Raw genomic sequence first — 70,875 nt, forward strand, 5'->3', positions numbered from 1 at the left:
TCTCCTCCTGTCGCCTCTGTCGTCCTGCTTCTTCAGCTGGGGCTTCCCTGACAACAGCTGTGCCTTTGGAAACTATGCCACAGAGAAGGTATGCACGTGGGGTCACACAGTAAATCACTGTTTACATTCAATCTCACCCCATGCGAAACATAGCAGAACCTACTACCTCAAAGCCTGTTGCACACCTTTTGATTAAACATGTCCTAAACAGTAGCAAAATTGTGCAGTGGTGGAATGAATCAAATTGAACATACATCTACAGCATGTCAGTAAGGTTTGGGGAAATCCACAAACTGCATCAGCAAACTAGAATCACATCCATAAACTCTCTCACTTGTCATCGTGTCTGACGTCCAACACACACAAATTGTGTCATGACGATTTTCTCATGTATGTCCATCTCTAGACCTTTGCAGTGTGTGAGAGTTCATGTGACTGGGGCACGATGCTGTGTGCGGCCTGTCCGAACCCCACCACCGTCATCACTGCAGGAACCAGCACAGTGGTGTGTGTGTGGGATGTAGCAGTCAACAAGGACAAACTCACTCACATGAGACTCAGACAGGTTAGTTTGTCTGTGACGGTAACATCAGAGTGTATTGGAACTCACCTACAGTTTAAACCCACACTGACCCAGTTTCTCTTCATAGCCGTTGTACGGTCACACAGATGCAGTGACATGTCTGGCCGTGTCAGAGGTTCACAGCCTGATGGTCAGTGGCTCCGGCGACCTCACCTGTATCCTGTGGGATATGGAGGAGTTAAGCTACATCACCCAGCTAGCAGGACACACAACCAGCATCTCTGCCCTGGCTATCAATGACCTCACCGTACGTCCATCTTCTTCTTCATCATCTTAGTATTTCTCAACTTACCCTCCTCCTAAAAGCGTTTTTCATTTGTTCTGCCGTTTTTGGCACACTGTTGTTCCCCTAAGTTCAGCTAACGGCATGAGGAAGGGAGGATTCTCATAGTTGACAGCATGCATATCCTCTTATCCTCTTTGTGTGTGTTCAGATTTACTTTGTGTGCACTTGGGTGTCAACACCATGTTTCTCTGTCAAAGGGTGAGATTGCGTCATGTGCAGGACCTCAGCTCTACCTGTGGACCATGAAGGGTCAGCTGCTGACCTGCACTGACACTTCCTGCGGGCCCCAGGCAGACATCCTGTGTGTGAGCTTCACTCAGCGACACGAGTGGGACACCAGGAATGTCATTGTTACTGGCTGTGCAGATGGCATCATACAGGTGAGTGTTTTTCCATCTTGCATCTGTGAGAGAATATTTGTCTGTATAGTCTCTGTCTGGTAGCTCTTTGTATGATTCATACTGTATAATACACAGTATTCAACTGTGGCAGTCACTACTTTGGCATTAGCCTCACTGTCCATCATGGTATTAATAACAGCATATGTGAGACTGTTTTTGCTCAGGATTAATATAAGCTTATGCTGCCTCTATGCAATCAAAGCTGCATACTCTAAATTAGGCTTCACTTGGTGTCCATGCCACATGCACAACACACACACACACACACACACGCTATTATTACTTTATTATTACCTTGAGTTATGGGGTGTGTGCGCGTGCTGCAGCTGTGCATGTGAGTGTGCTTTGTTATTATGTTGAATTATGTCTGATTTTGCTACTCGTTATGTGTCTCTCATACAGATATGGAAGACGGAGTACACCAGAACACAATTACCTGGCCCTCCAGAAGAGCCTGTGTCCCCAGGGCAAGACCAAACCGAGAGAGACGGTAATGTTACTGGCAGCAGGATCGGATGTGCTTCTACATGTTGTATTTGTAACAACACGGCTGATGGGAGTGGCTGGCAGTAGCACAACTGTGACACGGACTGAGATGCACCTGCATGTTTCAAAAAGAACCCCATCATATTTATCTAATTAGATAAATCCTTAAGTGTTAGATCATTTTTAACTGCTCATCTCAGAGCGAGACAGTGTGGTTTCCAGATGAGAGACTGTAATGCTCAGCCCATCCCTCACTAGCGTTAGGGCTAGCTGAAATTATGTTGTTATAAAGTTATTAAACATAGAGGCAGTAAACACTGATGAGTAATTCTGCTGACGTGTGTGCGCGTGTATAATTTAGAAAGCAATAATACCCAGATCCAATTTGGCATACGTTGGCTACAGCCTCGCATCACCTCATAGGAGTATTATGCTTTGCAAATTACATTGAGACAAGTCTACGTACCACTGGAGCGTATATTTTTGAGGGATTTTTCTCCCTTTTTACATCCTACTACAGATAGACACAGCGATAATGCAAAGGTACAGTTTCTGAGGCGACCAGGGTCACAGACAGGATTGAGTAATGGATGGAGGATGATGTTTTCTGTGTCAACAGTGAGTAGCTTGCGCCCGGTGAAAGGCTGGGAGAGACTTCTGGTGCCGTGTCAAGAGCTGAACAGAAGTCAGGCTGGGTCGCAACGCCACTACAAAAAAAGTCCGGCCATCACAGCTCTGGACATGTCCAGGTATAGTAAATATCCTGCATCCACTCACTGCCACAGAGGCAGGAATTAGTCTGTGTCGAATCACTTCAGAGTTCATTCAAATGTGTTTTTAAAGCCAAAAGTATTATATTAATCACCACAGGATTTTACAGAATTCTCACCAATGTATGTATTATTTCATGCTTTACAACAGAACACATTTGCATCACTTTCTCCTATAGGAGCCATGCTACTCTGTTGGCGGGCGATGCCTGGGGCAGAGTTTTCACCTGGACCAGTGAGTGATGGGAACGTTGGAGCACAATCATGAGTCCAGACACCATCTCAGTTCACCTCTTCCTCCTCTGACAGAGACACAGAGTATTCATCAGTGTCTCAGGTCTGACACAAGCTGAGAACAGTGTTACAATTATTCACATGTTCAAGTCTCAGACAGTATAAAATAAGTTCCTGCTACATTTGTATTTAATTCTGTATTTTTCTTTGTAAATAATGAATTTGAGCCTATTTGAATTAAACTGTTGACATTTGTCTAAACCTATCCTGTGAGTTTCAGTGATTTCAATGATAGCCAAGGATTTTTATTTTATTTCATTGTATTTAAATGTATATATATTTCATCTTGGATTTATAAAAGGACCAAATCTCCAGAACAGTTGGGTGGATTTCGATGAGGGAAATAATGAAAAACGCCCGACTATTCCTCAATAAAATTAAATTAACCTTTGCGGCTCCAGCACAGGTAACCAGGGGCCGCAGCAGAAGCCTGTGATTAAACTGGGCAGCTCTCAGGCTCATTGTTCCCTGAGAACATATTTCTAATAGTAGAGCTGTAAATTATTTTTCTCACACATATTACATCAAACCGCAGATTATTATTTTTTTAAACCGTGGCATCCGCACACATGTCAGCGTTTGTTATAAGGTCACTGACAGGCACTGACAGACAGTGAGGCCCTATTGAAATTGTAAGGATGATCATTATTATTTTTTAAGGCAAATGAATTGGCTTTTTTAGGGCTTTAATATGCTCAAATTTTTACCAAAATGTCTGTTAATTATTTAATCTTTTTATTTATAATTTTTTTGTTTTTAATTTAATTTTTTTGTTTTATTTTCCTCCTGTGCAGAAGCTCACCGCGCACTTCCTGCGCAGAAATTATGTGCGAAGGATTCATTTAATTTAATTTAATTCCTTTTTTTTTTTCTACCTTACTACATATATTTTTGACAGCCTTACTTAAAAGTTACTTTTATATTTTTGGATTTAAGATACTGGATGATTTAACATGCTTTAATTTGCTTTGTGTTTTGAAGAAGTCAAGATGTTCGTTGTGAGTAGTTTCTTCCTTTGTAGTTCCTCCACATGTTTATAATTTACTGTGTAATGTGACATTTATGAGTATTTCACTATTTTGTAAACCATCATTATCCTCCACATGTGAACTGTGATCATCTCATGTGTGTGTTGCGGATGATGTAAAATGTTTTTGCGTCTTGTATCATTTTTCTGCTTGTCACAGCTTTTTCATGCGCATGTTTGCAGTTAACTGAGCCAAACAAATATGCCTTTTTCCCCACATCAGACGGTTTAATCTGTGTAATCACTGCAGGGCCGTGACAACACAACTCTTGAATAAGTCTGACTCATCTGAAGAGAGACTGAAACTTTCTAAACATTGATTTAAATCTTCCGGGGGGGAAAAGTCCAACGCTGGCACGCATCATCAGTGCCCTGATGCTCCAATAAATAAGTTACCAGTTTAAATGACGTTAGAATGTGGAGGCTTGCTCTCTTTCTTCGTCTCTCGCTCCCTCGTGCACATGCACCACTGTTCTCTATCATAAAGGAAGAGGTCTCTCTCTTTAACCTTTGTGTGTGCGGCTAATTGTGCTAAGTGGAGTAGCTTAATAGAGTGGAAAATAGTCCTCATAATTTTCCCAGAGAGCGAGCAATGACCTTCTCTAAAGGCAACGGCCATCTCCATTCTCTCTACACCACTGGTTTTATGATATGAAATGTCAAACCATTGGGTTCCTCAGAATAATTAAATCAAATAAATTATTGCACCTAGGCAGAACCATCTTGTAGTCTAACCCAATTATAATGCACTGTAAAGCTAATTATTAACCATGATTACAATTAGTCTAATTTGAATAAATGTAGCCATTAGCGGGTTCATCCTAGTCAGTGAGTCTGAACTATGGGGGATGATGGTCTCTCTCTCCATCTCTCCCACTCACAGAGAGAAGGGTGTGGATGGGCATCATTCTTTCTCTGTGTGCGTCTCGATCTTCATCAATTTCTCTCTTGCACTGACCTTCACAAAATGGCCCACACCCCTCACCTTTCCCGGTACTTGAGCGTAATGCCTGCTGTTCCAGGATTCATGTTGGCTGTTTATGTCTGAACCTCTGAGGCTTTGAAATCCAAAGCAGAAGGCTCACCAAGCCGTTTCTTTGCCTTCTCGTATTTTATTTAGACATTTGTCAACCCCTGAAAAACCACAACTTAAAGTTGTTACTGTATTGTATTGTTTACTAGTGAACATTTTGTTATGTTTGTAGTAAAGCCTGAAAGATTTATCAGTGGGCTGACAAAAATTGGTCGGTATGAGACTTTCACGGACACCAGTATCTGCCTTTATGTTTTCCCAAAATTTAAACTTTTATTTTACAGACTAAACAGTGAAGAGAATATTTCTGTATACATTTTACATTTAAAAAGAATACATTTCTTTTCTTTATATATATATAAGTATATTATGTAATTATATATATTTGTGCATATTTAAGTTCTATACATTTGTGTATTATTTTTCATAAGGGTTTGATATTGACATCTATAGGAATTTATATATATACATACAGACTTTCGGGCCGAGCCAAGCTAAGGGTTTTTCTCTGCTTTCATTCTCAATGCTAAGCTAGGCTAACATCCGCCGGCCTGACAGCCTTCCACTTGTTAGTTAGACATGAGATCTTCTCATCTAACGCTCTGCCAAAGAACAAAAGTGTTTTTCCCAAAATGTTCTCTTCCCTTTAACCAATTACAGAGGTCATTGGTTTCTCATTTCTCAGCCTGTGCTGTTGCGTATCTCAGACGCACAATGAGCTGCAGCTGTTTGTCATATCATGTTGTCGTTTTTTCTCTCGTCATCTAAAACAGATTTGCTTGTGACCCCAGTCACATCATATAAAATCTGACAAAGTGCAATCCAGACCACTTTGAACCGATGATTAAAAACAGTATGAATCACAGGCTGAACTCTTTGAATGTCAGACACAGGCATATGTTTAATCATTTTTGTTCATTAGTGCTATAATGCATTTAAAAAGCTGAGTGTGGCCGTGGCAACATGACGCTGCAGGTGGAGCATGGACACCACACACCTCCACACAGTCTCCTGAGTTTATACAGAATAGTTACCAGTAACAACATTCTTATAAACATCTGGCTCACAGGCCAACGATGCCAACAAACAAAACAACTGAATTATAAAACCCCAAAAAAACTGCTGTGCTGGAAAAAAACTGCCGGGAGGAAACACAAAAGCCTCATTTACCAGCAGCTGTAGCGAACTTGCAGCCAAAAAACAAAAGCTAATTGCCATATTGATAGTTCATAAATAGGCTATAGTCCTTTTTGATGCCACTCGGTCAGAGCTGAATCTCTGCCTTCACCAGAGGAGGTACCGAGCTGCTGTGTTTACAGCTGCTTCTCCTGGAAGAAGATCTGAGCGTACACAGTGTCCGGGCTTGAGGGGTCGGGGTCCGGTGTGGCGGAGGAGGCCTGGGGCTCCGGCCTCGGTCGAACCAGCTCCAGTTCTGCATATGTCAGACTGTCCTCCTGTGATACTCGAGGCTGAAAGAGGGAGGAAAAAGAGAAGAGGAATGAAACTCTCGATAATGTAATAGAGGGGGAAAAAAGCGGTGTCGACTTATGTTACTGCCAGTGGGTGGTCTCAACAGTTGAATGCCCGACCATCAGGGCCCCAACTAAACCTTATGCAAGAACCATAGCCTGCATGAACCCTAACCTAAACCATAGGCTGCAGGAACTACTAAGTACCTCCACCACGGAGGTTATGTTTTTGTTTTGTTTGTCTGTAAATAAGCAGGATTACCATGAAACTTGGAGTCTAGAAAGAACTCGTTTCATTTTGGTGTGCATCCAGAACGGCAGTTTTGCAACATTTTCATTTGATTTTATTTGATTTCACAGGAAATAATTTATAGATCTTGTTTTTAAAAACTGCCAAATAATAATCTCCATCTAGTGAATTAAGGCATGGCGGACTGTTGGGCCTTTGCGGAAGTAGTTACTCCTTGAGGGCCTGTCCAGTTAAATTTAATTTGCTTTCTCTTTACATTGTTTTATTTCTTTATGGTAGTAGATTAGATCATCCGGCGTGACGCTCCACGTGCTGGTTAGGGTTTAGAGCTCAGCTCTAGCACCAACTGTTTATAAAATAAATATATATGTAGTCCCGGACTGTATATGCTGGCACACCTGGGTGCCGGGCATTCTCGTGGGTGCTTAAACCACAGAATCTGAAATGCAGTGGGGTCCAAACATTACCATTAACTTCAATGGTAAAGTGGTCTCAGGCTTGGAAACTGTTATTTTTAAAGTATAAACATTTACCGATTTCCCCTCTATACATCTTCTCTGCATTAAATCTTTCTCATAGAACAGTAAAATCGTTTCACTGTCTGTGTTAAATATCTCCACGGTGCTTCTTAGCTGCAGAAAATATGTGTTTACAGGCTTCACAGGACCTCTTGGAACATTCAGTTTACTCATTTGGTTTGACCGGATTCCTATCCAACATCCCCAGATCCTTCTCGTTGCACTAATTCAATCAGTATGTGCGTGCAGAAGAAATGCTCACATCTCCGTAGCAGGATTTCAATGCAAAATCACAAGAATGGCAACGGTGGAGCTGCTGATGAGCCTTAGTTTGAGCAGTTTTCCTCTGTATATACTTGTTTGACACTTTTATTGTAGATATAAAACCAATGAAGCAATCTAAATAAATAATTGTGTTTGAGAAGCAATAAAGCTAAATAGAATTATCAAGCTCATAACTGAATGAAGCGATGGCAATAAACTCCTGTAGACAATCATGCAGTCTTGAGACAAATTCCCTCTTGTACGAATCTCAATAACAACTCTGTAAATGAGAAAAAAAAATCGTTGAAACGTTAATAAATACATATTAACAAATATAATAATAATAAATAATAGCAAATATTCATAAATAGAGTCATGCCAGAGGTGAACAGAGGAATAAGTGAGCCCCAATGATGGGTGATAATAAAGAGACTTACAGCGGCAGATCTCCTCGGCTGAGTCTTTAACCTTCTGGGCTTTTGAGGTCTCTTTGCAGCAACAGGCACTAAAAAACGGAGACAACCTTAATTGACTCAAAACAACAGCCAGGGGGAATGAGTTCACAAATATGGCTGTGTGATGGAAGTCGAAATCATCCTTCACAGCCGTGTTATACTTCACATAGTCGAGGTGCAGTAGCTTTATTCTGACATTTTCAATGTTTCTGTCCGTGTTGAATTAACCTCAGGCGATACACCCAGTGGGACTTTACCCCAACACAGTATTAAGTTTTATTATCAGTCTGTTGTCTGCCCAAATCTCTGCTGATGTTTTCGTCATGGAAATAGAATTATGCTGAAGATATCCTTTTCTGCTTTTGTATTTGCTGGATACCTTCATTTAATCCATGTTTTCTTTTCTCGCTAATTTCCTTTTTCTTAGGGCCTGGAGCCTGCCTCAGCTCCATGGGACTCTAATTCCTCCAGTGTGTCAGGAACCTGAGATAGAAAGTCAACGCAAAAATATGGAAGCACTGGAAGCTGAACCTGTCTCCTCCTTGCTACGTGGTAACCACCAACTTGGACGTTCATATTAAATTGGGGATTTGTTGATGGGAGGAGGGGAGAAGCCATCGCCTTTAAACCCAAATTACCAAAAATGTATTTCTTGGAAAAACCTTCCAATTCGGCCATCCCATCTCAGCCAGTCCCACATCACATAGTTAGTGCTGGTAACTAAATCGCAGTTTATTTTCATAAAGTGGAAATTGAATGGCATCGAAAAGATCAGGAGGAGAGCTCTCTCTCGTTTTCTTTCAACTGATTGTCTGTCACCGTAAAGTGATCATCAGCAGCACGGGGAAATGTCTCATAACGTATCGGGGGCTATTAAAACATCCATAAAGACTTTACCATCCTCGGCAGGCAGGCAAGACTCAGGTTAAACAAATAAAGTGCCCTCTGTATAGTTTCCCTGTACATATTAAAATTAAATCTGTTTTTGATGCTGCTTAAAATATATTGTCAGCCACAATGGTTCCCAACTTTAGTGTGGTTGGGGCGACTGTGACAACTGGACCTTTTTGCCTCCCCAGCCCTGAGAGCCTTTAAATAAAACAATCTTAGATGAAAAAACCTTCCACACTTCTCCAAACTCACATCCACTCTGAAACTATAGGATTTGAGTCTAAACCTTATCAGGTTGAGAACGATTGACTCAATTGTCCTCTTAGGGAATAAAAGATTCACCTCGTGCCTCCTACTCTCAAAAAGTCATGTTACCTTTGGCTGGTATGTGCGGTGGAGGCTCTACAGGTAGTTTAGGTGGCGTTACTGGGACTCTTCTGTCAGGTTTCCGTCTGGTGTCTTTCCTCTGCGCTCGTGGGGAGTAGCTGGAGGAACTGCTGGAGCTGGTCACAGTCTCTCCTGAGCTGTACGGAGAAGAGGGTTACCACTAAATTCAACTGAAACTCACACTTTCATTAGCAATTTATCAATTAGACAAAGGTAGACTTAAGTAATGCAATATAAACAATCTGAAATTTGCTGTGCCTGACAATGGACTTTTCTTTAAAATTAGTCTTCTGATTATTTTTGTGATCCATCAATTATTAATTTGACCCATTAAAATGTCATCACAAGATGTCAAAGCCCAAGGTGACTTTGTCTAATAATATTGGGTCCAACCAGAAATATGTGATAAAGAGCATAATGTACCTGCTTTCTGGACACTTGACCAGCAGATAACTGGCTACAGAGAAAACAGCAGAAAAAAAATCATGTTTTCATAGTAGCACAATAGACAAAGATAGAGATGCAAAGTTACTTTAATGGAAATTTACCTTTGAGCCTGTGTCGTCTGTGAAAGTACTGGCACGTGAGAACCAGAGTGAACAGGAAGATGGACAACAGGCCCAGTGAGCAGATCAGCACAGCGCACAGATACACATCTTCAAAAGGTGACGAGATCATATGAGAAAAGTATCATCAGCAGCATCTTCAGACTTTTATTTTGTAACGCTAAATATAAGTTAAGCCAGAGACCAAAACTGTACCTGCAAATAAACGCCACAGTCCCTCACTGCTGCCGTCCTCCAGAGTAAAGTGCACTGGGGAAACAATTGTTGAAGACGGAGTCAGCAAACAGGACAAGTCCAGACAAAAAAATCTTTGTAAATTGCTGTTGTCTGAGGGAACTGTCCCAACACAGCAGACGGCCTCAGTGGTTTCCAGAAATATCAAAACCGCTGTCGAGAAGGGAGAGTCTGCTGCAGCATCAGCCAAACCCACCACACACACACAAACACACACACACAATCCCGCTGTTCTTGAATTTTTAGAGATTCCCTGTTGCTTTGAAAACGCACTTCCTTCTGATGGTCACTTCACTATTGTTTAACGTTGCAGTTTTCTGTGTCTGTGTGACACGAGAGTGAATAAGAAGTCATCAGCTTGTGCGGATGAATGATGGGCTGTGTATAGGTCAGGGCTATTTAACAAGGAGAGAAGCTGTGTACATAAATTACTGTGTCTCTCCTCTACCCTTAATGAGATTTTAATACGGCTTTTAAAACACAGGTTGATACACATATTAATAAGAAATGATAAGATATTAACTCTAATTGACTTCTGGCCTGTTCCAGACGGCACATTGTCAGGGAGCAACACAAAGGATTTTTGTATTGTGACCAGACATCAAAAACAGTGACAATAATTGTATAATTCATTATAATCATTTTTTTTATCTAAAATATGTATCTAGCAGCCAGAGATACGAGTTAAAAGACTAGATTGACGAACGTGCAATGCAATATAAGCAATCTAAGCAATTATCAGGCCATCAAATGGGCATTATTAACTCCGATCTGTCCCATACGTACGGGCTGCTGGGGGCCTATTAAACCTCTTCAGGAGGCTGTTGTCACCCATATAGGTCAGTGAGCTAAAATTGATGGAGCCCAGTCTGCTCACGTGACTTCCACTAACCAAATTAAAACCTACAGAAGAAGACAGGGTGTTTACATTTATGACATATGAGAGCCCTGTGATTATGTGCTTTTTGAGGGGCAACATGTTAAATATATGTAAGTATAATTATCTCTTCCAAGAGGTGATGTTTTTGTCTGCATTTATATTATTAAGTAAAACCAATCCAGAGTATTTATTTTAATTTCTTTAACATCTACAGATAGAGTGCTTTCAACGTTTTCATTTTCGTGCAGATCCAAGCAAAATTTTATTTTAAGGAGACTGTTGGACCTTGGCGTAGGAATGCTCTCTACTGATTCTATTTTTACTGAGTTTTGACCATCCACTGTTTAAAGAGAAATAATAGTAGCCTTAAAAAAAAGAATTGTTAATTAGACAAATTGTAGCTGAGTCTAATTTGATGACTAAGAGTCCCTAAGTAACAGACATTTGAGCTGTTAACAGTTACTGTGAGTAAACCACGTATCTGCCCAGTGTGGGTAACCACAAAGTAAATCTGCATCTGATCTGCGCGTGCAGCCTGAGGTGAACAGGTTGGCTGTCGGTATCAAAATAGCATCCAGATTATACAGATGTCTGCACAGGCGGTTGCACAAAGAGAGGTACAGGTTTTCATAAAGAGCCATGAACCATCATATGTTCCATCATTAGGTCTGAAGTTGGGATTTGAAGATGTGGGAGAGGACAAGCCATCTTCCCGCTGTGAAACACATTTGTAGTGAGAGTGGTCCAGAGATCTCAGTGGTGTGTAACTTCTGCTCTGAGCTCTGCAGACCGAGGGCTTCCCTGGATCTCACTGACAGTTCAACTTAGTTTTCTGTTTGTTTACCCTCATAATGTCAGCTCTTGTGTTTTCTGGTTCTGTGGTGGATGCATGTCGGAGATGCCTGAGGTCGTGTGGCTTCCTTAGAGGGACGTTGCCCTGAATGTAGGGCAGGGCGTTGCCAGATGGGTCCGTCTCACTTAAAGTGCCAGGCATAGAACTAGTGAAAGGTTAAGTGGGCAAATGATTGTAACGTAGCTCCACCTAGCAGCATCCTTAATCTGACAGATGTGTCCTCTGCATTGAATCCAGTCAAATCTCAAAAGATTTTTCTGCATCTGATTAAAGTTAGTTCCTTTCCAAATTTGATGCAGACTTAAATAAGTTCCAGTGCAACTGAATCCTCAAGTCAATGTTCTCCTGAGGTTTGCATAAAAGTGAACCCAGAGTGCTGACGTCATGTTTTTCTGAGTCTTTGGACTTTCTGAGAGAAAGCAGGTTATTGCGTCTCAGAGCTTTTTCTTTTTAGCCAGCTCAGCAACACTCTACCTTTTTACTCCTCAGGCTCACTCAAACACACAGAGAGATATTGTTGAGTGTGGTTTGGATGTGTGAGCTCATTGTTTTGAGATGGAAATGCCAGAGGATTGGGGTCACGCTGAAACATATATAGGCTGTACTTACAGCAAATAACAGCACTATAGAGTCGAAGAATACACGCTAGACACTTCTTCTTGCCCCTTATCCTTTAACAAAAACTTTTGCTTTTCCTTTATTCAGGCATTTCTGTTGCCAGACGACATGGAGACACCAGCCTCCACACTGTATGTGTGTGGCTGTGAGGGAATTCCTTGGACAGCTAGGAGTATTCCATGGAAAACATTTCAAAGTAATAACAACAGAAATCCCCTTTGCCGATGATTCTCTCTTGTCAGTGCTAAGCGTTGCACAAAATCATAAGTGTAGTGGGTGATACAATGCAGCCTCTTATGCGTTTTTTCTTTTCTCGCCTGCTTGAATCAAGTGAGTTAATACATTGTCTTGGATTTGATCAAACAAAAGGCTAAAAGGTTATAACAATCTGACCCCTAATTCTGCTGGAAATGGTGAAATACTAACATTATTTGTGTTGTTGTTTTCAACTTGTCCTCCACAAGGAGACAGTCAGATTCCGACGTCTTGATCAAGGACACGTAGAATACTTGCTGAGAAAGGGGCTCAGACTTCCAACCACTTGGCTTGATTTAAAGAGCAGGAAAATAGAAAAGCAGCAGCTGATCTCAACTCTCCACCCCTCCATCTCTCAATTTCCACCCCAACATCTGCCAAAAATGTGGCCTTGCAGCTTTCCACTGGCAACGTGAAGAGCACAATGTGTAACAGCACACCTGCAGTTACCTGTGAGCTGTGTGGTGCTGGTACCATTGGACGATGATCTCCACGTGTTTCTGAATTTGCGGATCTCCTGAACCTTGCAGGTGTAGAACCCCTGATCCGCCCCTGCCACGCTGAAGATCCGCAACCGATACAGCTCCCCCTCCGCCTCCTCGTACAGGCGGAACTTTGGCTGGGGGAAATGACGGGTGTAGTTACCGTACAGCTTCATTTTCTTTATGCCCATCTTCACGATCAGAAATTGAGTGGGGTCCAGGGCTGGGGGGGAGGAGGAGGATGGAGAGGATGGAGGAGGTAGGAGAGTCGGAGCAGCAAGAGGTGAGAAGAACCAGCGAAGGATGAGAACACTGCTGCTCCTCTTCCTGTGAGATACCAGGCAGGACAGGGTCACGTTGTCTTTCTCTGTTACCATGACAACAGGTCCTGGGGTCAGTGTCACATTGAGAGCGTGACATACATCTGTGGACAAAAGACACAAAGAATATAACTGAGGAAAACCCACAGGGGCAAACTCCAAACAGAAAGGCCCCGGCCAGGCAGCAGGGATTCGAACTGGGAACCTTCCGGCTGTTAGCAAACCGTGCTATCCACGTTATCACCATTATATTTTGAGTTTTTAAGTTGCATGTTGTTTTATGGCTAAATACAATCAAATCAAACTATAAAGTACTATTTTACGAAACAATAGGGACTCCTCCTTGCTTTTTAAGTTGGTTGCGTGCCACACACGGAAAAAGTCATGAGTTCATTTTTTGCAACATGTTTAATTTCCTCTCAATTGCACATAATTGCGGCAAGTAAGTTTATATGCAAACCCACAATGGCCACTTGGATTTATACAGCTCACATTATCACAAGTTTGCCTTTTATACAGTTAATGTCATTCTGTCACTGGGGGGGAATTTGGTTGGTAATAGCAAAGAGAAACGATGAGGACTGAGAGCGAGAAAGCACAAACCCTGGAGGAGGTAGTTGTGTTTGATTCTGCTGCCAGCTAGGTCAGGTCTGTCTCTAGCAGAGACACTGGGTCTGGACACAATATGTGTGATCAGACGGGCAGAGAAAATCTACAGGTGGGAAACATTCATCTCCAGCGCTTTACTCTACGAATGAGAGCAAAGAGAAAAGCGACAAGATAACAGGGACCATCTGGGATTCTGGCTGTTTTTTTCCTGCAGGGTGAGGTGGGGAATCTCCCTCAGGCTCCGCCGCTGCTTGATGTGACAACATAAAGGGATTCAAACTAACATGACATACACAGAACTGAAAATAAGCAAAAGATTACAGGGCACATGAGTTGTGAGTCCACTTTATGGCAGTGTACGGAATGCTTATTATTATACTGAGGTTTTCTCACAGAGAACAAACTGCTCAACTCCACAACTCCTTTCCTTTTAATCAAAGCCACATTTGCTGTGATTGCTACGTCAATATTGCCCATAATGAAAGAATGGCTTACAACTTTTGTATAGAACCGCTGACTATCAGGTGATGTTTTTGACATTATTTTCATACCAAAGTTTCATAATAAACGCAACATTTATGGCTCCACTGTGGTTTATGTTAGATCACCGGGTTAGAACATCAGACACACTCTCTTACTTGCATGCTCGCTCGCTTTCTCTTACATTGTTGTTGACAAGGTAAACTTACCTGTGACCAGCGCCTTAGTCAGGACAAGGACCACTATAGAGAAGTACATTTTCCACAGTCAGCGAATCCATAAACCCAGAGAACTGCACAGCACCTCAACCAGCAGCTACATTCAAAACAGAGCCGGACCGCACGACCCACCACTACCCCTTACCCACCATTAACTCTTCTCCTCTTTCTCTGCTTTTTGTGTAATATGAAACAGTAAATGTTCTGTTCCCACTTAGAAACTCCCACTCACTCTCCCAGTGCTCTCTCTCTCTCCCTCCCTCTCTCTCTCTCTGTCCGTCTCTCCCTTTCTCTCCCTCTTTCTGTGTGTCCTGCAGAATGTAGGAAATGTAATTTCCTGTGTTTCTGTGAGGAGTCTTGGACCCCGGCCCAAAACCCCAGTGCTCCTAAAGCGACGGTCAAGTCTTGTGGCTTGTGTGTGTGTATGTATGTTTGTGTGTGTGTGCAAAGCCCTTGTCATTATGTGTCATTTTGAGGGGCATACACAACAAAGTGCTGAAAATGCATTTCCATTACCCAAGTTACTCTCACAATCAACTGGTACTCCTCTTGGATTTCCCAATAATGTTTACAATGAGGAAATGTTGGTTTTCATATATGTAAGCTGTTTTTCTGCTTGCATACATGTGTTCATGCACTTATGTGGATGTGTGTGTGTGTGTGTGTGTGTGTGTGAGTGTGTGCTGGGACCTCTCCCTGTCTGGTTGCTGGACAGAGTGGCATGGCCCTGTCTCTAGCTGTGGTTGTCAGACTGTCCCAGTGGTATGAAGCCTGCTGCTTTATTGGGCAGCCCAAACTGCTGAGGCAGGGCTTCTGCTGGCGCTTTGGGCTCTGCCAAAGCCAAATGGAATTACACAACAGATTTAACCCTTCCTACATATGACCTCTGTAGGATGGATAGATTCAGTGGAAAATGTGCGGCTTCTTTGATAAGGTGGTTCGGTCGTTTTGAAACCTTGACTAAATCCTTTGTTTTTGAAAAGAGAGTATTTGTACTGTACATTCAAATTAAATTCAGGCCGCAGTACATGTTTTATCAATTGTGGGTGATGTGTAAAAATGCCAAAATAATAATTCTCGTGTCATCGGAGAAGTAATATATCATCTTAAGTGTGTATTTCACTTGGGGTTTCCCTCAAGTTTTCCTTTGCATGAGTCTGAAGTTCAAGTCTTCAGAGGAGAGATTACTCTTCTCTGCCCTGCAGTGGTCAAAGCAAGTTACTGCTTCTCAGGGGGACAACAATACCACAGGAGTGTGTGCAGGCATTTCTCACCACTGTCAGGAACATTTAATCTGCGCTTGTGAATCAAGGGAAATAAAAGACAAGGCATCACCAAAATGTTATTTTCTCCTTTTACGTTCCTGGAATCTCTCATGACATATTATTGTGCTCTCTGAACAACACTTCGTAATTGTGTTATGCTCTCAGTAAAACAACTCTTTATTTTGAGTCATTCAGACCCAAGGTACATTTCATGAGCAGGATGCCAGTGGCAGTTAGTGTTGTTACCGACTTTAAGTTGTAAAATAAAATCATCCTTCCGCAATTATCTTTTATTTTACCTTCTTGTTTATTTGTAACTTTTACATGGCAGATTCTGTTAGACAGTCATTGTGATGACCAATTGTTTGATTGAATTAAGATTGTTTTTATTGGCTGAACAAGTCTATTACACACTACTCTGTTTCACAGCAACACAGTAACATTCTTACAAACTTCCAATTTTCCAAAATGGACTACTGTATGAAACAAAACCTTAATAACAGGGTTCAATATACAAATGATGCTTTACACCATCTGCAGATCTTTATATCTCATGCATCAAAAATTCCAAAAGAAGAATTTCTTCAACAAAAAAAAAGGAAAAATTAAATAGGTCACTGTTAATAGCAGAGACCTACATTTCTCCAACCTACTAAACACTGTTGACATTCTTCTGCTGTTTAATGTACGGGAACCTCCTTCTAGGTTTACGAGGCTCCGTGATACTGATCACACTGTATACACATAGCTCAGCTTCTCACGTTCATGTTAATGGAATGGTGAACTTCTCTGTAACACAATAAATAGCTTTACAATGAATCTCTACAATCAGCAGCAGAAATTTAACAGCATCTCAAAAAAGCTATTACTTCATTCATTTGAAAAAAGTCACTTCAAATACTGCATGTAACAATCCTTTTACTCGTTTCTTTTGCATATCTTTATATGATCAAATACTTTATTTGGCTTCTTGTTTGCTTTACATTATTTATACATAATTAATCAGTCTGTGTTCTCACCAGTCAGACACTTCCATAAAGTCTTCCAGTTCAGTGATAGGTATAATATCTCTGGGTTGATATCGTGAGTGGGCTGAGTTTTCATTTTCACACACAGAGCTTCCTGCAAGCTGGCTGTTTGTGTCACACTCTGGGAACGCCTCATATGAGCCATGTGTGTTGTAAACTGTGTTATATGCTTTCTCTGTATCATTAACTGTGTCCATGTAAGGTGTCTTCTCCGGGCTGTAGCGATGCCCTTCAGAGTACTGTCTCATTTCAGGGGCTGGATATCCGTAGCTGTGGTTCTCCCTGACAGACTGTTGGTTCTGTTGGTGGGTCATGGGGGCTGATGAGCTGTGGGGGGGCATGGAGTTGACCGCTGCTGGTTGGTAACCTTGGGAATACCCATGGTAGCCTTGATAAAGCATAAGGGGCTTGCCAGTGGGAGAGGCCTGGGAGATGGGCTGTTGTTGCAACTTCGACTGGGTCTGCAGCTGGGGCTGAGAGTAGTTTGGCTGGGACTGGGGTTGGGAGGTGCTCTTGCCCGATTCACGCACATTCAGCTGAACATACTTTCCCGTCTGTGGGTCAAAGAAAGTCTTTGTTTTCACTTGAACAGGTATGTCAACTACGAAATACTGACCAGAGTCGAGGTCTTGCAGCACCTTGCGCTGGGTCAGTGGGTAGGACTGGGGATAGCTTGACTCAACATGGTACTGTGTCACTGGAGCTGGATGGTTGGCATGATGGAGAGTGGGAGAAGAGGAAACATGAGAAACTGTTTTAGGAGCAGCAGTGTGGGACACAGGGCCAGTAGCATGAGGTGAGGCAACGGGGAGGATAACAGAGGCAGTAGCAAAAGGCGAGGCAACTGGGAGGTAGCTGGGACCAGAGGCATTAGGGGAAGTGTGGACAGCGTTGTGAGATGATGTGCGCTCTGTGCGGGAAGAAGGCAAGCCAGACTCCATTGCTGGAGCATGAGCAAGGGACACGGGAGAGGAAAAATGAGGGGAAGCCACAGCATGTCTGTTGGAGGAGTGTACCTCAGTGGAGGAGGAAGGACGAGGGACTTCTTGAAGAGGCTTTTCAACTCCAGCAGGGCCGTCTTCTACTGCTTTGCACGTCTCCTTCTTTATCCTCCGGGTAGTTAACCTTTTTGCCCTGCGCAAGGCTTTGTCGCTCTTTGGGGGAACCACTGGAGGCCTGCCCATTGAACGAGACACATCACTGCTGAAACTACAGGCTGATTCCGGCCTATCCAAGTCATACAAGCCTCGTATATCTGCAAGGTCAGCAGCACTAGTAGCAAAACTCTCCACATCCTCTGACATGTAACTCATGACCGAGCGGGAGTCATCTTCATCCAGAACAATGCTCCTCCTGGAGTATGGCCTATGATGTGGGAGATGGGCAGAGTAATCCTGTGATGAAGATTCTTTGATACCAGCATGTCTGTTTGACCCTGTGTCAGGACGGACGTGAACTCCAACACTATGTCTCAGTATCCCCTGCTCCTCTTCTCTCTCTGACACCCTTTCCATGGGGGAACCCACACGGAGGTCCTCTCCAAAGTTCTTATGGAAGCGTGGTTTGACCGACTTGGTGAAAGGAGAACTTCTGAATGTGTTATCCTTCACTCTGAACATCGAGAGCTTGCCTCCCAGAGCAGGAGAGGAGGTGTTGGAGCGGGGCAGAGAAGGAGCTGGAGATGCAGAGCTATGTGGCCTGTAAGACCGACTGGGGAATCCTGAGTCCTCAGTTGACTCAGGTACTGATGGATGGTGTTTTTGTTGGGAAGGTAAAGGGGATTGTACTTGTCTTTCTTTGGATTTCCGCTCTGGTTCTGTTGAGGATATGGCGTAGTACTGGAGAGCATCCATCATTTGTGCTGCTCTTTTGTGCTCCTCAGCTCTCTCTTTTTCTCTCTGAGACACAAACATTTCTTCTTCTTCTTCTCTCCGTTTAGCCATGATCTCATCCTCTCTTTGAGCTATCTGTTCTTGTGCTTCCCCCCTCCCCTCCTCTGCTTGGCTCTCCTCAAGTGATCTAGTCCTCTCTTCTTTGGCTTGTTTTTCTTCTCTAAGTTTCATAATTGTTTTCTCTTTTTCAGCAGCTTTCCTGTCCTCCTCCTCCTCCTCCTGTGCTCTTCTCTTTTCCTGCTCAATTTCAGCGAGTCTCTTCTCCTCTCTCTGTTTTGCTATCCTTTGCTGCTCCTCTTGTGCAGCTTTTCTTTGCTTCTCCTCAATCAGAGCAGCAGTTATTTGCTGCTCCTCTTGTGCAGCTCTCTTCTGCTGCTCCTGTTGTGCAGCTCTCTTCTGCTGCTCCTGTTGTGCAGCTCTCCTCTGCTGCTCCTCTTGTGCAGCTTTCCTCTGCTTCTCCTCTTGTGCAGCTTTCCTCTGCTGCTCCTCTTGTGCAGCTTTCCTTTGCTGCTCCTCAATCAGACCCACTCTCCTCTGCTGCTCCTCTTTTGCAGCTTTCCACTGTTGTTCCTCTTGTGCAGCTTTCATCTCCTTCTCCTCTTGTGCAGCTTTCCTCTGCTGCTCCTCTTGTGCAGCCTTCCTTTGCTGCTCCTCAATAAGAGCTGCTCTCCTCTGCTGCTCTTCCTTTGCAGCTTTCCACTGTTGTTCCTCTTGTGCAGCTCTCCTCTGCTGCTCCTCTAGTGCAGCTTTCCTCTGCTGCTCCTCTTTTGCAGCTTTCATCTGCTGCTCCTCTTGTGCAGCTTTCCTCTGCTTCTCTTCTTGTGCAGATTTTCTCTGCTGTTCCTCTTGTGCAGCTCTCCTCTGCTGCTCATCTTGTGCAGCCCTCATTTGCTGCTCCTCAATAAGAGCTGCTCTCCTCTGCTGCTCTTCCTTTGCAGCTTTCCTCTGCTGTTCCTCTTGTGCAGCTTTCCTTTGCTGCTTGTCAATTAGAGCCGCTCTGCTCTGCTGCTCCTCTTTTGCAGCTTTCCACTGCTGTTCCTCTTGTGCAGCTCTTCTCTGCTGCTCCTCTTTTGCAGCCTGCATCCGCTGCTCTTCTTGTGCAGATTTTCTCTGCTGTTCCTCTTGTGCAGCTTTCCTCTGCTGCTCATCTTGTGCAGCCCTCATTTGCTGCTCCTCAATAAGAGCTGCTCTCCTCTGCTGCTCTTCCTTTGCAGCTTTCCTCTGCTGTTCCTCTTGTGCAGCTTTCCTTTGCTGCTTGTCAATTAGAGCCGCTCTGCTCTGCTGCTCCTCAATCAGAGCCGCTCTTCTCTGCTGCTCCTCTGGTGCAGCTTTTCGTTGTTGCTCCTCTACTGAAGCTCTCCTCTGTGGATCCTCTCGAGAAGCTCTTTCCTCCTCTTGCTGTTTCAGCATCCTCCCCTCCTCATTGTCTTTTAGCAAACCTGCCTCCCCTCTCAATTTGGCTCTCCTCCTGTCTTCACTCTTTGACCCCTCGATTTCTTCCTCTGTCCTGCCTCCCCCTCTTGGCTTGGCTCTTTTCTCTTCTTCTGTTCGAGCTGCTCTGTCATCTTTAGCCTGTTTTGCTTTTCTTTCTTTCTCTTCTTTTTTATCTGCTTCTCTCTGTTTTTCCCGCCGCTCCTTGATCCTACTAGCTATGGCCTCCCTCTCCTTTGCTCTCCTCTCCTCTTCCCTCTGAGTGGCTCTCCTCTCTTCTTCAGCCAGAGAAGCTCTACTCTCCTCCATGATGTGTTTTATTCTCATATCTTCTGTTCTTTTCTCTTCTTCTATTTTAGGCACTAGTACTTCCTGTGATGGTTTTGGTGTGGTTTCTTCATGCTGAGTTGCAATCCCTCCTTGACTCGTTCTTTCTTGTTTTTCTTCCCCAGACTTAGCCACTTTATTTTCTAACTTCTCCTCTTTTCTTGGAGTTGGGATTTCTTCATGATTTTCGTTTGGATAAGAGCTCACAAGGGACTTCAGGTGCTGGGATGCAGACGGTTTTCTTGGCCTGTTGACTGCAGAAGATGAGGTTGTTGTTTGCAATGGAGGATTGACTGCCTGAGGAACCCTTTGATCTATTTGTCTTTGAGTATCACTTCCAGCAACTTGCTCTTCTCCTGCCTGGTTCTTGAGATGAGTTGTTGTCGACTTTTTTTCATGTTTGACGCATTGTGTATTCTTTGCCCCAGCATCTGATGCACCTGGGGCATCTAAGACCATTTTCTCTTGTTTGTCTTTATCTCCTAGTTTGAACATCCCTGTCCTTAGGTGTTCTTTCTCTGTAATGGGAAATACGAATGCTTTGGGTTCTCTGTTCACTTTGGCAATCATCTCTGTCTTATTTGGCAAATTTTTCTCTTTGACAGTGATATCTTTTGGGTCATCAGTGAACACTGGACGTCTGCTATGACGAGACTGTATTAGTGGGAAGAATCCTTCCTTTTTGTTGGGTGGGAATTCCTGAATTGTGTCTTCCTCCTCCTCTGGAACAATTACTTTTAGTCTGGCATAGTCTGCAAGTGCAGATATTTCAGGTATTGTGGATACTTTTTCCTTTGGTTTTGGTTTAACTTCGGGTTTTTCCTTGACAGCATTGTCCCTTGCTAGGTATGCATTTCTTGAGCTCTGTCTCTCCCTTGCTGATAACCTGGATTTTCTCAAATGATTAGCTTGACCTACTTCTTGTCTCTCTGTAGGACCATTGCTCTGTTTTGAAGTCTCCGTTTCTCGGTTTTTCTTTTCCACAATCGCATTTCGGATGCCTACTGTGCTCAATTCCATTGTTTCCCTCTTACTTTGATTCAAAGAAAAAGCCTCATTTTTTACTTCCTCATTGACAGAAGTCCTGTTCAGTGACGCTGGAGGTATCATTTCGTTTGAAACACCACCTAACGTCTCTCCATCATTGGCACTATTGTGTAGGGCAATATTTGTGTCTACTACGCCTTGCAATTGAAAGTAGTCTCCCTCTATGGCTTGTTCCCTTGATTTATCCACTGAATTCCTACTAGTCTTGACTTCATCAAACCTTTGACTTTCAGCTTGAGTGTTTTCAGTGGTAAGCTTGATGCTGTCCTGTTGTTTGCTGATTTTCAATGAATCAGACAGTTTTTTCACACTGGACAACACGTTTTGTACTCCAAATTTGTCTTCAGGAGTGAGGTCTTTGATTCTCTCTTTGTTGGTTGAAGAGTTCACCTTTTCTTCGGAACTTGAAGATGCAACTTCTTTATGTTCAGTAGCTGCAACCACATCAGCTGGGACAACTGTGGCAGCATTCTTTCCTGCTGTATTCAGGTTGTCATTCTTAGTTACTGCACACGTTGGAACAACTCTGATGGCAATGCTGTCTATATGCACAACATCCTCCACTTGAGTGTGTGTCTCGAATCTTGGGGATACCGGTTTGTTTTGGTTTTCAGGTAAATGCTGAGATGGAGTGGTGTTGTTGAATGGCTTGAGTGGAGTTGGGTCATTTCTCTTTTCTTCCATTAGGGGTGCACTCTCGCCATCTATGCAGCTGCTTTTGTATGGATTTATAACAGTTGTCACATCTGCTGTCGATATCTGCTGGACATCAGGTTTTACCAGAGCTTCTGCATCAGCTTTGTTGGGATCATTCTTGATTCCTGTGTTTTCCACGTTACCCTTGAAGTTGTCATCGGTATGTGCTGTTGGTGTTTTTTGATCATTTGTTTCTTCTATAATATTCTTTACTTCATCTTTTCTCGTGTCCTTTGCCAGGTTCTGTTTGGGCATTTTGTTTGAGTAGTCATTCTGTCCCTTGTCTTTCATGTCTTGCTTGTTGGAAGGGTGTTGAGTGTCAGCCAATACTTTATTTTTAGCAGGTGCAGTGACTGTGGATGGAAAGCCTTTTTCAGCCAGTGGTTCTTGAAGTCGCATTTCCCTTTGAGGTTTTGCATCTATAGAAGTACTCTTCTGAAGATAAGTCATTTTTACAGGGACATTCTCAGAAACATTTTCAGAATGATTAATCACACCAACTGTGGGAAGAAGTTCCTGCGCAACTCTCTCTTTTTCCTTTGCTATGCTATTTTCCTTGGGAGAATCTTTTCCTGTACGTACTTCTAAACTTGAGCTGGGATGGCATTTATCGAGCTCTGAATTACTGTGTTCTTGGTATTTTGTATTTATTCGTTCCTGGTTGGTGTTATCACTCTCGGATGGCTTTCTGTCTCGTACAATTACCATGATTCCCATGATCTGCAAGCTGTCATCAGCCACAGGGGTCTTGTTCTGATCTTGATCGAAAAGATTTATTGAAGGTGCTGAGTCCTCGTGAAGTTCTTCATGTTTACCCTCAGGTTTTTCTGATGTCATCGGTTTTGAGCTTTCAGCTTTGACCAGAGATGTAGCTTTCGAGAGATCCTCTTTCTCCTTGTTCTGTTGGTCGGTGGTTATGGCTAGATTGTCTTTAACCCCATCTTTCTGTTTTCCGGGGTTGGTTCCATGATTGGACTTCTGCTTTCCACGGTTGTCCAGAGGTACCTGCTCTTCACTTTGCACAAGTGATCTAACTCCAGATTGACTTTCTTCCTTCTGTTTTTCTATCAAGCCGCTGTTTGTGATTTTAGGATCACATCCTGTCGGTTCTGCATCTTTGGTAGGTTCTTGCACATTGTCATTGCTTTTCACTGGTTCTTTGGGAACCTGCTTCTGTAAATGGTCTACTGACTGACCAGTGGTTACTGCAGACTTCACTGGTATTGTAGCAGAACTGGGTGTTGGCACAGACTTGACTGTCTCCGTCTGTACTCCTGATTGCTCCATCTGGTGCTTTGGTGTAATGTTACCGGACATAGTGCTTTCATGCTTTTTAGACACTTCCTCTGATGGCGGCCTTTGTCGTATGTTAAGACTCTGACTACCCGCTAATAGCCTGGTAGGGTTTTTCGATATGAACCCATCTCTTATTGCTGAAATCTCTTTTTCAGCGTGAGCTTTTATCCTGGAAGTCAGGATCTCCTGCTTGGTCTGTGCTCTCTCTTTATGTGTCGATGCTCTGGGAGGGGTGAAATGCAGATCTCTACCTGGACCTACACTGTGCTCAACTGACTTAGGTTTTCGTTCATGAGGCAGGAGTTTCGTCAAATCAGAATCTCTTTGATGTGATACATCAGTGAGTTTCGCAGCTTCACATTTTTCTGACTTTTCAACACTTTCATCCTTTACTTTATCAGTAACAGTGTCACAATTTGCTCCGTTATCTACATGGGTGGGTAGGTTATCAGAACTGGATAATTTGAATTCTTTGGATGACTCACTGTAAACATAGTTACCCTCTGTCTCCTCATTTGATTTAAAGCTTTCGCTCTCCTCCTTATTTTCTGTGTTAGCTTTTGCATCTACACTTGCAGGACTCTGTTTGTCATTTGTCTCAGCTTTGGCAGGAGATATAGTTGGTGTTTCTTTGTCATCATTCGAAGAATCATTTTTTGCAGTTAACTCCTCTTTTCTGTTTGTTGAAAGTGCATTCGTGAAACCATATTTTCCTCTCAAACTGTTGAAATCATCAGCCCCTCTGTCAAGTGAGTGTTCATTCAGTTGATGCATTTGTGTTGCTCCATCCTGGTTTTTATAATCCTCATTTTTATTCATATTAATGTTTAAATCAACATCTTTTTTTGCAAGGTCCTTTTCCATTACGATGTTGGTTTTTCTGACTTTCTCTTTTTGTTCTCCTTTCATTTTCTCTGTTATTTTGGCAAGTTCTGCTTTGGCTTTAGCTAACTCTGTCTTAACTTTTTCAACTTTATCCGGCTCATTTTTGACTGTTTGTATCGCTGCTAGTTTTGATCCAGGTTTAACTAGCCTTTCCTGCAGATCCTCTGTTTTTGTTAGCTCTGCTTTAGCTAGCTTTACTTTTGTCTGCTCTTTGGCCTTATTTAACTCTGGGATCGTTTGTTCTGAATTTACACGAGCTTTAATCAAATCTTTCTTCAATTGCTCTTGTTTGACATCCTTAACTTTAATGTGGTCTGCTTTGAACTTTTGCATCTCAACTACCTTAATTTTCTCCTGTTTGGTTTTAGCTTGTTCTGCTTTGATCTTTTCTGTTCTGGTTCGTTCAGTTTCTATCCGCTCTCTTTCAATTTGTTCTGCTTTTACCTGTTCTTCCTCTTCTCTTCTGACCTGTGTAGTTTTTTGTATTCTTAATTGCTCTGTCGGTGCCAGTTCAGTTTTCATGTGTTCTTCTTTTAGCCTTTCTGCTCGGGCTCGATCAGCTTTGACCTGCTCCTCTTTCCTTTGCATGGCCGCTGCTTCCTCTTTTTTATTTCTTGTCTCTTCTGTTATCTTTTGTTCTGTGGCCTTCGTCTGCTCCTCCCTTGCATGCTCTGGATGTTTTTCTCTTGGTTTTTCTCTCTGTTCTCCTTTTTTCTTCTCATCTGTTTTAGCCGGAGAGTCTCTCTCGCGCTCTGTCAGTTCTGCTTTGGCCTGTTGTGCTTTGACTTTCTCTGAACCAGTCTGCCCTGCTAAATTTAACCTGGCCGACTCTGCTTTGTTTGGCTCCACTTGAGCTTGGTGCTGAACCTTTGCCAGCTCCTCTTTGGAGATTTCTGCTGTGGCCTGTCCAGCACTGACCTCAGCCAACTGTCTATCCTTCACTTGGTTTAGTGCGATGGTGGATTCAGCTGCATTGTCAGGATTAGATAATGCATTTTTGTGCACATTATCTCCAACCGTCGTTGTGACTTGTAGTGGCTGGAGACTTTGCATTGCGTGTCCTTTTGGAGCCGGCATATATTGTTTTCTCTGACTTGTTTCCTGCGTGCACACAGTTTTGTCTTTACTTATATTAAAGATGTGTGGATTTTGGTTTTCTGGAACAGTATACCTATCATAATTCTGTGTCAAATAATTTTGCATTTCACTGTGTCCATGATGCTTTTGAAGTGCATATTTGTCTTTAATTGTTCCAGCTTGTTGTTGTCCATAATATTCTTGATTTTCTACATTAGCATTACTGATCTCTGGAGCATATTTGGATAGTTGGCTTGAAATGTTAGGATTGACCAATCCTGCACCATAAATATGCCTCAACTCTCTTGTTTCAAGTTCTGCATTTACACTTTGCTGATGTCCGCCTCTGTATTTGTCTCTGGGTAAATGTAGTTCCTCCTTTATTGGGGCTGCTCTTTGGTAAGCCTGCGCATGTTTCTCTTTTTCTGTTAAAGCAGTTATCTCTTGTTTCCATGGAGAGACAGTTGCTCTCAGACCGAGCCTTTCTGTGTCTTGGCTGTTTGTCTGTCTCCACCTATCCTGTGTGGACACATTACTGTAATCATGTTTGTTGTCTTTCGGCTGCTGATATCTATCCACCTTTGTGGATTCCCAGCCCACTGTTTCATTAAAATGTTGCTCAGCATTTGCCCTACTTATGAAATATTCTCTGGTCGGATTGTTGACAGTCTTTCTTGGTGCCTCTGTAGCTGTATAAGATGGTTGAAGCCTGTATTCATTCCCTACCAGACTTTCTGCATTATCTCTCACGCTTTGTTTATAGGAAGTATTTGACATTAAGTCTTCATGGCGATACTGTCCATTAGCCAGCTGATTGGTTGTGTAGTTTTCAGGTGTAAAGCCAGTGGTCGTGGAGTGATGATGAACCATCTCACTTTGACTCTGAGCTGTCTGGTAATCACCTAAAGTGTATTCTGAATGTTGGCCTGCAGGTGCTGTTTTAGGACGAGGGTTTCGTGCTTCAAGCGACAATCCAGGGTTTTGATACTGGTTTGCATACTGATGTGAGGCAGCACTTGTCCTGCTGAATTCTTCTACCTGTGTAAACTGAATGTCTGGATCTGGATAATCTGGGATATCTATCACAGTGTCTCTCGGCTCCGGCGCAGAAGGCTGTTTGAATTTGGTTGGGCTGTAAGTGTTTTTGACTCGTTTCCTGTTGTCTTTGAGATTGAAGAGGAGGCTTGGGGCTCTAGATTTGTAGCTGGACATCCTAATGTCAGGAGTCGCTCCCCTGCTCTCAGCTCGCACCGGAGCATGTTCCACAAGCTGAGGTGAAACCTCACCTTCTCGGACCACTGACGTCCCTGCTTCTTGATTTGTGTAGACTGCGGGTGTGAGAAGCTGACTGATGTTGAGTGGGCTTGTGTTACCTCTGACAACATTTGCTGCCGCTGTTACTGCACTTTTGCCAAAAGGAATTAAATTATCGTTGATACAAAGTGCTGCTTGTTGATTTGCTTTCATCTCCATATCCATGTTTTGCTCGGCCATCATTTTGATTTTTTGCTGAAGGGCTTTCACGGAGCTGATGGTGTCCCGCACACGTCGAGACATCTCCAGAGTAGGTGATGCAGTTGATGGGCGTGGGGGCGGGAGCTTGTTAGTTCCCAGACCCTGCATCCGCTTCCTGTGGGGATAACGACCTGCCAACTCGGACTCGCTGCGTTTCTCCACAGCCGAAGCTTTCTGCAGAATTGTAGATGTTGATGTGGAGCGTTGAGGAGTGGGAGGAACCATTGGCACCATGTTTTTCCTCAGGTTTCCAATACCCCTCTCCTCAAACCTGTAAGGCCCCTGTGGCCGGGCCTCCTGCGAAAGCTCCCTGTACATGGGTGTCTCATACCATTTAGGAAACTCAGAGCAGTGCATAAACCCTGAGACGTCCCGTTGTTGAAACGGAAACCTGTTGTGATCCCTCCATACCTTGAAGGGACTGAACTCACTGTGTATAAAGAAATTAGAGTTGCAGTTGACCTGCGTGGACATGCTGTGTTTACTGTGGGAAGAGCTCATGAAAGTGGATGCAGAATTTGTGTGAGCCACTGCTGCTACTTCAGAGGAGTAGAATCCGGAGTTTTGAGACGTGAACTGACCACCTGTCAGGAAATGATCACTGTTAAAGTTTTGCTGGTATGATGAAGAGAATTCGGAAAGTTCTCTTTGGATATTCATCAGGGCTGAGTTGTCCAAGCTTGTCTCATTATTCCACTCTCTGAGTTTACCGTCCATCCCTGCTCCATCCCTTTGTCCGTCAGAGTTAAAAGCTTTGATGAGGGAGGACACTCTGGAGCGGCTCCTGCGTTGCTGCGAACCTAAATCTGTAGCTCCATTGCTGCCGAATGACAACTGATCTTCCCTCAGAGATCTTTCCTGTTGGGAGGTTTCCACAAAGGATTGCTGGAATGTGGCAGAAAGCCTCCCCCGTGTCCTTTCGCCGTAAGCCTCCCACTGCGGATCTCTTTGGATCTCAGCCCTACACATTCCTCCATGCATCCGCTCCTGTCCATACTGCTGCACCCTGACGCTGAAGCTCTCATGGGCGGCTCTCTTAAGTTCCTCTCTCTCTCTGTCCTCTCTGTCCCTGTCTTGGCCGCCCTGACTAAAGGCCAGCTGTCTGTCTCTCTGGCCGCAGGGTGAAGAGGAACAGAGGTCCGAGTCGTTATAAACAGCCTCATCCCCAATGCAGAGGCTCCTGAATGCTCGATCTGTCAGAGTGCTGACCTCGCGGTCGGTCTCATCCAGGAACGACCCACCGCTCGAAGTATCGCTGTTCTTTCGATGCCGGCCGCTCTTTCGGCCTGAGCGGCGCTTCTCAACTGAGGTCATGATGCCGGCTCGGAAACAAAGAGCTCTGTCCTCAATTGCTCAGTCATTCATGCAAACACAGACCTCAGAATGCAACGCTATGTCTGCCAGCGGAGCTGCAGGACCTAGAGTTCAGGGCCCCTGGATTTTCTTCAGCCGGTCGGGCCTAAGTCATCGAGCCTTTTAGTTGGCATCTGTACAAAAGATCCTAGAATCTGTTGTTCTTCTGCAGGACAAAAGAAAAGTGTGTTAGCCCAGATCCAGCCAATGCACACTTATAAGCGTATCATCCTACAGGAAAAATGTTGATAATCCAAGATAAACATGTTTTCTCTAATTTAAAAACAAACTCTTTGGCTGTTGTTCCCAATTAAAGATAGCTGGCCTTATTGAGGAGGGTCTTTTGACCCCCCCTCGGATTAAACAACGATGTACTGTATGTGCTTCTGAAAACAGCTCTGTAAAGCCTCCTGCTCAATCACTGTGACCTTCAGGGACATGTTGTAAATAAAACTACACTGTTGCTATAGGCACAGGAAAGACAGCCTCACGTGAGTTATTTTGGGTAAGCAGAATGCACAGTATCAATCTAGACAAACACACACAAACTCAAAATGTCACATCAATAAGGGGTTTGAGAAATGTTAAACTTTTAAATCAGCCTCCCAGCAAGTTGTTTGACTTTGTTAGAAACAGTCCACTGTTATATTGATAATAAGTCTTGATTTGGTGTTATGGAGAGAGCAGATGGAGAGTACTACTACATTGAGATTTCAGAGGTAAAATCGGAGTTTGAAATTGAAAAGTAACAACAAAACCCGGAATGTTGGAATGAGATAAGTCATTTTAGCTAATGTATTTAAATTGACTTAAGAAAACTAATATTGCAAACATTTACAAATTAAATGTATAGAGCACCAAATACGATTGTTAATTAGGAAGTTTGTGTTTTTTTTTTCAACAAATCAATAAAGTAAACATTTAAAATCAATGTTTTCTAATCTGTAAATCTGAAGCAGGCAAGGCCATGGCCGAGCGCTGTGACGTATTTCAGTCTGTTGACTTATTCCTTGTCGCTCTCTGTCCCCTCACTCTCCATTGTATATGGGGGGTGTCTTCAAAACTGCAGTGTTATATATTTGAAAACCATATAATGCAAACCACTCTTTTCTGCAACTTGTTATAACCTTTCTAGCTCATACTCCATCTCTTGTACTGGGCTTTCAATACAAATTATATTTAGAGGCATCAAGGCGACGTCATGGGTAAATTAACTGCAGCTGCCCGGCAGCACCACCTTAAATACCCAGTAGTTCATTAATATCATCTCACACACGTCTATAGAACAGCTTCACACCACACTGCCTGGTTAAGTCAGCAGCACAGAAAACTGGTGCAGAAATGAAAAGAGGTTTGTGCAACAACTTTCTACTGTGGCTGCTAACTTAGTTGAAATAGCAATTTACACAAGAAAACACAAAACCTGTGCAAAACACAAAATTGCACAACAATTACATACATCAGTGACTTGCAATGAAATTCTGGTGTCACAGGCTCCCTTCTCGCCATGCTCAAAAATATTTAAAAAAACACACAAGCAAACAATTAAGAATATAAAATAAAGTATAAAAATGAAATATAATGAAACATACACCTAAAATATAATTTATAAACTAAAATCAAAAAATTTAAAGGACTAACATTTTTTAAAATAATAATAATGTATCTTAACACATTTGTGTTCAGTTTATGGACATTTTTGTAAGGACAGTGAAGTAGCTGGGACTAAATAAATACCTTTTCGTCACAATCACCTCCCGCCAAGCTGTCAGGGAGGTTTCTGTTTATTCTTGCATCTGACAGGTTTATTTTTGTCCTGTGACGGGGCCTCTGACTCAAATATCTGACACCGAACAAGCCGTGCTTTTCAGGTGGTCTGAGACTGGACAGTAACAGATCTGTCACCTCGGAGAACAGGAAGAACTCGACCAGGATTTATATTTATACATAAAGAGAATAAAATAAAATTCTGAGAATGGAGTTAACCGCTTAAGAGAATCTTTAGAAAGCAAATGTATTTTGGTACGGTGATTAAAGCAGGGAATGTCAAATGTTTTTATTTATTTTTTTTTAATTTAAACTTTTAAGATTTAATTTAAATGCATGCAAGGTCGAGGATATTAACTTTTGTCTTAGGTCTTCCTCATATGTGTGTCATCAAAACATTAAAAATGGTGTAGATTGGGTTCTTATTTTACCTTTCAGCTCTATAATCCATAATCTGAGATCTACTCCAGGTTAAACTCCTCAAAAGATTCCGTCTCCACAGGCCTTGCAGATCTGATCCTCCCCTGTCACCTCATACGAGCCCTCACTGGCAGCTCTGCCTCTTTCTACGGAAAAATAAATCCAAAGAAAAAAACTCTTGATAGTCCACTGTCAGGATTTGGAGCGTCTGACCAGAGGTAGGCAGCAGAACTCAGATCCGGACCCCAGACAGAAATAGAGGACTTTTCCCACAGTGTCCACCATGGAGGGACGGAAAGAGGGCTTGGGCTGCAGCATGTGGGTCTGCGAGATCCTCTGGTGTCAAGTGTCCGACGGATGAAACAAACAGCCTTTCAACTATTTATAAATATGGACAGCAAGCTGTCGGCCATTAGCAGCTACACAGCTAACTGTCAGCAAGCTGAAGGGAAATGTTCCCAACAGCAGAGGAGGCGGGTTGTGGGGTCGAAACCAGGAGAAAAAAAGCCCAATTCCCAAAGGTGTGTTATTACTGTGTGGGGGGGTGGGGTGCTGGGAATGCAGTTCAGGAGCCCCCACTGGGAGACGTAAATAACCCAATTGCCTCACACTGGTGTGCCTCCATCTTTGTTGAACAGCACCGACAAGAACCATATGAAGTGTCAACAAGTGTCCCCACCGACTTGAACGAAGCTTCGTCTCGACTATACAATCATGTGACGGCAAATTTGTCACATTTTATCTTTTTGTTATTAAACGATGGAAATCTTACCCACCCACCCCTTGCCCCCAGCTGAAAAGTAACCCCACCTCCCCTCTGCTCCATCCCCCCTTACAGCCCCTGCTGCTATAATAGGAGATTGCTGTAGCAGATAGTTTCCTGGGTTTCTTGGCGGGTGCAGGGCCGCGGCCTGGCAGGATGATGGACACACACACATGTCCTTAATGGTGACGCACTCCTTTGCAAACTCCCACACAGACACACGCGCACACAGACACACACACACACACACACACACACACACAGATGGTTTTGCATACAGCTCACCAAACTTTGGGGAAAGGCTGAGGTAATCCCTTTTTAACTAATCTCCTTCCTCCCTTCTAAACCTCCATCTCTCCACCCACGCAACCTTCTAAATTTTAATCCATCTTTTTCCCCCTTTTTTTTCTTCCTGGACTCTGAATGTCAATAACATCCATTTCTACATAAACTCTATGAAATAAGCTCCACAGATCTCAAACATCATCATCCGCAATTTGCAAATTGCTGATATATCATCTTATTTTTCACTTGTCGGGCCCTTGATACTCAGCACTTGTTGAAAATTTGTTTTGATGAATGATTAATAAAAATGTACAAAGTCTTCCCTCAGCCAAAATAACACAGTGTGTGTTGATCCGATGTGCTCAATTTCCCCATTGAGGTTTGAGATGAAGCTTGTTGTGGGGCAAGTTTCCTGCTCACCAAGTCCCTCTAGTGGACAAACTAAGAACCCACCTTCACTTCCATGTGGCCTGGACAGAAATTTTGATTTTATACATATCTTGAGTTTTTTTTTTTGCAAAGTGAACATTCGTCAACTTTGCTTTAGCCCGGTTGCAAAGTGAAGTGACTGAGGGCTGCCGTGAGCACTGATCACAAACGCTGAGGATGCTCTTCGCTGTGCTGAGTAAGGAGCCGGGCTGCGGTTCTGTGGCAGACAGCAGACAGGCACATTACACACTGCATTAAGATATGCTTTGTTTGTATTATCTCCATTCAGAGATGAGCTTAATTGATTCTAATTGATTGAGTTATTGATCAGGTTTGCTGCAGGAATTAAAAGCACAGATACTGTAGTGTGAGTGTGTGTGTGTGTGTGTGTGTGGGTGGGGGGGGTGTTGAGGCCTGAATGCACTGAATGTCTGACTTTGGGAGCTGGGACCTTGAATACTCAAAAATGTAGGTGATGCACCCGATGTCGAGCAAAACAATTCTACATATGTGCCAGTCTTTCTTTAGCATATACTGTGTTTCTCTGTGTGCCTTACATTGTCTGCAGATGAGTGCCTGTGCAGCACGTCTCCCTGTTTCAGGACACGTTGCCCCACATCCCCTGCAAATATTTCATTACTGCAACAAAAGAAGCCCATTAACTGCACTGTAAGAACAGAGTTCAACTGCTGTTGCCCATATTCACCATGTTTGTCTGCTTTTCTGGCCGCTCTCCAGCTAATTTGATATAACAATGCTCCGCGAGACCGCCTCAGGACTTTTTTTAGGTGACAGAAAATTATCAATGATGCCACATGCACAGCTGAATGTCAACACCAACTTGACTTGTTTATGAAATATTAAAGCAGTGAATTATGGGCGCCGTGTCGAACTTAATGATGATCGGAGTCATTACAACTTCAGCATCCTTTGTTTTGGCTAATGATTAAATTCCACAACTGCTGTATTCAATTGTGTCGAGATTGAATGTGTTTCTCTCATCTTTTGTGTGAGTTGGCTGGAATCCGTCGTCCATATTGGTGCAGTTTTAGAAAAAGGAGCTGATTTGTATTGTGTTATCATTAGATGCCATGTCACGGGGCTTAACATGTTCTCTTAACAGAAGCAAAATCATTATATTAGGACATGGTGGTTTTGGTAATACTATTTGAGGCATGAATAGATGGAGTATCTGCTATATAACAGGCCTAGAATATTATGATACCAAATATATAAAAATAGGCCTTAATAGGTTTGGATTTAAAAAGTCTATTTTGGCTAAATTTTTATCTTTGAACCTAAAAAGTGCCAATAAATGTGCCACTTTTATTATGATGTGTATGTGTGTGTGTGTGTGTGTGTGTGTGTGTGTGTGTGTGTGTGTGTGTGTGTGTGTGTGTGTGTGTGTGTGTGTGTGTGTGTGTGTGTGTGTGTGTGTGTGTGTGTGTGTGTGTGTGTGTGTGTGTGTGTGTGTGTGTGTGTGTGTGTGTGTGTGTGTGTGTGTGTGTGTGTGTGTGTGTGTGTGTGTGTGTGTGTTGGGAAATGTCGTGTTCTCATGCAATAAAAATCACGTAAAATTTTGAAAAGTGCTCATGTTACAAGCGGGCCACTCAGAGTCATTGAAAGCGTCACTTTATTGGAGTATTTGCAGGATATTTACAACATGCACACATGATGGTGTGAAAAGGAGGATGGGCGCTCGGCCCTCTGTGAACAACCTGGCACGACGTCTGACATTATCTCTCTCTTCTGTGTCACCGGGGTGTCGCCTCATCAATTATTGAACCAGTACTTCATGGTAATACATAATTTCTTATCAATTATTCATGGTAATGTTTGTGTAGTTTACTTAATTGTGTTATTGACTATCAAAAGTAATTTCCCGAAGATCCTCAAGGACACAAATTGAATCAGCCCAACTACTGGTTGTGTGCTCTGCGGTTAAGTATTCTCTGTGTGATCAGCTGAGCCTTTATTCAGGAGTCATTGTGGCGAGAGGAGATATTTAGGAATAATGAATCAAGAAATGTATTGCCTGTGATGAACTGCCGTGTGAGGAACCCTGAGGTGATGATAGATTATATTTTTTTTAATGTAAATTCAATATTAATAAATAGCATATATCATTGTTAATGGGGTTTATTAAAAACCGCTCAGAGAGGGAGAGAAGGTAGAGAGGGGGGGCCGGCGTTCCTAAAAGTAAATAAATAATAAGAGTCAGGATTGCTCTCCCCTCCCAGCTTTAAGAGAGGCTGATAAATAATGTATAAGAACAGATGGCTGGAGCGAGAGGCAACAGGAGAGGAACATGAGCGACTACATCTTTAATTGTTTTAAAGAACATGTCACAACAGGAGTGGTGTGTTCCCTGTCTGCCGGCGCTACAGATGTGCTAACAGAGCCGCTCTGTCGCTGAGTCGGCTTCAGCCTGCCTGCGCTTCCCACGTGGACATACTGTATTCTGGCACATGTACACATTTACACTGGAAATGGCTGATTAATATTAAAGTGCACTTTCACTTTAAAAAAGAAAAAAGAAACCAGAGACGATTGTTTGAGCCCGTTACCGACCTGATGCAATAAACATCATATTGCCTGCAAAAATCCTCACTGTCCTGCCGTCAGCTCTACACTCACAGTTCACATGCATTAACATTCACATTGTAAGCATCTGTCCTCTTTAAGAAAACAAGAGGAGCCGTATCAGGGTTACTTAAATTCACATTATCAAACAGGCCTTTTTTGCACACACGTTGCATCTATGTTATGTCCATCAAATAGAGTCCAAGAGTGCATGAAGACAAATATAGATCCAAAACTACACTTGTGCTTTAATGGGGATAACAAGGCCCCAAGTATTCAGCATCTCACAAACAATAATAATTTACTGTCAAATAAATATTCATTGTTTGCATCCATACACTGTTTCAGCAGAGTCTCTCCTCGCATGTTTCTGGAGTCAGTCAGTAGTTGTGCTTAGTTGCTCATACGACCAGAGTAGAGTCGAGTAAAGAAGAAATAACAGGCACGATCACAGAGATTCAGAGTATCCATTTTTACGTCCAGCACCTCACTTCTTCTCCAGTGGATCCTTGGAGCATTGAGGGTGTTTGTCGGGACTACCGCCCAGGACCTGGACCTTGGAGGCCGAGCTGGGACTTGCGCTGTCTCCTCCTCTTCCAATGGAGCCAGGCCCCTCAATGGCTGGTCCCACCGAGGGCCTTGCCACCCCGACCGAGCTGACGCCGACCCCTGAGAGGACTCCCACGCCGGCACTGGGCCCGGTTGCCGCACTGAGCAGGTTGGCGGACTGCAGCACGGCCTCCGAGTGCTCCCGAGCCTTCATGCGCAGGGCGGCCACGCTGGCTGTGCGGTTGCCCTGACAACCGTAGGGCGGCAGGAAGGACAGACCCATGGGGTCAGACACACAGCAGGAGCACAGGCCGTTACCTGGAAAACAGCAGAAGAGGGAGTTGTGACGGAGTTACTAACAAATCTGATTTTTATACATCATCGTGATTTCATCTCTTTATTGTGGATCATATTTACCTTTGAGGGTGGCGACCTGAGAGAGCGCCTGGGCGTAGGTGGCCGAATTGAGCAGCGAGCCTGGTATACAAGACGGAAAGAAGGGACCACCAGGACCCACAGTCCTGTTCATGCTGGAGAGAACCGACATACTGTTTCCAATTAGCTATTTAATTAAAAACTGACAAATTACACATTTATAGAAATATCGACTACATTTTTATTTGTCAAACTACACTCTGCACTTAAGAGCTGAAAAACTAAAACAGTGAATATCCTGTAAACTTCCGAAAGACACTTAATGCTTTCAGATATTTGTTTTAGCCGTTATGGATAAAAGGGACCTCTTTTTTATTTCTATCAATCAATCTGGAATTCTGGAACAGCAACGTGTCCGTCTCCCACAAATGGAAATGATGTTTCATGACAATTACAGCAAAAAAAGCAAAGTCTTCAATCTGTTTTATCTTAAATTTTTTCTCACCTCTGCTGCATCTCCAGAGGATCCTTCTGTTTTCTGCTCTGGTCCACCGGGGACTGAGAGTTGAGGCTGCGAGACGGAGGAGTGCCCTCACTCATCTGCTCCTTCCCTCCTTCGGGGTCAGAGCTCCCTCGCTCCGTCTTCCTCCACTTTGCTCTGCGATTCTGAAACCAAACCTGTATTAATAAAAAAAAAAAAGGAAGAGAAATGGGGGGGAAAAAGCAAAAACAATTAATTAGAATTACAAATTAAATCTGGAATCCTGCTGCATTTTATGACACATTTTAATTTCATTCATTGAATGTAATTTTCCATCCATGTCAAAGTTATTTTTCACTTTCCTCGTTCTTAATTTCTCTTGCTTTTTTTTTTTTTTTGCACATCACAGACAAAGAAATACAAACTTAAAGGACACCTAATCATATATATATATGCCTTTTATCTATCTTTTAAACAGATACATGTATTAAACAAATGCTCTATTTGCTTTTTTTCTCTTTGTATGTCTCAGCCGGTGTTTGAATGCCCCACACCAGGCACTGTCATTTTCCCACAGTCCCTGACTTATCTCCAAAACTTCACCATCCACACAGCCGAGGAGACATGGCCCAAGTTCTGGTGTCTTAATCGAATGAAGGTCACCGTCTATAACAACATTTAATTGAGCAATTTTTCATTATCATATTTTAATGACTTCCCACTGACAGTTGTACTGCCCGAGAGAGAGGCGGCCGTGATGAAGTCGTTTATTTCCCTATTTAGTGATTGTTTGACAACATCAGATTCGATTAGGACTTGGTTCTAGCAGGCATTAATCACGATGTGTGAATGGGAGGTTGGTGTGCATGTGCTCTGCAGCCCTGCCATTGTATGGGGAGGTACAAATGATGTCAACAGCCAAACAAAACGCGTGCATTCATCGGGCATAAAGAAAGGACAACATTTTTGGTGGCAGGACAACAATGCAACCAATGGACTTATCTCACCCCTGCACCTTCCAGCTAGAAGTCGCACCCCCCCACACGCACACACCCGCCTCTGAATGGGCTATAATTGCTCCATTAATCTCAATTTGCGGTGTGCTCTTAATGCGGGGGAGGCCCATTGACACTTTACAAAAAAAAAAAGGGTGGGGGGCAGCAACACTACAACAGAAAGGAAATTTATTTTCTAATAATAATGTAAGTTTAATATCCCTGCATACTGCCGTGGATTCATGTTCAGATTTAATAATAGGAATGCGGTAATCGGATTAGGAGGGGGGAATAATTTGTTTACAATCCCTAATTTACAGCGCCGGATTCCATTATCAACCCTGCCATTGGGTTTAAGCGATAGTAAGATGACCCTGGGGAACAAAAGGCAAACTATTATATTTCCCACAATTAGATCTGCGCGCACAACAAAAACCCAAAAGCAAATCTGGAATGCAGGAAATTACATACAGGACACTTAACTGAATTACAGCGTGGCCAAGTTTACAAGAGCGCATGTGCAGGGGGCACAGGCGGAAAATAAATTGCCAAATTTGAGGTTTTTATTTTTTATTATTACTTTTTTTGTTGTTGAGGGTGCATGTGTTTTGAAGTGCGTGTGTGAGGTGCGTGTGTGTGTGTGTGTGTGTGTGTGTGTGTGTGTGTGTGTGTGTGTGTGTGTGTGTGTGTCAGAGTCAGGCAGGTGGAGAAAAGGGACTTTCTGCAGGTTTCTCCCTCTTTCTGTGGAGAGGACGCGTGATGTATCCCCACCTTTGAGACGCGCGGACAAATTAGCGAGGACCATTATCGCTGGTTAATTATGAATGACCGATTAATCAAGCTAATCTAATATTCACCATTATGTTGATGTTATTAAAGTGCATCGGCGGGATGACAGAGTGGCTTCATTTAGCCTCTCGCTCCCTCTCTCTCTCCCTCTCTCTCTCTCTCTCTTTCTCGCACTGGTCAGACGTGCCCAGCACTTACCTGCACTCGGGCCTCGGTCAGGTTGATCTTCATCGCCAGCTCCTCCCGGGTGAACACGTCCGGGTAGTGGGTCTGAGCGAAGACAGCCTCCAGAGCTTCCAGCTGCGAAACACAACAAGTTCACTGTCGATTGATTGTTGACCGGTTAGTTGATTCCTTTTAAAGTATCATCCTTCTTCCCTTCTTTCTTTTTCCTCAACCTATTGTACAAATCGTTCAGCCCTATATGGCAAATTGTGACTTTTTCTGACTGAAATTTCCTTTCTTTCTTTCATTCCTTCCTTCTTTCTTTCTTTCATTCTTTCTTTCTTTCTTTCTTCTGTCTTTTTTATCCTGGTTAGGTGCATGCTGTTAAATGTTAGAATATGGGCTATATGAAAATAAAATTTGATCTTCTCCTTTCTTTCTTTCTGTCTTTCTTTCTTTTTTATCCTCACCAGGTCCATGTTTTTAGAAAAATAAAGCTTCACCTTTTGTAGGGATACCAGACTATTAGAAAATAATAGTGATAATAATGATACTGCAGGTGTATAGACTATGACCTACATACACACACTCAGGTCACTTCGCAGTCATGCCCACGCATGATCTTCCAAAGTGTTCAGTTCTTATGGTTTTCTCACCTTATATATTTAAGAAATACGTGTGAAGCAATTATGTGATTTACTTTATTTCTCTAGTATTTTCTAAAAGTTTCCAAAGGTCATATTTAACTAGAAGTCCCTGCTTTATTTTGAAAACTTTGCCACTTGTTTTACTTCCAGTCCCCAGCAGCTGTGCGTCGTGCGTATTTGACTGTGAGTGAAGTGTCAGGTGTTTCTTGTTCTCTGTATTTTTTTGGTGAATATTTACCTGTTGCAAAGTGAACGTTGTTCGGTTTCTGCGCTGTTTTCTACGGAGAAATCCATCGTCAAAATCAGCCGGGGCGTGGTTCCCAAAGCCGCTGGAATTCACTGTTAAAAAAGAAAAGAAAAGAAAAAGTTAATGAGGGAGAATTTGCTCATTTCATTAAATAAGTTTGATGATTCAATGTTTTTTTTTTAAATGAGGAAATCCAGATAATGTCTTATAGATAAAAACAAACAACAACCTTGGATTCATGCCTTTAATAAAATAGAAATGCCGGAAAACAATGTTGGCTGAATGATGGGGAATTTATTCCCTGGCACATTTTCTATTTCCATTAAACGAAACTGTGATGTTGGGGGTCTGAGGGGAACCATGACGGACTAAGAGCCATGACACCCAACATCTGTGCCCGGGACAGAACGCCCCCTCTGCCCTAGGGCCAAAGCACCAGCGCTTCAGCCAAACAGGCAGCAGATTGACAGCAGAGGGGAAAACACACTTAACCCTTTATTCCCACAGTTTGTGGGAAAGAAAAAAATGACACAGATGTTTACAAAAGATAAATGAAAGATCCAACCATTCCGTTTGAATTCTTAATTTAATGATGGGAAACGTTTTAATTTGTCTTTGCATAAAATCGCCAAAGTTGTGCGTTTAACGGTCTGTGTTATTCTCATTATTCATTCGAGATGATCACATGTAATTAAAGAAGAAAAGAAGACGCGCTCGGGCCTGTAGTCGGATCTCCACCGACACCACACACACTCCGTGCGCGCAATTACGCAAACCTTAACATCGCACAAGTTCACAGAGCCCGGGCTTTAAGAGCGATCTGAGGGAGAGACTGGATAAAAACGAGGTTGTGAAAACGCAAAAGAGTCACAAAAAAGAAAAACTTACGTGTGTTGGAGCGACAGCACTCCCCGTCTAGCTGGGGCGGGCAGTGGAAGTAGAACATCCTGGCGCGTCTCCGAGCTGCGAAACCAAACCTGGAACACACACAAAAGTTTCAGCGCAAAAAAAGCCTCGGGTCTGATGTCACACACTCGCGTCTGAGGCGGAACATGTTTTAAGAACCGTCCCGCGGAGGAGGAGGCGCCACCGTGCGGGACTGTGAGAGATGCGGTGCTGAGGCTGAGGAGGAGGGACGAGCATCCTACCTGCACGGAGGAAACTGATGTGAGCCAGTCTGCGCTCTGGAGAGAAGTGGCGAGTGCACTTCCTCTGACTCTCTGACTCCGTGTCTGGGAGTGTCCACATCTCCCTCCCTCTCTCTCTCTCTCTCTCTCTCTCTGTCTCTCTCTATCTCTCTGTAACCACACACACACAGAGACACAAACAGACAGACACACAAACACACACACATACACACACAAATACACATGCAGACACACTCCTCTCTCTCTGGGAGTGTCCAGATGTCTCTATAACTGTATAACTGTCTGCAGAGTGTTAAGGCTTTCAGCTAGTGTCGCAGAATCTCACGCCTAATTGGTCCTAATCGGATTATCAGGGCTTTGTCTCTGTCACCCCAACTCCTGGTGTGTGTGCGTGCGTGTGTGCGTGTTTGCGTGCGTGTGTGTACGCGTGTGTGTGTGTGTGTGTCAGAGGAAGACGGAGAGGAAGAGGGGAGATGGGGAGTTATACCCAGGGTGGCAAACGGCAGCTCTGCTCATGGTGCCAAAAAAATTCATCACCAGTGATTGTTATTCCAGAGTCAGGACTATTCCCTAACCATAAACATGCGCACATACCCGCTGCACTTTTTATTTGGTTCTTTCATATATTAAAAAAAGGAGGATGACTGCTTTTGGGTTTTAGATTGACTGTCGGGCGGGTTAATTGCTCGTCAGGGTGTGTTAGGGGGTCCACTTTACAAGGGGCTGCGCATGTTGAACACTCACAAGGCCAAATTTTTGATTTTGTTCACAGCAAGGGGTCCTGCGATTTATTACGCTTCCTCAGATAAATGATCTGCTGCGGGACCCTTTCAATTAGTTTTAAAGCGCATCTGGGACGAGAGAGCGCAGACGCCATGCGTCTCTGAGGTGGAGGCAAAATGAGGCTTCGAGAAGCAGCTGAAATTTAGAAGAGGAGTGCGGGATTGGACTAAACCACATAAAGTGCAGAAAATCCCTTCTAATGGCGCGTAATTGGTTCTGTAATATCATTACAGGCGGATAATGGCCAGTTACAGGGCCCCGCGCTATTAAGGCTTTCCCTGGCGTGCAGCGTTTATGTTATTAAAGGGGGAATATAATGATATTTTAGTTATTAAATGCGCGTAATTAATTTATGCACCACTGAAAATAAAGTTGTTATTATGACCTCGGTGAGGTGCGTGGAGAAAATTGAAATCAAATAACGGTTGATAACTTTATCCCAATATTTGGTCTAGACAACTCTGAAAAGAGAGCAGGGCTGAAGTGTGTGTGTGTGTGTGTGTCTGTGTGTGTGCCTCTTGTCAGCGCCTTTTCCTCTCCAGCCTCTGATGACTACCACTAAATGAAGTAACACTCATCTCCACCGGTTACAGACTGTTAACAACTTTTTCTTTTCCAGATTCCTGTCCTATTTCCAGATGACAGTTAGGCTATTTGTCCACGCTTCAGTTAAACTGAAATGTTATCTCTAGAAAAATTAGCAACAAATTTATCCAAATAAATGTACTCATATCTCTTATGGTAAATATATAAATTTAACACAAACTGGGAATATAGGTCCAAAACTCTCCATGTTCTGGAAACCTCTATTTAAAGGCATAGCATATATTTTGTAATGAATGTTTCTGACTATTCCAGTATGTCTTTCTTTATTTGAATCCATGTTTACAATCCAAATAACTTAACAGGAACATGTCAGCAGCTACATAGCTGTATTCCATACAACATATCCAGGACAGCATTGTTTTAATTTTATGTTTTATAAATATAAAACATAGCTCAATAACAGGGAATAATGTGTTATAGAATTCAAAGCTCTCATCCCGTAAATGGTTTATGAAAAGTCAGTCATAAAAAACCCACCAGAACCTGTGGTGATTTGGTCGTATTTACAGGGCACACTACACTGTCACATTTTACAGTGGCACATTAGAAAATTGGAAATATGAGGCAGTTGAGGAGGTACATAATTTTTAAAAGTTGAAACAGATTTAAATACAAAACAAGAGAATTCAAGTATAAGCAGGAACAAGCAACAATGAACGGAAACAAAAGTTTAACAACAAAACTCAAACTGCAGCAGAAATAAATTAAACATTCAAACGGACTTCTCCCTTCAGTTCTCAGCTCACAGGTAATTCACTAACTTCAGTTTATCATTGTAGTGTAAAATGGCTTTTCACACAATATTGTTCAACCTCTCATATGATATTATTCTCAATTTAGATTTTTTGCATTTTTAAAGACATTTTCATTTGACACAAGTTAATAAAAAATATATTGTAGGCTTGAACTCTACAGGCTTGTATTGGTTATCAACCACAGTTTAGTCTTTCTTCATTGGAAGTGCTGATTCAGTCTCCAGATGCCTCCCTGACCCGACGTCCTGGTGAAGTCGCATATGCTCCTCAGCAGCTCTCTGAAGACGGGCGCCTGCTCCTTCGTCAGCCTTGGTTTGAAATACTCCAGCACCTCCTGGGTGGTGGCCTGGCCGTCCACGTTCGCCTGGAAGGCCACGAAGTTCCGCACATCCACCAGCAGCTCGTCGTGCTCGGTGGGCGGAGGTGGGGGTGAGCTCGTCGCGGGAGCTCCGGAGCCTTCCTCGTCTTCCTCCGCCTCGTCTCTTTGGCTGGAGGGCACGCTGAGGTGATTACGGACTCTCATGTTGGCCAGCAGGGAGGAGGAGGAGAGGGGGGCGGAGTTTGGATCACTCTCTGCCCCCTCCCCGCTGAAATGAGCCCCCGAACCAGGCTTCTTTGACACGGACTTCTTTACAATAGCAGCATCCTAAAAAGAGAAAGCAGATAAATTTACACCACATAGAATCACCAATGCAAAATAACTGACAGAACAATACTGTGCATATTTAACACTAACGCTGCTCTTACCTTGCATTTGCTTGGAGCACCGACGGACTGAACTGGAGGCTCAACCAGGAGAGAATTCTTCTTTTGCCCAAACCGTTTCCTGAGGAAACACACAAGAGAAAAACTGAGACGTGTTTCATGTGAGATAAGTGAAGCTCTAAACAGGCCCAGTGTGTGAGTGGCTGCGTACTTCGCAGGGGGAGGGGGGGGTCTGTTATAGGGCAGCCGGCACTTCTGGCGAGAAACCTTCAGGGCTTTCAGGGCGTCTCTGGCCACCCTGTTGGCTTCTGCCTCCACGAGAACATAGTCAGGGTTGGACGCCTCCATGATGGTGTCGTGCTGCATCACACTGTGGATACCTGAAGCAGACCAAAGCAGATGGAAAATAAATTAAAAAAAAAGACCCTTAATGGTTAGTGAGACTTATTAACAAACTATGGGAGCAATGGCAGAATGGTTGGTGCACAAAAACACCCACCGGACTTCCTGAAGAGCTTTGCCAAGACATAATCGTCTGATTTCTTCTGGTCCCCAGGCTCGTTGTCTCCATTCTCCTCTGTGTTAAAAGTCCTTTTCTTCACCAAGTGCGAGATGCGCCGGCCTTCGAACCGAGCGTCTGTGGAGTGTTTGCGTTTCTTGTGTTTGTGCTTGGGTTTGCCTGAGTCAGCGGCGTCACAGTGCTTTGTCTTTTCCCTGTGTTTCTGTGGGCTCGTCAGGGAAGAGGCTCTGTGCTGGTGAGAGCTGGTTGGGTTTTTGCTGGTTGGGTTTTTGCTGGCTGGTTGGGCTGCTTCACAGTCTCTGCCATTTTGTTCTCCATGCTGCATGTCAGTTGAAAGACTTGGCTTTACATCCACGGCATATTGGCTGGTGTCCGTCGTGACATTTATTTTACCCTGAGAGTTTTGTCTGCATAGAGCGGTACTTCCGTCCCTTAATGCAGGAATGTTTGATGAGGAGTGTCTGCTGTCTGCACCAGTTTCCTTCTGGTTTGCTGAGGAGTGTTTGCGAGTACGGCTGGAGTGGTTTAATGCGTGCAATGGTCTCTGCCTCTCGGGTTTCTTAGGTGCCTTGACGTCAGAGCCGGTACCTGGTTGAGGGTCAAAACAAAACCAGGTCAGTTGAATCCATGAAGCTTTAGAAAATTATCATAACTAGAAAATGAGCTTTAAATCACGTTAATGATTGTTTGGAATGAAAGGACAATAAAATGTCTAAACACCCAAACATTTTAACCCACATACCTGCAAATAGGGCACTGGTCTCTGTTCCCTGACCTCCATCTGGGTCAGTGAGAGTGAAGAGCTCGTAGATGTCATTCGACTTAAAGAACCGTCTCTGTTTGGGGTCCTTCAGAACACGATTGGTCAGAAACTGTTTGAAGATTTGCCTGAATCAAAACAGATAAAACACAGAATTAGATACTTGTGTATAATTTGCCATTTTACCTCAGCAGGCAAACCCCGATCTGCCACCACAGAGTAGTTTGTCTGATGGATGAGAAAATTAGTTAACCGCACAATTGTAGGCATCAAAATAGAATCCCTGCAGTTCTTCCTACTCGCTCTTTGAAAGCACTTTACAGACACAGACCAAACAGAGCGATGCTTTAGAAGTCCTGGATTGGCCATTTAATGATGCTGGAAAGCTTTTCAATTACTGAGAACTGGGATATAGTGCAAGTAGTAATACGGCAGTGATGCGAGCAATTAGTCAAGTCAATGAATATTGTTACCAATACTCGTGAACGTGTGAAGTCAATAGAAAGACAACTAAGATGCAAGACTGGATAAAAAGAAAAAAGAAAAAGAGAAGGCTGGATTAAAAGAAACCTTTTCATTCATACCCACACTGAAGAGGTTATGTTTTTGTCTGCATCTGCTTGTCTGTTGGTACGTTTTTCTCTCTGTCAGTTAGTTTGTTGGCAGCATTACACAACAACGCCTGGAAAACAACGAAACTTGGTGGAAGGATGCAGTATGTGTTGGGAAAGAACTCATTAAATTTTAGTGCCAATTGCGGATCAGGGGGAGGATCCAGGATTTTTTTTTCACTCACTTTTTAAATGTCTTATTAGAAAATTATTTGGGAAATAGTTGATGGATATAGATGAAAAAAACAACATGTTCAGGAGACTTATATTAATGAGCGCGTGCAATTCCAAGATCCAAATAAAAATCCAGATGTCACCTAATTTAAATATTGGTCCTCAGCGAATGTATGAACTCCACTGACAGCCATTCTAATTAAGCTCTAAGATTTAATAACACGTGTACAGCAGTGCCTAAATCCAAACATGAAAACACTGGTGTCTGACCTGTGGTAGATTTTTTCCTCGATGGTCCCGGCAGTCAGCAGTCTGTAGATCGTCACTTGCTGCGTCTGGCCTATCCTCCAGGCTCTTTCCCGGGCCTACAAACACAATACGATCAAATAAAAGATTCTGGGTTAGGGTTAGGGTTATATAGCATAGTGAGAAGGGAAAAACTATAATGAGAAAATTTGGTTCCCTAATGAAAAAACAAAAAATACCTTTAAGAACACAAAAAAAATCAAGAGAAATAATGGAGATTTATGTTTGATTTGAATTATTGTAAGAGTCGGTTTGAGTGTGTGTGTGTGTGTGTGTGCGTGTGTGTGTGTGTGCTTCTCTTCACCTGTGTGTCAGTACTGGGGTTCCAGTCTGGGTCATAGATGATGACTCTGTTGGCTCCAGTCAGATTGACTCCCAGACCTCCGACTCTGGTCGTCAACAAGAAGATAAAAATGGATTTGTCCTGTAAGAAATAAAGGCAAAGGGGACAAAAATGTCAGTGATTAAAGGACATTAAATCAAGAATAATAGTCACTCTTATATTTACTTTCAAATTTTAAAAATACATTTCATTAGTAAATTATGAACTAAAAAATGTATATGATGTCAAAGAACGAGGACTGTATTGTTTTCTCTCAAATAAAAGCCTATTTGAAAATAATCTAACATCTTAATTTAATCTTGGGGTTTGCTTACTTTATTCTCTCTGCAGAAAAGAAAAATGTATGCCTTTAAATGTATTAAATAGTAACACATTTAATTCTATAACACTGTAGGTACGTTTGATCTGTTTATTAGTTTAGTAATATTACAATCTTTCATTTAAAGATTTAAATGAACTATTAGAACGAATTTTAATATTTCCCCATATCTGTATTACAATACTGAGACAGGATGGTTCATTTTGAGCAACAGATTGTCATCAATTAGTGTTTCCACCTCAGGGTGAGGAGGGTTCCATGGAGCCTTTTTCTCCCTCAGGATGGGATTTTCATGGGAAACACTCAGAGCCATTAGGGATGACTAATCCTTACCTCGTTGTAGCGAGCGATGAGCGGCTGACGGGAAGCTATTGGGGTAGTGCCGTCCATTTTCAGGTACGTGTATTTATTCTCCCTCACAAACATCTCAAAGATGGCCAACATCTGGGGAAGAAGGAGACAAATACAGGACAGAAGAGACTGCGTGAGCGAAGGAGAGGAACAGAGAGAGGGGAAGAGGGGCTGAGGTTTGGATTATCTCTAAAAGGATTAGAGCAGATTAATATTACATGGACAGAGATACCGACAGGGAGGGTGTCAGGTTCCCTCAGAGGTATAATCTCATTGGTATTGACTGCAACAGCTGGGGCCTCTCTCACTCCCTCACTCACACGCGCAGAAACACGTAGACCAACACACACACATAATCATTTTATGTTTAACAATAATTCGAAATGAACTGGAAGTAGAGAAGGAATGACATGTCGTGATGTGATTATTACAAGCAGATCTAAATATAGATGTGTATGTTGTGAAGTGATCGACAGGTGAATCGGAGGAGTGTTCCTGACCTGTCTAGACTGAGTGAAGAGCAGGACTCTGTGGTTCTGTTTGAACCAGAGACGCAGCAGTGACTCCACCACGATCAGCTTGCCTGAGCGTTTCCAAAAGCCAAAGTGTTCCTCCTCAGTGAGCTGATCCTCAGGGATTCCCCTCAGCATCCGGGGGCCGCCAGAGAAAAGGTCAGGGTGGTTACAGATCTTTCGTAGTGCTATCAAACCTGAGAATACCTAAAGAGCACAAAAACAAGAAAAGGAACAAAGCCTCTTAATTACACCTTTTCTTCCACCCACACAAAACTGGTGGCAGGTGACAAACCAGAAAAAAAAAAAAGAATTACGTAAATTTGACCTCATTTAACAGCGTTGGACCTTTAAACAAATAAACTAATTTACTTTAGTGTACAGGAAGAAGTTACATAATTTATTTACTGACAATAAAGGCTGAGTTCCTTGATGAAGGCCCAACGGTCACTGCATTAGTAATGGTGGTTAATGGACTGAGAGTGACCACCGAAATATGACTGTAAGAGTGTGTGTGTGTCAGCGTGTGTGTGTGTGTGCGTGTGTGTGTGTGTGTGCGTGTGCGTGTGTGTGTGCGTGTGTGCACAATCTGCTGTGGTGACTCCTGGCTCTCCAACCGCATTCATTTGGTCAGTGGTGATAAATGGTCAAGCCTCTCTCTCCAGGGTCTGGCTAATGTGAGAAGACAAACTGCACAACCTCCTTAAAGAGAGCATCTTAAAGAATACTAAAGTCAGGCTATTAGTAGCTAAACAAAATTTACATGGCGAAAAAGATTTTAAGCCACTGAGCTTTTTGAAGTGTAAAAGTGAGAGTAAAAATACTAACAAATTACTTTCAATCAAAGGAGTGAACTGTAAATAATCAGTTAGTGGGATAGAAAAGTAAAAGTCTTTTGCTTTGTCTTCGTAATAAAGTTTTGGCTGAACACAGTGAATCTGTTTGTCTCAAAGTAGCTTACCTGCATGTCCCCGCTAAGTATCTGGTAGACCTCTTTGGAATCCAAGAAGCCCTGATACACCTCCCGCTGATCCTCTGTTAATCTGCAAAACAGAACCTAAACACACGCACACACACACAAACATACACACACACACACACACACGGAAGTGTAAGAGTGTGTAATGAGAGGTGAGCATCCGTTTTAAAGCCCCTTGATGAAGTGCAGCGTGCGAGAAGAGAAATTAGAGGGAAGCAATGTGTTTTTTGGAGCCACTGCTCTCCTCTGGGACCGACTTAATGAGCTGAAGTGGACTGAGGAGTCAACCAGCGTCAGCCACGAGGACAGACCAGAGACCAGCCACCTTAATGAATACCTGCGCCTTTTACTTTGCTGGGACTTTATTAGCTGGCTTCACCTGACAAGGGCCATGAACATTCATCAAATACTCCTTAGACATGGCACATAAAGTCACATCCAATCAGATAAACACCTCCCCAGCTAAAAGATCCAGGCATGAGAGGCTGTTCAATAAAGGGTCAAATGCCTTTAAGCGTGTGATGAATACCTGTTCATTTTTGTCAGGTAAAGAGAGGTTGTCCTTGACGTCCGCCTTCATCCTCCTGAGCAGGTAAGGATTGATGGTGTCCCTCAGCACACATGCACACTTGAACGCCGTCTGGACCTGAAAACCAGCGACAGATTTAGCACAGACAAACAAAAGAAGCATTCAGCTCAGCGTGTCAAACAATCGAGCACTCACACCTGTCAGCGTGCATGTTTCTTGAGGCATGATTGTCGTTTAGCCCCTCTTCCGCCCTCTATCATCACCTCCCTTCAGGCTGTCCCTCTCAGCAGTTCGAGCCATTAAACATTGATCAGAGTGCTGCTGGCCTCCAGGGACAGAGCCCTCCTCTTTCATCAGTGCTACAGGCCAGCTCCATTGCAAACAGAAGGGGAGCTTTAGAAACACCCGGCCCCACCCCACACTTGGACTCCGCTGCAAATGGCCTGCTACACCTCACCCAGAGTCAGTGGTAAAGTCCAGTTAGGATTTGAAACATTAACTCACTAGGGGTCTACAGAGAGGATCAAAGAGGCTCAATAATGCTGCAGGGGACAATAAGGTGGTGGGGTTTAGGGCTCGGTGGAGGTTAGAGTGGAAGGGAAGAAGAGGAGGGCAGCAGATGATCCAGGTATCCCCGCACAAGCTGCTGAGTGGATTCACATGGGAGCGCAAATGTAGGCTTCAGTAATTGATCCCACATTCACATGCTAACGTAGCCCCACCCGAAACACGCGCATGTTTACAAACATCTCCTCGCTCATACATCGAGCAGAACATCTGCGCAGAGCCAGTCTTTCTGCTCAGAGAAATTCGAGGGGAGGATAAGGCAGCAGGGCTTAGCCCTCTCTGACCATTTAATAACATTAATAATTAGTAAAGGTTTTTATTATCGACAGCGGAAGAAGCATCAATAGCCGGCTTAAATAATTAAATCCATACAGTCAGTGGGTTATTAACGATTGAACACTAATGACAAAGGGCTACAATTTAGCTCACTGGCTCTCCACTTTAGCCTCTCCCTCCCTCACACACACTGGGGATGTACTGAAGTTCCTTTGCATGGACCTACATTACCCTGCCCTGCACTTAATGGCTGTCTTGTTCCTCCATCACTCCTTCTGACCTGCTTCCATCCAGCTCTCCCAAAACTGTGTATGTGAATGTGCATGAATACTGTTATCAAGTGACACTTTACCCCTTCATTACTCCCTCCCTATGCTACAATTAGTTTTTATAGGGTTTCTGGATTAATTGATTACGTCTTGTATGTATGCTATCCCTGTTCTCAACTTTCTATTCACGTTGGACCACAGCAGAAATAAACCATGCAGTTTTTTGTTTTATTTATGCAGCGACTGTTACTTTAAAAACTTTCCTCTAACTTTTAATGAAAATTGTCATATTAAATTAACTTGCACACTCCTAAAAACAAGATAAATCCCAACAACACTCTAATGGATGGTCTTAAGTTACTCCTTAACTTTTATAGTCTTCCTCATTTTACCTCTATCCTTCATTGTTAAAAAAACACAATGACAGGTAGTTAAGGGGTACATCCTAATTGTGCATTCGTGTGTGAGGGTGTGTTCCGGTACCTGTACAGGTGAGGCGTTGCTGTATCCACCCATGGTGATTGGCACAGAGAACTGCTCCATGAACACAGGTAATGTCCCCAGTTTACCGGGAAAGACAAAGTCAAACAGAGACCACAGCTCCTTCAAGTTGTTCTGCATGGGGGAGCCTGACAAGATGAACCTGTGGGGAGTACGGAACTAGACAGAGAATAGAACATGTTTATTATATATTCCCAAAATATAATGCGATGATCTAGCACATTTATGTTTCTCATTTGCCTATATAACATTTATTAGTAAGCAAAAGTCACTACTACGTCTTCTCTAGGCCCTTGAGGTTCAGCTGTCGAACTGTGTGTGTGTCAATGAAAGGAGTGAACGATACCTGTTTGCAGGCTGTGGTACAACCAGCATTTGGATTTCTGATCTTGTGACCCTCGTCCAGTATAATGTAGTGCCAATCGTATCGCTGCAGGACGTCTTGCAAATTCCTCACAGCTGAATATGAGGTTATCAAGATACCGTGACAGGATGCGATCTCTGGAATGAGTTTTGACTGCAACAGAAAAAAACCCTCATCAGCAAAGGTTTTCATCAATGCAATTCATAACCATCTCTAGTATCCTGCAATGTTCAGGCAGAGCATCTCTGTTATTGTTTTTTTTAGCAGAGAGGGGAAGAGGGGAATAGGTTAGGAGGTAATATTGCATGAACAGACCTCTAGTGCCCCCCAGAGGAAAAAAATTATGAATTATAAATATGAAAACCCAACATGCACAAACACTCATCTACCTTGTTGCTGGTGAAAGAGCCCGTCTCGTGTAGAACGGCCACTCGGAAAGCAGGCCACCAGGTGTGAAACTCCTTCACCCACTGGTGCATGACTGTAGCTGGGCACACGATGACGGTGGGACCCAGACCAACATACCTGAATCCAAACACACGGCAGAGACATGCTTAATTCCAAACCTGTGATTAAGATGCGTAACAAGACAATGCAGGATTTATTTAACTTTCAATAACTTCAGCATATGACAGTTATCATTTCTATACAAAAATCAAAAAAAAAGAAGGCTTTTCCCTTGTATGTAAAGGTGCTTGATGTGTATTTACAATATTTGATGCGTTCTGACAAATAAAAATAGAGGAAACTGACTGTCCTACTACAGACTTCACCTCCAGTGCTCCCCTCATTCACTGTGCCTTACAAATGAATCAAAGAAGGTGCGCGACCACACGCTCAACTCCTCGGTGAAGATTTACAAGAGCTTTGTCAAACAAACACAAACATGTGCACACGCAAAGAGACACTAATGGGCTTGTATGAACCTCTGCCTGGTGGAAGCTATTGATACTGGGCCATAATTGAGTTTGCAAGCAATCAATTTGTGGGCGTCTATAGTAGACAGAGTATTGACCATCACTGAAGCTCCACCTCCTTAAGTGCATGAGTGTCGTTTGTGCAGTAAAAACCAAATCACTGCATCATGGTTTTCCACGGTTGATTTGTTGTCCCACACCTGCTTCACTCCCACTTTATGAGTCCAAAAATTCACTTTAAGTGTTCACATGGCCTTGGACTCTGCCCTAACACATACACACCTACAGAGTGTCCGTGTTTTCTCTGGTGCCTGCAGTAAGAAAGTGAAGAGTCTGATAATTGAAACATGTTTAATAATTCAGATGAACACTCTCAAGCAGATATCCCCCCCTAATCAAATATTCATATCATACAGACACACAGTCTCTGGCCACAGTTTGTTTTGCGTGTGTGCACCTGTAGTTGGATCCTCTGGTCCTCAGTTTACTGTAGCTCAGTCCAGCCAGAAAGCAGATGACCTGGATGGTTTTGCCCAATCCCATCTCGTCTCCTAGGATGCCACCTGCCTGCTGACAGTGGAGTTCCCACAGCCACCGCACACCTGTCTGCTGGTACCTTAAAATGCGATATACACATATGGACATGTTTATAGTTTTGGCTTTTACACCAAAATAAAATGACATACAACTAATACTCTTAATTCAAACTTACTTGTAAAGTTTTTTCCAGAGGAAACCAGGAACTTTAAAGCCTTCATCAAACTCTGCATCGCTGTCATCTGTGAGCTCCTCACCTCTTTCCCTCTTCTCCTCCCTTTCTCGAAGACGTTGTCTCCTCCACCTCCTGTTGGCACAAGGATTAAAGATTATTTAATTAGTAAAAAAATTACTCTATGTTCCAGTGAAGATGTTGGGGTTTAACATGAATTAGAAAACACAGGTAAATTTCTGCGATAGAAGATCAAGAACTTAGGTTTTGGTTCTTGATCATCTAAGCTCAAAGTGAGATTTTTTCAAGTGATGTTTCATGTTAGATTTCTTTCTGTGTAGATAGAAGACATGTGACACACGAGTGATATATCAAAGTTATAAAGTACCCTGATGCCCTAAGCACACTGGGATGGATCCAGCTAGATGCAACCCTCAACATGGTGAGCAAGTACAGGGAGTGGATGGATGTTCCATTTGCACCAACTGCACTCACTGATTTATTTTAAGAGTTACATACACAGGTGTATGGACAGCAAGTGTTTTGAGATGTGGGTTCTGTTTTTCCCTTGAGCAGTGGAACATCTACAGCTAAAAGGGAAATGTAAAGGAGAACAGTTTTAATAGTGCAGGAGAGAGGGCAGTTAGAGGCACAGTCGTCGCGCAGCAAATGAAGATTGATACAGACAATTAGTAGTGCGAGTTCCCCAGAAAGGTGTGAGGTGCAGAGGATAAGAATCCATCTTCATTTGGGCCTGGTCCTGTCACCCTGCCACGAATCTGGTCCTTTAGCTGGGCCTGGGAGACCACACTCTCTAATTAAGTCAAGACTAAGCATTGGTTCAGTTAATTACACTTTTCTGCCCCCGCTCCGCCCCCCCACCCAACTACAAATACCACCCGCTCTAATAATATCATTCCTCATATAAGCTCGCCACACCATCCATGCCGTGCCTATGCAGTTGAATTGACATTCAATCACTGCAGTGTAGAAAAAGGACACATGCCAACACAATTTATTTGGCAGCTATAAATATGAAATCTCATTAGGGCTGCTCTTCCATTAATTTGAGCAATAGAGTGAGTGCGTGTATAAAACCATGTGCAGGAGGATAATTAGGCCAGTGTGCGAGCAGAGAGAGAAGAAGAGCAGGGAGTGAATTTGCTTAGTCAAGAAACAGCTGCCAATCTCATCTGGGATTAACTCTCCTTCTGCACTACGGAGCCAGCAGAAAACAACTGCTCGTCTCCCCAACCAAAGGGAATAACAATAGCACATTTGCACCACTGCCATTACATATGTGACAAAGTTAGAGGCTCAATCTGGTTGGTCGAGCATGTCATATACAGGGATTCTCTTTAGAAGACTCACAGATGAAAACTTTTTGCATCTTTGCTGCCAAACGTAACTCCAAGTAGAAATCTGCTGTTTACAAACTGTAAATGAATGTAAAAAATATATAAAGTTGCTTAATTTATGTAAAAGTGAATGCTAAAAGTAACTCAATGTTCAAAGCAGCAAGAGGAAGATCATACCTTATTCGCTGTCTGTAGTACTCCACATCTCCATCGTCTTTACATTTGTTCTGTTTACCCTTCCCCTCCTTCTCTTCATCGGAACTCTCAGGACAGTATTCCTCCTCACTATCTTCTTTTTTCTTTGCTTTCTTCCCCCCTCTCCCTTCAGTTTTTCTCTTGTATGGTTTCAACTGATAGTCATCCTCATCATCATCTTCCCCAAAGCCCTCCTCCATGGCTTCTCTTTCCTCTTGGTCAGGATCCATGACTTCATCGGAGGGCAGGTACTCGGAAGCATCACTTTCGCTCTCCTCTCCCTCTGTGCGAGGCTTCCTCTTTGGTTTGGGCAGTTGAAGCTCAGGCTTTGAACGAGCTTTGGGATGGACCTTCAGAGCAGTGATCTGCAGCTTTTGCATGCGCTTCTTTAGTTTTTTATCCTTAAGGGTAACAGTTCTCTTGGTTTTCACTGTGGCTGCCTTGTCAGGGGTAAGTCCTGACTTCCTCTTCTTCTTCAAAAGAGGAACTCTCTTCCTGTCAGTGGCTAACTGGGCCTGGTCTGTCAAGTACTGGTCAAAGGCAGAGTTCTCAGCAAGCATCACTTTCCGGGGCTCCTTCTTTTCCTCTTTCTGGGGAATTCTGGTTCCAAAAGGAGTCATGTGACCCGTCCGGATAAGCTCTTCCCATTCGGTCTCCTGAGCGGGCATTAGCATGCTGCCCAGTGTAGACGGCCCCGCTTCTGGTACAACACACACACAAATGCAGGTTTATGTATTGCACTTTCTTAGAAACTTAAATGTCTATTGATGGCCGCTCAGAATGTTTTGCTTTTTGACATCACAGATCAGTTGAATTCTAACGAAAGACTTACTTGTTTTATAAGGCAACACAAGCATCACAGAGAAACCAACAGGTCTCAAAGGTAAACCGTGCTGAATGGAAGCACAACAGTAAAGAGAAAAAAAAACAACATTTTAACAGTAAATGTAAAACTAACCTTCTTCTTCATCAACCTCTGCAAAAAGCTCAGCTTCAACCCTCAGGGTGTCCTCTCCTCCCAGAATGGCCTGAAGTCGCCTCTGTTTGGCTCTGACTTTCTTCAGCTGTTTCTCCTGAATTAGGTTTTCATCATCATTATAGTTACTATCAATATCATGTTTATATAACATTATAACGTATAACTGTATACTGTTATTTGAGCTGTTTGTCATACTTAGTATTTTACCTTATTTTCCTTCTGTCGTTTGACAGACTCAATCTTGCGACTGATATCTTTGCTGGAAGCAGCATAGGGAGACAGCTGCTCAATAATCTTGTTGACTTGTTTGAGAGATGTTGTAACGGACCTGAAACACACACCATAAATAGACAGAGTTAGATTTATCATGTATTTGCATATTTTGTGAGACAACGCTGGCAAATGTTTATATATTATAAATTATGATGTGAGGTGATTATGCTTCTGTCATTCCAAGAGAAACTGACTAATTGTTATTCATTTACCACTGCTCCAATCAGTATGATCGATCATCTACAGGCCACATTATTGCATTTATTTTCCTTTACCTGACATCGTCGAGCACAGACTGGTATTCCTTCTCAGCCTCCACTTTGGCCGCAGCCTGACTGGCCTCTTGTATCGCCTCATCCACTTGCTGCAGGACACCTTGCTCCAGGACATCCTGATCATACACAGCCACACCGAGGCCCTGGAGCTCATCTGCTCCAGAGCTGGCACACGCTGCTTGGATACGCTGTCGGTCGATCTGCAACAAGGCCCCTGACTTCTTGCCGGCTACAAACAGGTAACAATACATTACGATTAGTCCTTAAACCTGTTACTTTTCTCTATTTGGCTCCACAGTCCTGCATGGCTCACCACTGCTCTCTCCAGGTCCAGTGTTGGCAGGATAGGCTGCAGCAGCCTCGGAGCCCTGGCCGTTCTCAGGGAGAGAGCATACGGCCGAGGCTCCTCCTGAAGCCCCATCCTCCTCGGCTGCTCCCGGGGTGAGAGCAGCACTGGCCGGGCTGGAGAGACCGGAGGGCACCTGGTCCTCTGAACCGTTCACAGGCATGTTGATGCGGCTGGAGGCAGAGTCAGTCAGTGGGTCAAACTCCTGTCAACAAACGCTGTGAGTCTTCTCTGCGCTCCGACTGAGTGCAAATACAATATATCGTGATTACTGGACCTAGTTAATGTGTGTTGCACCTGAAGACTTCACGTAAACTGCATTGGAATAAGATATTTAACGTTATGGTCTGGAATACCTGTTCTCACTGTTTTATCACCAGTTTAAGCTAATACGTGAATGAGTGAGTGTAGAAATCACATGTATAATGATAAGTTTCACCTATAAATACCCATCAAGAAGCGGGTAGACATACATCTATAACGTCAACATTAAGTTCTTAGAAGAAGAATAATTTCCCTCAAAGGGGTCCATTGTTTATGTGGCTATGCTAGCATGCTAAGCTAACCGGGAGAGTAGCATCATCGGCTGCTCATCTGTGGCGAGCAGCCGCGTCGCCTCCACCAAACCCGGGTGGACATTAACACGGCAGCCGGGGACGTGTGGGGGACGGTGGGGACATTTAACCGAGTGACAACGAGACAATGAGAGAATTTACTCACAGTACGATTAGTTACAAAACATCACCGACTCCGTTTATGTCACATTCCTCTGCCACGGTTCCTGGCTTCCGGTGCTCGAGCTCAACATCCACTGATTGTTGTACAGCGCCCTCTGCTGGTTCACAGCCGCAGGAGCCCGCGGTCTCTAGGTGGCGCCACGGAACCAGTTATTTCAGCAGAGGCAGGGCAGTTCAGGACATAAATGAACAATGTGCATTGGAAATGTGCTGCACCAGATTTGGACATGTAATCTATTTGTCTTTGTGTTTTGCGTAATCAGCTTTGTGAACCAGGCAGATGTAGGTGTCAGAGACGGAGCTAGGAATTTTGGGAGGGTTTTTGTTCTGTTGCAGTCAGGGTGCACTTCAGCCAGACCTTACATAAACAGTTTTATCCATCAAGATGATCCAAATGTCAGCAGTGCTACTCCTCTGCAAATTAAGATGATAAATGTGTGTTAATACAGAGTCTTGATGTCCACTCCAAGCTCTTTACTGTTCAGTTTTACCATTCACCCAATCACACACACTTTCATACACTGCATCTATGTGCATCACTCACACACTGTCAGCACAGCCGTCAGGAGCAACACAGGGTTCAGCATCTTGCCCAAGGGCACTTCGTCATTCAGAGACTGGGATCAAACCACCAACCTGGTTAGAGGACTACCCGCTCAAATTAAATTTTGCTTTATTTTTGCTTAATCTTTATTCGATCAGCCAGTCTCATTGAGCTTTTCCTTTTTTCTCAAGATAGACACGAGAAAATGAGACGTTCACATCTGCAAATAAATAAAAGCCACACAACAAAGACTTAACAAAAACAATTTCAAGAATCATGAAAAACATTAGATAACAAATATTTTAAATAAAGAATGTGAAGTTGTTTGCAATAGCTGCATAACTCCTGAACCCAGTTCTGCCAACGTTATTGCGAGTGTATCTAAGGTGATGTAGTTACAGGATTGTGTTATGTAGTAACTCGTTGTAATTGAGACACGAGACACAAGGTCGTCTTGAAGCCTCAACATTAGCCCTTTATAATGATAGACATAATGTGACTGTTTCTTCTTGACTTTAATGATGTCCATCAAACTGTTAGATTTAGGGTTTGGAGAGCCGGCGCCTCTCGGATGTCTCAAATACGAGCCGTGCCGAATTCTTGCATCTCAGAGGAAGTTTATTTCCAGTGTCTTGCAACAATAAATGCAGGACTTAATTAAAATATCTCCTCCGCCATGCACTGCTCGGCCCGAGCAGAGGCCAGCGATCTTTCCAAACAGTGTTATAGGTGTAAACAGACGCATCTATATAGGGGGAGATATTGCTGTTAACTTTGGCAGAGAAAGGGAAGGAAGATGGAGACACTGGTTTATTTTATTTGCTTTACTAGTAAATGTGGGTCAGCTTCGGTGGACCCTCACCAGAGACACTGGAGGGAGTTTGAATTTAAAAAGAACTGAGCCGAAAGGAAAGTGTGTTAAGGTTTAAAAAACAGGCCTTGTAGTTTAATTAGAAGACCTGCAGTGTGCAGAGCTGGGATCAGGTAGCCAACACACACACACAGTTTTGTTCTTTGTCGGTTTTCTTCTGGACAGTTGATATAAAAGAGCCAATGATGGGAGTCAGAGAAAAAAGTCAGATAAACGATCGAGCTGCTGATGAATCACGTGCGGTGGGAACCAAACCAATGCATTGTTGTGACTGGGAGGTTGAGCTGCGGAGAGGAATGTTAAACTCTTGTCTGTCTTCACCTTCCTCCTTTTTGTGTATTTAAGCGCTACTTGACAACGCTGTATCACAGAGGAGCAGGAGATAATGTGTTCGTACGGGCCTGTGTTTTCTGCACATCATAACTTAGGTCAAATTAGCCAACAGACCACACCGAGCTTGCAGGATTTAGTGGGTGGCAAAGCTGTCCGTCTCGACTTTATGTGTGTGAGTGCGTTGCATTCATGTGTGAGACTGACGGGGCCCATGCCATGAATCCTGCTACTTTGTGTGTTTGTAGAGTTTGTAGATTTATAGGGTGCAGGAGGGTAGGGTGTAAATCCCAGAAGGTGCACCGGCGTGATGTTAACACTGCTGCTCTGTGCTGCTCTGCATCCCGACAGCAGAATAACAAGCAGAGCCCGATTTTAAGAGAAGGAACGTTACGGGATTGAGTTTACATGTGCAAAGCCTGTTGGGCTTATTTTACAGAGTTATGGTTCCAAAACATGCCGAGTGTTTGTGTGTATAAATGGCTAAATGAGGTTATATGAGAAGCTGGAGCGCACCATGTGATACATGCTCTGCACTCTGTCATCTCTGTGTGATTTGAACATGTGTTACATCCAACCTCTGCAAGATGTTTGAAATGAAGCTGCCCTGCTCGCCCATTACACTCATTCTGAATGACCAATCAAATGTGGGGCTTAGCCGGGCTTAGAGCAATGAAAAACATATTCTACCGTTCGTTTGAAGCCCCCCAACTCTTTACGTGGTTGGGCTCTGACCTACCTGGGCATTGTGTACATGAGAGATGTAGAGAACTCGAAGGATTCAGTTATTGCCTTTGTTTTTTAAAAACTTTTAATGAACCTCTAGGAGCTTTTGCACGGATCAGTGGCCTAGATCCAGGGGATGGGGTAGCTCGGGTCCCCTTTATGACCTGATAGATTTTTTAATTTTCAAAATGTTTCTTTCTTATCATTATTTGTTGTAGAAAATAAGACAAGTTGGTGAATATCCCTTGTATGTTTTAGGTTATTCAGCACTAGCTTCATGTTAAGTGGCCAACCACAGAAACCACATACTTGTGTAAGTGTATTTGCCTTGAATTTGTTGGTTTTTTGGATAAAAAATGTAAATACATTACATCTCTTGTGAACCATCCTCCTCTTCAGAGACTTTGTCTCAAGGATAACGTCAGTTTTTTCGACAGAATTTTATGGGAGAGGATTTTTTCTTTCCATTGCTGTATTCCATGATCATCATTATTAATATTATTATTATTGATCAGGGTATTTAATTTATGGAGTTTGAATGTTCTTCTTTTTTCTATGTAGGTTTTCTCAGAGTACTCCAGCTTCCCCCCACAGTCCAAAGACATGCAGAGTGAGGATCTGGTTAATTGGAAATTTCAAATTGACCGTGGGTGTGAATGGGAGTGAGAATGCTTGTGTTATGTACCCCACGTCTCGCCCACATGCCCAATGTCAGCTGGGATTGGCTCCAGCTCCCCCAGCGTCCTTAGAGGATAAGCAGTATACATAATGGATGGATTGTTATTTCACTTCAGCTGAAACAGCGGTTTATAAGGTGTACAATATTCCTGAAAAGATGGAAATGACTCGTTACTCCACAGGATTATTTATAAACTGGTTCTTCTCTGATAGAACAACATGTAACCAGTGTCTGCTGTGACCTTGCGAACTGTGCTGTTGAATTTAATTTCTATCGTATCCTTGCACTTCTGGATTTTTAACATTCTCATGAAGAGTTTTGTCTTCGCTGAAGTGCCAGTGTGTTTTGTGGTGTGTGTGTGTGTGTGCGCCTGGTAACAAGTGAAATGTGAGGATTCCTTTGTGGTCATTTTCTCTCTCAAAATTTAGATGTACGATTTGATGCTCCTCAGAGTAGTCAGACTGGTTTTGTTTTATTTTTTGCAGCATTAACCCCAACAAAATTTCCACTGCTACAGGGCATTTAGATTTCATCACAATTCATTTCTCCAGAGAATTAATTTTTTCCTTTTTCCTCGGTTTTCTTTACAAGAAACATTTACACATGCAAAAAATTTACTTTTTCCCAGGATATAATTAGATGTGAAACCAATATGTGAAGTTGTAAAAATAAGTGAGACCTGACACAGTTAATTAATCGATTAATTTTGGTAATATATTGTAATGATTGTTTGTACACTTCCTTTGTTTAATCCAGATTCACAAATTTGAGAATTTGATGCTTTTTTCCTGAATTCAATTATTGTAAATGGGTGTATTTCAAATCGTCAAGCCCATTTAAATAAAGGCCCTTTACATTTTCAAACAAGTCTTCCTAAAAACAAATTGTAAATTAAATATCTTTTTTTTTCAAATGCAGGTGAGATAAAAAATGCAGATTGAAGATGTCATGACAGTACACAAATATAATTATATTATTACATCATTGTATTACATACATCTAATTATCTTGTCTCTGTTGCAACTTCATATAATCGTTGGCAGACATGTAGCCCACAGAAAGAGAGCGAGAGGTCCCGATCTAGACACACACACACACACACACACACACACACACACACACACACACACACACACACACACACACATGCTGAACCCACATTTCTACAGGTGAAGCTGGCAGCGTTGCGAGGTAAAGCGGAACACTTGGTGTTTTAATTAGGGGTTGAGTGAACGCCACAGGGTCGAACAGGGAGGAGGCAGGAACCGAGATGTTTTCTCCTGCCACAGCCTGGTTAATAAATCAACGTGAGTGAAGCATCATCATGTCGATATTAATGTACATTATATATGAGCCATGTTGTACCCTACATGTGTGTGGTCATATTGGCAGTGCTAATGTCTCCCATGTGTTGCCCTGTCCCAGTGAGTACATGTTTGAGTCTGATAGTAATTACAGGGGTGGGCTGGGTTCTCATCCGGGTGCATCAGAGCACTGTTACAGTGGATGTCTAATGCATCTGCTTGTGATTTCACTCAGCAGCAGGTGTGTGCTCATGTAGGTAATGCGAGCACATAACCACACAGCCACCGCACACTACTGTGCTCTTAAAAACATCTTGAGGAAAATGAGTTTCGGAGGTGAACTGTCCAAAAGTGTTGTGAGCTCGAGGAAACTTCTCTCCCTATAAAATCGGATTTTTACGTTGATTCCAAGATTGCACAGGAAACCACCTGAATGACCGGGACAGATACATACTGTACGTCTGCGTCGTCCAGGTCGGGTTGTGTCGACACATTACTGCAAGTTCACACAGAATTGTGTGTTTAGCAGACCTCAAACAAAGCTGGAACAAACCACAGCAGGAGAAATCAGGACGAGGTTTGTGTGGTCACATGAAATCCCCAGAACCGCAATGTAGTGTGTGTGTGTGTGTGTGTGTGTGTGTGTGTGTGTGTGTGTGTGTGTGTGTGTGTGTGTGTGTGTGTGTGTGTGTGTGTGTGTGTGTGTGTGTGTGTGTGTGTGTGTGTGTGTGTGTGTGTGTGTGTGTGTGTGTGTGTGTGTGTGTTTGTGCATACATTGCTCGGCAGTGCTAAATATGGTCTTTTCTTGGATGTGGCTTGATGGACTCCAGCTAGTGATAGCTGCAGACCACAACAGTGGTATCAGGACTGTTTTGGTGATACACAGTGGCAGCAGTGTCCTGACTCAGAGCACGACCTGAAACACAAACTGACACCGGCAGAGAGAACACAGTGCTGCAGATGTCGAGATGACTCTATTGGTGATTTTACATTGCCGAGCTTCATTTTGCACGGTGTATGTTTTTCCAGTGGAGCCACAAACTGTTAAAGCATCAGCAGAGCTGCTGATAGATCCGCTCCGGATAGGTGCTGTTCATCTGTGCAAAAGACAGGGAGTAGACAGTGAAGATAGATGGACTTTAGGCGGCTGTGACTGAGGGGTAGAGCAGTTGTCCTCCAACCAGAAGATCGGCAGTTTGATCCCTTGTCCCTGGGCAAGATGCTGAAACCTAAATTGCCCCTCATAAAAAAAAAAGGTGTGTGAATGGGTGAATGGCAAACTGTACTGTCAAGATCTTTGAGTGTTTGTCAGGACTAGAAAAGTGCTATATAAATACAAACCATTTATAGTTTGTTCCTTTTACTGTTGTTCCTCCAACAACAGGAAAAAAGGGAAAATTTAAGTTGTTCTTTTTCATCTTCCAACAGTTTATGACCCTCCCTTGTCCTGGCACATCGACTTTTATGTTCAACAAGTTACAGTCAGTAGTTAAAATATTTTCTCAGGAATCAAATTACACCCCACACACGTCCGTGTGTGTCTGAATGTGTGATTGTGTAATCCCCACAAAGTGATGTATGGCCACTTGTCCTATGTCGTGCCGTGCCCGAACATTGGACTGTAAACACAGTGAAGTGAATCCTCATCCTCCACCCGTCCGCCCCCTCAGCCCACTTCTCTCCAGGCCTCTTTCTGTCATGACGCCCGTGAGATCTTTATTCTTACAATAAATTGTAACAGTGTGCTGGGCTCTGCTTCTTTTCCTCAAACCAGACAAGAATTAAGACTTAAAGTAAATTAACTCTGACACATATCATCACCTGAGGTAACATTGCTCCGTTCCCTCAGATTGATTTGGCTGTGAGCTGTGATTTTCCCATGACTTCCTAAACGCCCAGAGTCAAAATTCTTCACGTTCCTCATGCGCCGCTACCCCGTGGTGCTCGATAGGTTTGATGCCATTTTTCCCACATGGGATACATCACCAGAGAACATTTGAACGGCTCTATTGTTTGTTGTGTGTTTGCTCTCTCTGTCTACAATCAGAAACATGTGTAGCATCATCGGAAATGTTTGCTGAACATGCTGAACTTTAACAGGGGTACCGCTGCGCACCAGGGATCTCGCTCACTGGGCAATTAACTTCACTGGCATAAAAAACAGGTTTTCAGTAAACTCAAGTGATGGAGCAGAACAACAGGGTTTAGTGACGATGATGTGCTGAACCAAGCCGCACATTGCTGAAGAAATCATGCACAAAATAACAAATAATAATGCGAGGGGGATAAACTTGTTATTTGAAATCTGACGTGGCCGAGCTCACTTCAGGGAAAAGAGATAAAAAAGATTATGATTTATTCTTTATCAACACGGAATCAGAGTTGGGACGAGGAAGTCGAGGCCAAGCGGATCAGTGAGTGGGACCGAGCTGAGAGACAAAGGTTATGTCACACTCCGAGTTCAAGGCTCTCTCTTCCTGTCAGCGTATTGAGACACACTCTTTATGTTCTGGGAACAGGAAGCAACTCAACACTTTTTGCCAAAACTCTGCTTAGATTATTTGCAGCAGATTGAAAATTTGATGAAACAGGGATTGAGTGATTAACCACTAATACATTTCAAGAAACTTGCTGCATAAATATTACAGTTAGGTTCATGTGCAATATGTTACTCTCTGCTTACACTGTTATATGATAATATTTCTTGTGTTTACATGGAATGTTGGCTTAATTATACTTTTACTGATGCAACCCTGCAAATTGTGGGACTAATTAATCTTATCTTATTCGATCTTATCTTATCTTATCTTATCTTATCTTATCTTATCTTATCTTATCTTATCTTATCTTATCTTATCTTATCTTAACTTATCTTATCTTATCATACCTTATCCTAATGCAGTTCAAATTCATAATTGAGTTTATTATTTCTGTTGAATGTAAATATAGTTTTCAGGAGCCACAACTGCGGCATGGTATTGTTTTTGTTTAGATAACAAGGATTATTTCCTGCATGCCTGAGCTTATTTGTCATTTCAGTGTTTAATTTACCAAAATACCATCAAATAATCTTTAGCGGAAGTTAAAAAAACAACGCAATCTTTACACAGGAATTGGAAGGTTTTGCAATAACAATATTGCACACACTATATTACAGTATATTCATTTGGCAGCCAACTGTGGACAAGAGGAGTTGGGGAAAGAGAAAGATCCGTTTTTAGACATAGACCCATGGATGATAAAAGACAGACTTACTGATGGTTACTAGACATATAGATAATCTCAGGATCTTTTTTCGGTCTGATAGAAACTGGAATTTTAATTATATTGTTAAGTTGTTACGCTGGTCTGTGGGCGTGCAGTTTGCTTTTGTGTCTGTCAGCGTGTCTTTTGTTGAAATCTTAAAAAAAACAACATGCATTGATAAGAGACAGACAGCTTTGTGTCTCTGAGGACGATGGCCTCAAGGGAGCCCTTTGTACATCTCTCCCTCAGTGTGCCTCGGCCTCTCTCCCTGACGCCCGGCTGATTTACACCAGGCCTACAGAGTGTAGCAGAGCAGCCCTGGCCGCTCTGGGTCTGTCAGGGCTATGAGTGGTTGATTTACTCCAGGGTAAGATCACAAGGTGTTGAGCCCAGTCGGGGCGCCCTCACATGACCGAGGACCAGGAACCAGGCCCCCGTCATAAATTAGCCGAAAGCTTTGTTAGCCCCTTTCTCCTCTGGTCCTGCCCCTCTGCCACACTTTACCCTTTAGCGTCACCGACTCGGCCCCTGTCCTCACTCAGCGTGATTAGAAGAGCCCCCCGATGCCATGGAGCCCGGAGCAAACAGAGCCGCAGGGTTCGTGGTAGTGGCTGCGATCAATGGACAACAACACGAAGGCCGAACACTCGTAACACGCTGCCCGTCGTTGTGGTTTGCTGTGGGTATAAAGAAAGACTTATTCCGATTATTATTATTATTACACATCTCATCCACATTCTGCTTCTAATCAAACATCCAACACATATGTAATTACTTTCGCAACCTTTAAAAAAAATAATCTAATGAGAAAAACTAAAAAAGGGAAAGAAATTGCATGGATTATCTGATTTATTTTGCGGACCAAAGCAAACACGCTGACGTCTTCTGAGACTCAAATTTAATCGAGGACCCAGAAGTATTTCCAGCTGCACAAAGATGGGAGGCAATGATCATTCTTCTAAAACAAACCAGTGCAGCAGAGGGCTATATGAAGTGCAACACCAAATCCTTTTCACAGATATCAATCAAACGTCAGATCAGCAGTCACTTAATGAATATTCCCTGTCTTTCTCCTAAATAGTCCTACCTCTTCTAGGAGGTTCTGGTTTCTCGATTTGGCAAATCTATGGCCCAGCAGGTTTTTATTAGAAATGTTTGATGTGTCTAATCAATGGATAAATAGTGCACTGGGTTAGCTGAGTAAGCACAAAGAAAAGGTTGTGACCACCACGTGACCCTTTATTGGAGAGGCTGAAGCAGCTGTACATCTCCTGCCAGGAGTGCACGGTGGATTTATGTCTATGCACCAAAGACACATGCAGACAAATGAGTTGTATCACTGAGAAAATCCATCAACGACTCTGCAAAAGATAAAGTGCCATGTCTGAGAGCCAAGAGCGTATCATTAGCCACTATACAACCACATTTGATATCAGCTCTGGGCCGGAGAATCAGCAGAGGAGTCGTGTCAGGGAGGAAAAATAAATGCTCTCCGTGCTACTACAGGTCAGAGGGGAGCATTCAGACCAGGAAGAGAGAAAAGTAATGAACAAATATAGAAATCGTAAAATGCCTGCTTTCCTTCTCCCTCTTATTGTGCCTTTGTGTGTCCTCTTTCCTCCGCCACATCCTTTGTATCATTATTCCACACATTTAATACCACGGAAAATACATGTCCCTTTCCTCTCTTTACAATTAAATGTCCTTCCTTCCTGGCTCTCCTCGCTCAGTATCAAGGACGGTTAATTGACCCACCTCAGATTACAATAGAGGTTGGCAAGTGCATCGGGGAAAATGTTTAGAGCAGGTTTCTTCCTCTTAAGGCTTGTACGTGTGCTGTAACACAAACATTTAGGAAAACACGTTTATTCTTGCCAAAGGTTGAAAAGAGTTGACATGGATAGTAAGATTAGCTAAGCACAAATACTGGAAGCATGGGGGGAGCAGGCAGCCTGGCGTTGTGCAAGGTTCACTAATAATAACTTACTTATTATTGATATTATTCAATTACATTTTTTACTATCACTACTTCAATATTATACTAACAGTAATAGTGTTTTCATTTATACTTTATTACAAATATACCTAATATTTTTCTAGTTTGAGTTTGACCATTACAGCTAAAGTGACAACATACTGTTTATATATTATGTATTGAACATATATTACATAATTATTCACAATTACCACACTAGTATTTCTAAATTGATAATTGGCTCTGCTGTTTTTTTATCTTTTTTTTTATGATCTTTTCTTAATTACTTTCCTTTCTTTTAATTTATTATTATTGTATTTATCATGCCAATCATAGCTGCACCTTAATCACCAGTTGTATGCAAAACCCATCTTTGTTGCCTTGTTCTGTTTTAATATCAATATTATGATGCACTGTTTTTGCACTTAAGGAACATCATTCTGTTCAGTCATATATTTTTGTATGAGTGACAAAAACTTGAATCCCAGGCCTGCTCTTTGAGTTATTATTATTATGTGTCCTCTGTTAAGAACATACTTATGATTTGTGGCTGTTTGTTGTCATCTTGGTTAACTTGAATCTCAGTTATGCGAGCACTGAACTTTCTGGTGTCAGACCTCATGACTCCTGTACCCATTCACTCTCCGCCCGCAGTCTAAGTTTAGCAGCAGGGCTTTAAGGTCAAGCCTTTTTTCATTGTCACTTTCAGCACAGGTTATTGGGCTTCCTGTGCCAGGGCATTATTTTATTGTCCCAAGCAAGTTTTGCTTCACTCTTAAATTATTCTGAAGGGAGCAATGATCCTGGTGGATGGGGGGTCTTGTTATCCTGCCACATGTTTGATGACCCCGGGGTCTGTGCAGAGTGGACAAGCGGGGAACTCCTGAGGACAGTGATACATGATGTACAGGAAAAACAGGAAAACGGGGACAGACGGAAGAATGCAACTCTTCTTCACACACTGTAAACACAGTGTTTCTGGGAAGAATCTGGCCACATCTCTGCTGCATGTAAATATCGTTCTACTTTATAATTATGTTTGACCACGATTATGTGCCCATTCACATTGCTTCCTTTGCACACTGAAAAATAAAGATAAATGGAAAAAGTGATCAACTACTTCCAGCCTCATAAATCCTCATGTTCACACTGTGTCAGTTGGTTTTGGTTCATTTGTTTAGATGCATATTTGTTTGGGGAGAATTTGCACATTATCAATCAAAGCAAGTCCTGCGTTATCACAGACTCAAGCTTTGTTTTCCCTGTGGGGAGAGTGTTGCATGCACTTTTGATATTCAACATAACACATATTTTATCATTACAACATTTAATTTAGTATTTCTGTCAAGGCAGATTTTGTATAAACACGAGATGATCCATGGTGGTCATGGTGTACAGTATAAATTGTACAGCTGCTATTGTTAAGGTGCTAATGTCGATTTTTTTTTTTAACGTGTGCGGGTGACACTGAGGAGAGGAAATGTTCTGGGTATTTTCCTTCAGCAAGGTCAGCATATTTCATTACAAAGAAATGCTCTAACGTCATCAAAATATTCCCTTGGCATTAGAACACATTCAGGTGGTTGAAAACGAGAGTGCTGAGACCTCCGCAGAAGGAAACAGAGGAAACAGAGGAAACAAACTTATTGGGCCTTAAGTAGGTTTGAGGTTTAGAGCTTAAATACAAATGAATTATTGAATAAGGCTTAACGCTATTGGCTGTATAGAATCCTTATTAATCACTATTGACTTTTATTTGTCACAATTTTAAAAACTATAAAAACAGTCGTCAAAGGTAGACTATCTATTTAACTTTTAGCTTTTTGTGGGAAATATGCAATTAAATCAATATAGACAATAATTCTGTCAGCCTAGAGATTCATATCACAAACAGGCTGATTTCAACATATTACATCCTTTTCGAAAAAGTCTTTGCTCACAAAGCCAGCATCAGAGTCGGGCATTGAATGCAAAGTGAATATCGCAGGTCAAAGTTCACCAAACTTATCTCCATGTGAAGCCACACTGTGATTTGCTTCGCCACAGGAAGGAAACCTTTTATTTGTCTCCTCGCTTGTGCTGATTGGACGTGAACCAGGACGCGAAGGCTCGCTACTGATACATTCATGCATGTGTGACTGCCCTCTGAAAAATATAGCTCTGTTTATTTGTATTCATCCCCTGGGCCGAATGTTGATGCCACCAAAATCTGCAACCAGAGATTCTTCCTCTTTCACAGATATTCAGAGGCGATGAAAATGTATCTGTCACTTCTCATGTCTTCATTTGCAGAGGGGCATACACCAGAGCTTTCAAACAAACTGTCTAAAAATGAAAAATGATTATAATAATTTCTTTTTCAGGAAAGCAACTATGCTCTGGGCAAAAGCGCAAAAAATGAAAAAGCAATCCATTCCAGACAGTCTGTGCCTAATCAGAATTTTATTTTAGTATTTATTATTACTACTTCATCTGTGTTATGGACGGTTGCACTGCATCAACACGACTGTGGGAGGTCTCACCTGCTCATCGGCTCTGATGCTTTGTTTCACATGGAAATGGGTTTGACCGACAAATACTAGTAAGAAGCAGCTGATTTAACACTTGTAGCATCTGTTGTTTGGATGCAAAACGCTTTTAGTAAAACTGACAACATTTTGGCTCTCGGAGAAATTAAAGCCAGATGTTTCTTTTTTTGTGCGAGCCTGCTTGTCCGGTGTGAAGTAATACATCCTTCTCATTGTGTATATCAAGTAGAAAGTTGAAAGAGGTTTCAATGAATGTTGGCATGGCCGTGCTCTCGTTGCTTCATGGAGTTGGCGCGCAGCAAACACTGAACTCTTTTGTTGATCACCTCCCTCGTTCAAGGGTAACAGACCTATTCTCTACGGTGGCCCTGAAGTACAAATCACAACTGCAGATCACAGAACACAATAGCAAATAGGAAAAGTACGACAGCAAATAGGAAAACAGGACAAATCACAATATAAAAAACAATTGCAAATAGGAAAACACAACATAAAATCATAAAACACAACAGCATGAAATTCTAATTGATGATTTCAATGATTGGACAGGAGTTTTTTACAAGAAGGAAGTGCTGACAAAATGTGTTAATTTTTTTTTGTGTGTGTTGAATCGGCATCATTGCTTCACATCTTGACAGTGTCTAAGTTGCCAGAATCACGGTGGCCCTGAAGTACAAATCACAACTGCGCATCATAAAACACAACAAAACTTTCTGATTTGTTGTGATATTCTGTTATATATTGTAAATTGTTGCCTTGTGTTTTGACACAGTGTGTTGTGATTTGTTGTTGTGTTCTGTGATTTGCTATTTTGTTTTGTAATGTGTTGTTGTGATTTGTACTTCAAGGCCACTGTGATTCTGGCAACTTAGACGCTGTCAAGATGTGAAGCATTGATGCTGATTCAACGACAATTCAAATAAATGAGATTGTCATTATGGTCTGGGAATAGTTCATGTGAATAATATCTATGCATAGTTCAACCTCACACAATGTAAAATGGTTCTAATACGTGATGGATTGATCTAGATTTGATAAATGTATTTGATAAAACAAGATTCCACTCTGACATCTGTTTGATAACTATACGGCAATTGTAGTGTGTTTGCTGAGCTCAGCATTAAAAGTAGACACATTCTGTCTACCAGCAACTCTAGTCTTATGCGGTTTGTTTAATTTCATTTTAAAAAGTTAGGAGACTGATTTGTGAGAATCTTTTTGTATTTTTGTGCAGATTTGTGCAGAATACAAAATGCAACAAGTCCTCAGACATAATCAACTACACATATTTAGGCAAAGTACTGTTGGTTTTAATTTTAGGCACAAAAACTTATCAGAAACAAAAACATGCTCTAAAGCAGATAAGGATGACATACGAAACTATATTAGTGACAGTTTATGCCCATTAATACCTCCCTCTCATGCAATGTAAGTCATTTTAATAGGACCTCAAATACCAAACATATCAATGTTATCTGTGATGAGAAGGAATTTTCACACTTGGAGACACAACAACCTCCTCTCCCGTGTTCTCTGATTTCCCGTGGTGCTGTTGTTGATTCAGCTGGGGTCACTCGAGTGCTGCGGTTAGAAAGAACCTCTCATTTGTCCTGCTGTTATCCACCATCAGCCCCCTAAACCCTCTTAAGCCCCTCTTTATTATCCTTAACACTTACCGAGGGCCACACTCTGCCTTCCTGTCCCGTTCCTGCTCTCCCTTTCCCCTCTTCTACCCTCCACCCCCTAGGGCTCCTGCTGCCTCTCCCTCTCGGCGTCCCCTCCTCTCTCCTCTTCTGTTCTAGTTTATACATCTATATATTTGTTCCAATACGCATGTGTCCGTGTTTTCGGAGCCCCTCTGAGAGGTTAGAGGTCGGCAGGGTTTTCAGGGTCCTGCTTTGGCAATCCTCCCTGAAGGGGTTAGGGTTCCAGAGACTAAACATCTAAACATCCTCTCTAATGCCAGGCAGCTTGTGTCAGCCTCAAGGTCCAAGGGCTGTGTTTGTGTGCATTCTTAACAAGCCTCCTGAGGCACAATATGTCATTATACAATATGTTCATTGATATATTGCTTCAGTGTGTTTTATTGACGTCACGTTTCCTACAAAATATATCGATTCTGCAACGAATCAAGATTAAAATTTGCCAGATGTGGCAGGAAAAATTATCACCAATACAATTGAATCCCAGATGATGCAGCTAAAAGTGCTCTTACAACAGCCTCCAAACACTGCAATGAAATTCTGTTTCAGTGTGTCCCAGTTTCCTTTCCTCTGAATTGGTGATGCGAGCCTCTGTCTGCAGCAGCTGTCAACATAGCAGACCGATTCAATTTACTTCAAGTGGAGCATTTTCTTTCCTTATGATGTAAAAGTTTCATGATTTTCTTTGGAAGGACGATGATGTCCGTTGTCAAATTGACCAAACTGACCTTCAGAATGTTAGTGGGCCCAAACACAGATCCCTGTGTGACCCCCTGTGGACGCTATTATCCCTTCATATCTTTGTTTGGTCGTCTAATGTGATCACAGTTTGTATTTGCTGAAACAGCATCAGCCAGTGGGACTAT

The 70,875-nt window shown here is 42.8% G+C and overlaps 4 protein-coding genes across 4 annotated transcripts in view; 1 reads left to right on the forward strand and 3 right to left on the reverse strand.

The window, feature by feature from the left end:
- The window catches only part of wdfy4 (WDFY family member 4), a 37,004-nt gene extending 34,007 nt beyond the window's left edge, over window positions 1–2,997 (forward strand). Inside the window, exons 59-65 of the mRNA XM_061087619.1 lie at window positions 1–88; window positions 407–565; window positions 651–830; window positions 1,067–1,249; window positions 1,673–1,760; window positions 2,376–2,505; window positions 2,706–2,997. The exon at window positions 1–88 is cut by the window's left edge and continues 70 nt beyond it. Of these exons, the coding sequence (XP_060943602.1) occupies window positions 1–88; window positions 407–565; window positions 651–830; window positions 1,067–1,249; window positions 1,673–1,760; window positions 2,376–2,505; window positions 2,706–2,769 (892 nt within the window). The 3' untranslated portion in view covers window positions 2,770–2,997. The remainder of the gene's footprint in view (window positions 89–406; window positions 566–650; window positions 831–1,066; window positions 1,250–1,672; window positions 1,761–2,375; window positions 2,506–2,705) is intronic.
- Window positions 2,998–6,193: 3,196 nt separating this feature from the next.
- vstm4a (V-set and transmembrane domain containing 4a) lies at window positions 6,194–14,672 on the reverse strand. Its single transcript, XM_061087816.1, has 8 exons — window positions 14,621–14,672; window positions 12,971–13,426; window positions 9,876–9,929; window positions 9,663–9,770; window positions 9,538–9,571; window positions 9,103–9,251; window positions 7,819–7,886; window positions 6,194–6,349 (listed from the first exon to the last, which is right to left on the reverse strand). Exons 1-8 carry the CDS (start codon window positions 14,667–14,669, stop codon window positions 6,194–6,196), a joined length of 1,074 nt encoding a protein of 357 aa, XP_060943799.1. The 5' UTR covers window positions 14,670–14,672.
- A 20,503-nt stretch (window positions 14,673–35,175) lies between these two features.
- drgx (dorsal root ganglia homeobox) lies at window positions 35,176–39,882 on the reverse strand. Its single transcript, XM_061086759.1, has 6 exons — window positions 39,825–39,882; window positions 38,928–39,028; window positions 38,076–38,177; window positions 36,118–36,290; window positions 35,655–35,767; window positions 35,176–35,555 (listed from the first exon to the last, which is right to left on the reverse strand). Exons 1-6 carry the CDS (start codon window positions 39,880–39,882, stop codon window positions 35,176–35,178), a joined length of 927 nt encoding a protein of 308 aa, XP_060942742.1.
- A 1,856-nt stretch (window positions 39,883–41,738) lies between these two features.
- On the reverse strand, window positions 41,739–56,150 carry ercc6 (excision repair cross-complementation group 6). Its single transcript, XM_061086722.1, has 22 exons — window positions 56,087–56,150; window positions 55,334–55,539; window positions 55,021–55,249; window positions 54,680–54,800; window positions 54,452–54,566; window positions 53,476–54,193; window positions 51,944–52,075; window positions 51,689–51,847; window positions 50,704–50,839; window positions 50,297–50,467; window positions 49,933–50,109; window positions 48,338–48,454; window positions 47,791–47,886; window positions 46,818–47,036; window positions 46,300–46,410; window positions 45,609–45,728; window positions 45,269–45,363; window positions 44,196–44,341; window positions 43,433–44,041; window positions 43,145–43,313; window positions 42,976–43,054; window positions 41,739–42,874 (listed from the first exon to the last, which is right to left on the reverse strand). Exons 2-22 carry the CDS (start codon window positions 55,527–55,529, stop codon window positions 42,425–42,427), a joined length of 4,365 nt encoding a protein of 1,454 aa, XP_060942705.1. The 5' UTR covers window positions 55,530–55,539; window positions 56,087–56,150; the 3' UTR covers window positions 41,739–42,424.
- Window positions 56,151–70,875: the final 14,725 nt, after the last annotated feature.

Source organism: Limanda limanda, chromosome 15 (genome assembly GCF_963576545.1).
Source record: "Limanda limanda chromosome 15, fLimLim1.1, whole genome shotgun sequence".
NCBI classification, from domain to species: Eukaryota; Metazoa; Chordata; class Actinopteri; order Pleuronectiformes; family Pleuronectidae; genus Limanda; species Limanda limanda.

Excerpts from the sequence above, each read along its gene's own strand:
- drgx (XM_061086759.1), bottom strand. The coding sequence starts at position 39,882 with ATGTTCTACTTCCACTGCCCGCCCCAGCTAGACGGGGAGTGCTGTCGC. Across the intron at positions 38,178-38,927 it reads CAACGTTCACTTTGCAACAG|CTGGAAGCTCTGGAGGCTGT; the intron begins GTAAATATTCAC and ends TGTGTTTCGCAG. Across the intron at positions 35,768-36,117 it reads CCTCTGGAGATGCAGCAGAG|CATGAACAGGACTGTGGGTC; the intron begins GTGAGAAAAAAT and ends GGTTCTCTCCAG.
- vstm4a (XM_061087816.1), bottom strand. The coding sequence starts at position 14,669 with ATGTACTTCTCTATAGTGGTCCTTGTCCTGACTAAGGCGCTGGTCACA. Across the intron at positions 9,930-12,970 it reads CAGCACCACACAGCTCACAG|TGCACTTTACTCTGGAGGAC; the intron begins GTAACTGCAGGT and ends TTGTTTCCCCAG. Across the intron at positions 7,887-9,102 it reads ACCGCACATACCAGCCAAAG|TGCCTGTTGCTGCAAAGAGA; the intron begins GTAACATGACTT and ends TCCGTTTTTTAG.
- ercc6 (XM_061086722.1), bottom strand. The coding sequence starts at position 55,529 with ATGCCTGTGAACGGTTCAGAGGACCAGGTGCCCTCCGGTCTCTCCAGC. Across the intron at positions 47,037-47,790 it reads TACTTAGCGGGGACATGCAG|GTATTCTCAGGTTTGATAGC; the intron begins GTAAGCTACTTT and ends TGTGCTCTTTAG. Across the intron at positions 45,729-46,299 it reads TCATCGCTCGCTACAACGAG|GACAAATCCATTTTTATCTT; the intron begins GTAAGGATTAGT and ends TATTTCTTACAG.